At 34.6% G+C, this 72,089-nt stretch overlaps 3 protein-coding genes across 3 annotated transcripts in view; all 3 read right to left on the bottom strand.

Annotated features, from left to right (window-relative positions):
* Positions 1–5,597: 5,597 nt before the first annotated feature.
* On the bottom strand, positions 5,598–54,534 carry LOC110094443 (ABC transporter C family member 13). Its single transcript, XM_020819677.2, has 18 exons — positions 54,442–54,534; positions 54,219–54,259; positions 54,015–54,111; positions 53,674–53,838; positions 49,916–50,047; positions 49,109–49,209; positions 43,475–43,544; positions 36,296–36,547; positions 35,019–35,088; positions 34,180–34,240; positions 15,317–15,404; positions 13,931–14,049; positions 10,288–10,385; positions 10,036–10,102; positions 6,779–6,896; positions 6,329–6,445; positions 6,022–6,102; positions 5,598–5,939 (listed from the first exon to the last, which is right to left on the bottom strand). Exons 1-18 carry the CDS (start codon positions 54,469–54,471, stop codon positions 5,613–5,615), a joined length of 2,034 nt encoding a protein of 677 aa, XP_020675336.2. The 5' UTR covers positions 54,472–54,534; the 3' UTR covers positions 5,598–5,612.
* Positions 54,535–58,922: 4,388 nt separating this feature from the next.
* On the bottom strand, positions 58,923–68,501 carry LOC110094450. Its single transcript, XM_020819689.2, has 4 exons — positions 68,477–68,501; positions 68,112–68,273; positions 64,186–64,253; positions 58,923–59,395 (listed from the first exon to the last, which is right to left on the bottom strand). The coding sequence occupies exons 1-4, from the start codon at positions 68,499–68,501 to the stop codon at positions 59,150–59,152; spliced, it is 501 nt and encodes a 166-aa protein (XP_020675348.1). The 3' UTR covers positions 58,923–59,149.
* An 89-nt stretch (positions 68,502–68,590) lies between these two features.
* LOC110094437 (leucine aminopeptidase 2, chloroplastic) overlaps positions 68,591–72,089 on the bottom strand; it is a 38,314-nt gene continuing 34,815 nt past the window's right edge. Inside the window, exons 7-10 of the mRNA XM_020819672.2 lie at positions 71,143–71,220; positions 70,700–70,760; positions 70,234–70,421; positions 68,591–68,771 (exon numbers count right to left, since the gene is read on the bottom strand). Coding sequence (XP_020675331.2) covers positions 68,643–68,771; positions 70,234–70,421; positions 70,700–70,760; positions 71,143–71,220 — 456 coding nt within the window. The 3' untranslated portion in view covers positions 68,591–68,642. The remainder of the gene's footprint in view (positions 68,772–70,233; positions 70,422–70,699; positions 70,761–71,142; positions 71,221–72,089) is intronic.

Raw genomic sequence — 72,089 nt, forward strand, 5'->3', positions numbered from 1 at the left:
AGGAGGTTTGTAAAATTTTTCATTCCTTTTTTTCATATAAATTATCTTATTCTATTTCATCTAAACCTAGAGATACTTTTGATAGAAGAAAAAGGAAGGAATTGAAGGCAAGAAGGAATTGAAGGCAAGAAGGATTTAGAGATTTACATTTATAAGTGATTTCTTTATGGTATAATTTTAGTTAAATTTTTATAATTAATCATTTCTTATGAAAGTTATATTGTATGGATTTAGTGATTTAGAAAGGAGGAGATCAAATTGTAGGAATTGGGTTCTTCAAGGAATTCAACAAGAACGAAAATTTGAGGTTGAGGTAAGAATCACTTAAATAAATGTTATTGAAAAGTTGATAAAATTTAACGTGTAACTCACCTCACTGTGTATCTCCTTAGGTGGTGACATAATCAAAGACTTAGAAGATTCAAAGTGGGTAATTATAATTATGAAATTTAATATTTTGTATTATTCTTTCAAATATGATATAGTATTTTGTATCATAGTATGGCTTTAAAAGTTTACTTCTTTGAGAAACTATCATGTCTGAAATGTTGAAAGTTTAATGCATAAATGAATGTAAATAAGGCTGCAAACGAACCGAGCCGAGCCGAGTATGTGAGTGTTCATTTTTGTGTTCATTTAATATCAGCTTGTTCAAGTTTGGTTCATGTTTGTTCGAGCTTTATTGTTTGTGTTCATGTTTGGTTCATTTAAATTAATGAGTGTTCATGTTCGGTTCATGTTCAGTTCATGTTCGTTTATTTAGTGCTTATCGAGCTTGTTCGCGAACATATTTAATGAATTTTTTTTAAGTAGCAAACAAACATGTTCATGAACATATCTATGAACAAACAAATTTATAATAAAAGCAATTGTCTATGTAACAAAGGTAATGATTATTTATATTTATTAATTATATAGTCAAATATTAATTGTTTTTATTGAGCTTATTTACGAGTTCAAAATCGAACACGAATCGAGCTTTTATCAAGCTTCTTATCGAGCTTGTTCACGAACTTCAAATGATGTTGTTCGCGAACATAAATGAGCCGAACGCATTAGTGTTTAAGTTTGTTTATTTAAGAATCGAGTATTTAAAATATTGTTCAACTTTGTTTGTTTAGTTAATTAAACGATCACAAACGAGCTTTAATCGAACCGAACAACAAGTACCTCGTCGAACATTTGGTTCGCTTGCAGCCCTAAATGTAAATATTATTACAACATAAAACGAAGGAATGAAATGACATGCATGACATTGTGTATATGTGTGAAAAATGATATTATATGATACATGTATGTATTAAGAAAGTATGCAAACGAAGAAATGATCTATGAAAATGAATCAAAATGTTCAAAATAAATGGAAAGAAAGGAAAAGGATATGCATGCAACTTGCAGGAGTTCACCCCCGTATTGTACTGGCTGGGGAAGTAATGCACCCATGCACGAAAAATGAAAAGGTCATGGAAAAGGAAAAGGAAATGGAAATGATTGTACCTTTGGTACATTTAGACGGTGCTTATGTACAAATTAAAAGGGAAAATGAATAAATATTAAAGCTTTATAATGTTTTAAAGGAATATGACCGGATATGTATAAATGATTGAAATGAATGAAATAAAGTTAAGAAAGCATAAGATGCATATTAAAGATTATATGTGTATTGTAAATAAAGAATATTCACGTTGATTGTTTTAAGAATTACTCACTGAGTTTACACTGCAAACTCAAACCACTAAATTAATATTTCAGGTAAATCCCCAAATAAGAAGAAATGATAGAAAGAGAAGAATTTGTCTATAGAAGACAACGTGCAAATGACAAAATGTAAAATAACTGATGAGAATGTTTTGTTCGATTTTAGATTGATTATAATTTTCTTTGTGATTAGTGGCTCTTCACTTGATGAAAAATTTATGTTAATGTGTTTTAATTTGGAATGGAATGAATTTATAATATTGTCCAACTTTTCGTTCCCGCCTCATTAGATCGAGCATCCGGGCCGGATCGTGCCATATATGGTCGATGTCGTACGACACCCATGCTCGAGCTCTTCATGTACCCTATATGAAGACTTGCATTTTTTTTTTGCCCTATGAAAAAATGTACATGTACTTACAAGCAGCACTAAAAAACGAGCATTTATGAGTTACACTTGTTGAGCCGAACACAACATTGGAATTTAGAAGATTTTTTAAGTTTACGAGTTTATACCTTTGGACTATGCGATGATAACAAAAATGTGAGGTGACAACGAGGAAATAGTGAAGCGATGAAATACACTTCATTTATTTCTTTTTGTTCTCCTTTTTATGTTTTTGTTCTTTTCATTTTTTTAATATATATTATAAATATATTTATATAAATATGCATAGAAAGAGAGAGAGAAAGAGGATAAGAAAAAGAGAGGGAGAAGAGAGATGTTTAGAAAGAGACAAGGAGAGTGTGGTAAGATATTCTCTATGTTTAGTGAGAGAAAGAAGTTAAGATAGAAGTGAGGGGAGATATAATAAACTCTATTTAGAGAGAGAGAGAGAGAGAAAAAGAGAGTTTTTTAGAGAGATAAAGATGAGGGAAGAGAGAGAGAGCTGCCCTTTGTTTAGGGAACAGGAGGGTTGGAGATAAAGGTGAAGGTGGAGGTTGGCAGTTAAACTGGCAGTGACTTGATCAGGTAAGCAGAGGAGAATTGGAAAGAATTAGTTGGCTATGGCTGAGAGGGAGCAAGTGACCGCTCGCATTGGATGTGGGAGCTGCAGGTGTTTGCCAGTCACTGAAGGTGGAAGGGTTCAAGGATGATTCAGGTGGCTGAGTTAGAAGAGGAGCAATAGAGGGAGAGGGGGAATGGTCTCTGGTAATTAGAGAGGGCAACATGTTTGGCTAGGGTTGGGTTATGATGCATACATGGAAAAAGAATGGAGAGGTCAACTATGTGCAAGGGGGAAAGGGCTAGAGGGTCTATGTACGTAAACATAGAGAGAAAGGGAGAGAGGTGGGTTGTTTGGAGCTGAAGATCGAAGAGGGAAAGGAGGGGCTACAGTGCTAAGGCTAAGGAAGACTGGTTGGATTTGTGGGCAAGAGGTAGCATTAAGAGATGCAAGAGGGGATCGTGTGCTAGGGATATAGATTATTTTTTTCTCTTTTTTTTTTACCAGTGTCGACGGGACAGGAATTCAACGCTAAAGCATTGGTCTCAAGAAATTTCAAAGATTTGGAACCAAATTTGAGGGCATGGGCAAGAATTAGCTAGGTTTTTTATAAGATTTCTTTTCTTTTTAATTCTTTTTTATTTAATCAATTAAAATAAAATAAACATGAATTTATTTCTTGCTCAATTTTTCTTTCCTCGTGCATCTCAATTTGCACATCGTCGCCTCGTGAGCAGGCATATGTTGCATATCAACTAGTGTGGGGATCTCGACAATCTGTGTTTCTTTTCCAAGTATTTTTGATGTTTAGGATATGTCGACGCAATCTTTTCCTGAAAAAGCGACGTTCGAGTAACTTCATGTAGCATCACATTTGTAGTCCTGTTGTTTTTTCAACTGGATTCACCCATGTCGAACATAGAATGCCTTTTCTTGGTAATTTTAACAATCAAAATGCAATGACGTAATCTGTTTTGCAAACGGGCAATGCTCACATGATTATGTATAAAGTCGCATCCACAGACCATCATCTTTGTCGTTGTTCGATCGAGTTGCGGGCGAATGGTTCTTCTTAGGTAAATTAGATGTTTGGGCATATCAACGGAATCCATTTTATGAACGGAAGATGTTTGAGTGGTTTCATTCAACATCACATTTGAGACATTTCAAATTCATCATGAGTGACGCAACATAAGTCGGTCGGTTATCCTTCTCATTATGCTTGCTTGAATTGATTGTAGAATATAGATGGAGATCAACAACACGCACACCATACACCACAAATTTGGAATGGATAAGAGCTAAAGTAGCTATACATTAACTTTTACTTTTTTTTATCTTTAAGCTACTTAATCTTAACCATCAAAATTTTGTGATGAAAGGTGAAATATAAGTAACAATAAATACTCATGTCCTTCTAACAACAACAACAACAACATCAAGCCTTTGTCCCACTACGTGGGGTCGGCTACATGAAACCTTTTTCTCCATTGTGCCCTATTAAAAGTCAAATTCTCGTTTAAATCTAATAAAGAAATATCATTTCTAATATTTTCTAACCAAATCTTTTTAGGTCTACCTCTACCTTTCTTAACATAAATCAAATCTAATACCTCTACTTTTCTAACCGGGTCATCGGGAGGCCTCCGTTTTATGTGAACAAACCATCTAAGGTGACTCTCTCTAATCTTATCTTCCACTAGAGCTACTCCAACCTTTTCACGTATATGCTCATTTCGTATCCTATCTCTAAGAGTAAAGCCATTCATCCACCTGAGCATCCTCATCTATGCAATACTTAACTTAGTATTATGCTTCTCTTTTAATGGCCAACATTTGGCACCATAAAGCATTGCAGGTCTCACCACCATCTTATAGAATACTTTTCTATCACACAACAAGCCCGATGCATTTCTCCACTTCAACCATCCAACTTGAATTCTACTGATAATATCCCAGTCTATTCCACCATCACTCTGAACAATAGATCCAAGATATCTAAAACGAGTACTCTTATTAATGACTTGATCGCCCAAAGTCACAAACCCCTCACTAGATCCATTACTACTAAAAGTCTAAAATTACACTCAATATATTTAGTTTTAGATCTACTCAAGTGAAAACCTTTAGACTCTAAAGGTTGACCGCCAAAATTCAAGTTTACCTTCAACTCCCTATCTAGTCTTATCAACAAGAAGTATATCATCAACAAAAAGCATACACCAAGGTACATCCTCTTGCAAATGTCTAGTGAGAACATCCATGACTAAAGCAAAAAAGATACGGGCTTAAGGCTGATCCTTGATGTAATCCAACCGAAATGGAAAAATACTTGGTCAAACCACCTTATGTTTGAACACAAGTAATAGCTCCTGCATACATATATTTAATGATTTGAATATAAGCATTAATAACTCCTTTCTTTTCAAGAACTCTCCATAGCACTTGTATTGAAACTTTATCATATGTTTCTCTAAATCAATAAATATCATATGTATATCCTCCTTATTCTCTCTATATTTGTCCAACTCATGTCCTTCTAAAAGAATGAAAAATTGATCCTATATATAGGAAGAGAGAGAGAGAGAGAGTAGCGAGACAGAAGGGTGTGAGAAGATAAAGTGGAAAGTATTTAAGTAAAATCAGGAACAAACCAATGGAAGAAGGAACCTTCATGGAGTTTTCATATTTCTCGAGACAAAATACCCTTTCTTCTTACTAAGTTAAGGCTTACAAAAGTTTATAATCCAAAGCAGGCAACAACCATAACAATTAGAATTTTCAATAACATTGATCGTGATGAGGAGCATGTTGGGACAGATTTGCCATCTGAGCATATGTTCTTACAAAAAACAAATTGCCAGAATTTAACCAGTAAATTGTGCCAAATAGACAAAACACATAAGGTATAAAACTTGTGAAATGATAACACTAAGGTCAAAATGTTATTGGCCAAATATTTGATTATCAGCAGTAGCTATAAAAACAAGAGAATCTGTAGGTGAAAGTTATGGTAATGACCTCTCCAACTATTGCAATAAAAATACCATTCGGAAGGTTCAATGTAATATTTCTTAACACAGGGCTCTGTTCCTCTGGATCATCAAAACTTGACCAAACAAAGCATGAATCTTGAAATATGACCATATTGGGATTACAATGAAGAGAATGCTGGCAACCAAAGTGGTGAATAGGATCAGTGAGAGATATCTGAGCGTCATAAGATTGTCCAAAGTCAAAAGAGTGCTCAGGACAGGACAAAAATTTACTCAATCGCCTGGAAGAAATTACAGCCTGAAATAAAAATCCTAAGAGATTAGGCTTGATAATAATTAATTCAAATTTTGATAAAGGAAAATAATAATGGGCAACTTACATCAATCAGTCCGTTAATCACCCATGGAAAGGAATTCAAGGGAGAGATTAACGTGTTGAAAAGTGCGACACATGTAAACACCTACATAGCAATATCACAAGTCAAATGTTGAAATACTCAGAGAGCATACAAAGATTAAGGATTCGTTTGGGACGGCCTTCTTACTGCTTCTTAAAGCAGCTTTCTAGTACAAGAATTAAATTTTTTTATAAAAAAATGCTTTAAGAAGCAATAAGAAAGCCGTCCCAAACGAAGCCTAAGATTCTTATCATGCATTCATCAAATAAAGCATAGCTGTATTATTCACCGTAGCAGCATCTAGAGATTGGCCCATCAAAGAGAAGACGCCAAATGTAGAAAGTGAAAAAAGCGTTGGCGTTGTTGCCCAGAAGAATACACACCATGCATCCAAATATTTCCGAGTCTAAGATGAAGAGCTCTTATGTCAGGATGTAATACATAAAATAAAATTAAAAAAAAAAACTGTATAAAACTTTCAATGTGGTTAAACAAAGGTTGTACATCAGCTTTTCTCTTGCTTAACTATTTAAGAAGTAATTTTAGTTTAGATAGGGAATGTGCTTAGACAATTTTCATTTCACATGTGAACCTTTTTTAGTGATTTCACGAGCAAATGGACAATACCTTATGAAGTAGCTTGTAATTCTATATGACAGTAAGATGACCTTATTTTACATAGCACAACAAAACCAGAACATCTGTAAAACTAGAGATAAACAAGCCTTAATTCTCTTACAGAGAGGTGTTGCACTTCCAGTAATCTTCTCTTCATCAACCGCTCGGTGAATATGCGCTCCCAGCTATACATTTTCAGAATCCGAATGGACATCAAAAGTTCACCAGCTCCTCTAATTCTGTTCGTAGACGAAGTCATAACATGAATATAAACATGTTTGTACTACTTTTTAGCATAACATGAAAAGATAATAGTATGGCTCACCGGCATAAAAATAATTCTATACTGAACCAACTCAATAGAGACAAGTCCTAGAATTTTGTCATGAAAATAGTAAGCAATAGGAGAGCTTGATAATAATTGTTTTGATCAAACAAACAATACAACAAATGAAGCAATCGCAGCGCAACAAATGCGTTACGACGCTTTCAGTAACAACCAGAATACATAATAAGGTCATATAAGTAATGACCCTAAAGTCATAAAGATAACTAATGATTAATTAAGTGTTATTAACAAAGCTATTTAGGCTTGATTAACAACCTAATCCAAATTGAGATCATTAATGTTACGGGCAATTTTAAATGCAATTGGGAGGCCTCATGCCTCTAAATTGATTTAAAAGCATTAACAAGTAATGAAGATTGATAGACAAATAGACAAAATTAATCATGTTCAAAAGGGCATTTGCTTAAACAACAAATAAATCCTAAATTATTGGGGAATTTCAAAAGTCAAATAGAATTGTATCGTGTGCTAGCATTTTGTTAAATGAGAGTTTTTATTTCCCCCTTAATATGAACACATAAATCAAAACCAAAAAAAATATTTATATATATATGAAATAGATAAAAAACAAACAAGAAAAATCGAGGAAGATTCGAGAGAGGCTCATAGGGGTGCTCAGGTTTTGAATCACTAGGACAAGCGATAGAGATAGAGAGAGAGAGAGAGATGAAACTAATGGATAGTAGATCATAACTAAATCCACCAATCAAACTTCATCTATCATAGACGTGTATGCCACAACTCTTAACTCTTATTAGTTGGGATGAGTACTTCATAGCCGCAAATGACTATGGTATGTGCCTCTAAACTATTCAGTGAAAATTAGAGCGCTCTACTAGTTAATGAGTTGACTTCAACCTCAACAGCACATCTTCCACGCATACATTCACCCTAATCTACTTGCGACATTTGAGATGAAGTAACACATAGTTGCTAATTGGGCTTTTTGGATGTTACAGCACAAAGCTCCTAGACAATGGCATCTTGGGTCCATTAGTAGATTCATAATAATAAAACCATAAAATTATGATCAAGTTTACCTTCATTCCCCACTTAATTAAATTAAAACCAAACTACCAAATCTATGCTTGAAGTGAGCTTAAGTAACATCCCTTCACAAGCCAGATGGGAAATTAACTATATGGGCAAGAACCAATAAGAAGTATCAACCCCAGATCTAACAATACCCTGATTTAAAATGAGAAAAAATCTAGTTTAAGAAAAATTTATCTAGCTCAAGGAAAATAATTCCTGAGTTGTCTTGCCCATTGAGGAATCTCAAGAGAAGAGATTATTTTTCTTAAGCAATCAACAATACATGTTAAGCCATCCCTAAACCTTGCATTGGAGTGAACTTCATTCTTGGGATACACCTCATAGGATAGGTAGCACAACCAAGTAGAGTAGATGAGAGTTAGAAGGGACAATAAGCATAATTAAACTGCTAGGGCAATTTCATCCATAAAAATAACAAGAAAAAAGATAGAGGAATTCTTCCACAGAAAAATCCTAAACATTTATTTGGTATCATTTGAACCATCACATGATTTCTATTAAAAGAAAATGCTATTTAGGGTCCATAAAAAAAGCAAAAACTAAGTTCAAATCCCCAAAGTGGGTTTTAAATATGAAAATGCCAAATTGTTTGTAACTACAAACATGACATTTCCCAAAATAAAACAATATACCACCTTCAACTTTTTTGAAGCTTGCTAGCATAAATAATTGTCAATTATTCCAAATAATAAGACTCTTAAATCAACCTTTTCTAATTATATGCTCCTCCAATGGTCAAGATGCCATCCATGAGGTAATCAACTCCTTTGATATTAAACAATTTTACATGAAAAATCAATTTTGTTGGAGATAAATAGAACAACCTCCATGTCAATAACACTGCGCATGGCTTGGAGTGGGCACCAGCCAACACCTGCCAATCATTATCTCCTCTCCTGCCTCTCTTCCTCTTTCTCTCTTAAAAGGGTGGAGTCAAAATTTTATTAATTATCATGGATAAGATTTGAACTTTATTTTTATAAACTAATGACTTCCATAAAATCTAAATTGCAGGCTTCCAAAAAAATAGAGGTTATCATAAAGTCCTAAATGGAGGCTACCACAAAAAGCTACAATCAAGGCTACAAAAGTCTTACATGGTAGTTAGTCATTAATGTTAGAATTGGAACTCTTCACTATATAAGCTCATTAATCTTCATTTGTAGAATAATACACATGAAGAAGTAACCAATAGAGGAGATAAAAAGAAAAAAAGCGAAGAGGGGTATTATCCAAGAAAGAAAGTATTCTGGGTGCTTGCAGGTGGAATCCTTTGACTTATTCAAGAAGAAGAAATCCAGCCCTTATCTTTGTAGTAGGTAACTGCATTTCTCTCAGCAAGATAATATGGTAGCTTAATACATATCTCTAATTTTGCGTGAAGTGTAATTTTACATCTATCTTTTTTTTTTAGTGGATTATTTGATCTCTCAATGGCTGTGGACATAGCCATACTTGAGCCAAATAATATAAAATTTGTTGTTCTCTTTTGTGGATTTGATCTCAATTTTGCAATTATTTTGTGGTTCATCATACTCCTCATATTTATAATATCGCACATGGTTAGGATGAGCACCAATCAACACTCTTCCCCATCACTAATCATGCTTCTCTCTAGCATCTCTCTTTCTCTCTCTCTCTAAAATGTTTAGATACTTGATTGAATATACCCAAGAAATCGATTAGGACAAAATGTTGTGTTAACAAAATGAATGATGCTTTGGAAAGGATTCACTAATAGGTTGAGATGGCCAATATAGTTATAAAGATTATACTTATTTTCTCTTTAGTTTTAAATTTTGAAAAACCTTCCTGCATTTCTTTCAAAGAAATTTTGAAAATCCTTAAGTGGCTATCACTACCCCTCTTGCATTCAAACATGAAAAGATCAAATCCTTCCAAAGATCATCCAAATGTTGGATCAACAAAAATAGCAAGCCGAAAACAATCATAAGAGAAGAACATAGTTAAACCTCTCATCCTTCTCTTTCAGCATTTTCTCAGTTGCACGTGCAATCATCGTTGAAATCCATTTGTTAACTGCAATGAAAGTGATCTAGTTATCACATAGACACCTTATCTTTATATTATTCAACTGTACTTCTAAAAGTACTAGAACCTTGGAAAATATGTCTTGGGAGAACATGTAGCGTGAAAACTCATTAGGTAAAACTAAGCATACAGAAAGAAGTAGAAATAAATGATGAATACTCTTTCATTGTTACCTGGTATGAGCAAGATAGTTATTGCAAGGCCAGAAACAAATGCATAACCGACTTGTGTATATAAAAGGTATAATGCCACACCTATCTGTAAAGGCAAACTGTGAGAAGAAGAAGAATTAGTTCCGTATATATACAAAACACATTAAAAGTTAAACACGCTGGACAAAGAAGCTATAAGTTCAATAGAAGGAACAGTAAAAACTAGACTACCAGCAAAAAAGTATGAATTATTCTCAGAATATGCCAATGCCCTTTCAATTTTTAAATTGTTTCTGATAGTTATTTTATTAATGTTACCCTTGCATATAAAAATATATTTAGTATGAAACTTAGGATATATAAATCGGGTTCAGATTTCAAGATGTTCAGCATACTCTAATAATAATTTATCTTACAACAAGAACTCATATTTGCTATAATGTTCATTTTAGCCTAATTAAACCTATATTATTTATCAAAGGGGGATCCTGAGTATGCAGACAAGGTTCTAACTTTGGAAATTCAACCTATATTCTGATTTCGTGGTTTAATAAAATAACAATGTAATTTCATATTTTATATTTAAGAGGTTTTAAGATAATCTTTGTGACTTACTTTTTTAGAGGTTTTATATAAAAACAGGAAACCATGATATTACCTAAAGAAAGTTAGGCAGAAGATGGACGCTTCATAAAAATGCACTTCACTGAGATCATAAAGAGATCAACATAAATATTTATATAGGGATTATCTTGAAAAAAATATCATTTCAATTCGATCTATCTTTCACGTAGCAACTGGTTTGGACATTCTTACATATAACTCATTTCACATAATTATTATTCTTAAGTGGCCATACATGTAATATATATCCAGGTTTGTTGATGAAAAACTATTATGAGATGATAACCTAAAGAATATATTGGTGTTAGTGGGGATGATGATAAAAATATCGCATGTATTGGGTCCTTTAGTGGTACATCAATGTGATTACATTTTTTCACATTTTCAAGATTATATATATTTTTTTAATTTTAACATTTTGTGTTGCTAAAATCATGCATAATGATTAATGTTAATGTTGGTCTATTGTTAACAATTAGGCATGCTTGATAAAATAGAGTACACTTGATAAAACATTGAAATATGTTTATAATTAAACCAACTTCTTTTTAATTGATCATTAAGCTTTTTATGTGATGCATATAATCTTATATTTAACATGTAAATCCTTTTAATAAGAAATATAATTATTATATTTAACTACGGATTTTAAAATAATAATTTTTAAGAAAAATGTGATTTCCATGGCATGGTGTGTACTACTTTTATGGATAAATCATGATACCGTGTTCGTGTATTGTCACTTTCATGCGTCCACCTTTTAAATCATTGTACGACTGATGTGAAACATACATGCACGAAAATAAGAACTGCTTAGGCATGTTAATATTTGATTAATAAAGCTTTACTAGTTATAGACTTCTTGTTCTCCCAAATAAGGCTTTTAGAATTATCAAGTAGAAATTATGTAAGTCATGCGATTACAACTAGATTAACAGGATGCTTACAATTTAACAACATAAAATGTTACGGCAAGGGAACACTAATCCACGGTTTAACAAATAGATTTGCTCACCTTGGGTCCCTCAGTCACACTCTTGGGGGAGGTACTTTAGTGGAGGAAGATTGAGAACAAGCTTAGCGATGCCACTAGAAGACAAATGACGCCCAAGATGTAGTTTGTTGGAGAGGTGGCCAGCAGCGGGGAATCCACGAGTTGACTAGTGAGTATCCAACACTCGGTAGAAATGTGATCCTTGATGGAAGGTACCAGTGTAAAAGGATGCGATTTAAATAATCTTCCACGGAAGCGTCCACGTCTAGGTTCCCATCTAAGAAAGGAGATTCGAGAATGTTTGTTCGTCCTTGATCATCATATAAGAAGCCATGGTGGACTTCCGGATCGGCCATGCATTGTGGTGGTGGCAGTTGGAGAAGAACAATCTTGAGATTTGTGAGGAGGAAGGGAGAGGATGGTGGGAGATGGCTTGGGGAGGGTGAGGGGCGGCTAGGGTTAGGGTTTCTTTTGGGTTAAGCCAAGTGGTTTGGGAGGAAAAGGTGAGAGGGAAAATCTGAATTCTGAATTTCATATTTTCATTAGAGAGGGAGAGCCAAAATGAAATTCAAATCAACCCAATTAAGGGGTTAATGAGCCGGCGACTATTAGGGAACTTAGGAAGGGATTAATTGTTGCTTAGGGGGCAAAGTGGAGAGAGAGAGAGGGAAGAGAGAGGGAGGGCCAGCCCTATGGGGTTTTAAATTTGTGTCTAAGTTCAATGCCAGTGGGGCCCAGGTGATTGAATATGTCATTAAATCAAATTTCTGAATTAAATTCAGATTTGATTAGATATGAATGGCTTCCTAATTGGGTTTTATCATTTAGAAAGGTATTTAAAATTCAAATTTCAAATTGAATTCAATTAGGAAACTTCCTAAATGACAAAGGGACAATTTAGGAAAGCAATGAAAGCCTACTTGAATTTGAAAATCAAATACCAAGGCTTGGCCTTGAGTTGGCCGGCGGGTGGGGAGTCAATGGGGCCATCGGCTTAGGTGTTGGCTCCGGTGGAAGGGGGTGGGGGGGATTTGGGCCGGAAGGGTGAGGGAGGCTGGAATTCAGCGGCTAAGGGAAGAGGGAGGCGTGGGATTGTTGTCCGGTGGTAAGGAGGTGGGTGTGGGGGTGACGGCAGCTAGGAGAAAAAGGAAGAAAGAAAGAAAAATAAAAAGAACCAAGAGCTCCCACGAAGGGGGTTGTTGGGTATTTCTTTTGAGCCTCTCCTAGGCTACTCCTCTCCTCTAGAACTCACAAAGATAACATGAGTAAAAATTGAAATTTTCATATCAATAATCATCATCATTACAATGCAAGAGGCCTCCTATAAATAGGCCCAAATGAAAGAAAACCGAAAAGACTAAAGTGCCCTCGGGCTACAACATAGACTCAACTTCTCATAGGGGTAAAATGAGAAAACTCAAATGCAACACAAAACATAAAATAGAAAATACATCAAAAATACAGACTCTGAATCGTAGCCGTCGATCCACGACTACGTTGATGATACACATGTCGAAATCCCTGACTGATGTCCTCATCAACGACTCATTAGATGATAGAGAAAAATAGTGTTGATGTAGGAAGGAAATAGAGTAGATCAAAGTCATCCAATGTTAGCATGGATAGAGCAAGTAGGAAGGAAAAAGAGTAGATCAAAGTCATCCAATGTTAGCATGGATAGAGCAAAGAGTAGGTTTAAAAAATATTACAAAAATAACTAGAAATGGAAAAAAAAGGGGGAGAGAGAGAGAGAGAGTCTCATAAAGCCAACTACATACAATTGGTATAATGGCAATGATGAAGGTAGCACCTATAATGAAGGAAAATGACTCCTATATACTTTTTGAAGGGTTGAGCCTTCATTCAAGCATTTTCTAAAACCATGTGATTTGATGAACCAATGAATGCAAACCCCATAATTGATGATCCAAAGGGTAATTTATTTAGATCGTTTTTATACCAAGAAACCAAGGAAATGCACATAAAAATGATGGCTAAAATGTATCACGCTAAGAAAATTCAGAATGAAGGGATAGAAAGTAGTACCTCCATGTATCATGAATGCTGTTGCAGATGTTAACAGTCTGGCCTGCATCTATTGACATGAAAGTTTGAATTTCTCCCTCAGAAAACTTGGAGCGTTCAGCAAGGCTTACATGTAAGCACTGCAGAGGTAATTAAATTAGCCTATAGAGACAGAAATGCACAAACTTATTCTTCAAAAAAGAAAAATATGTACATAATAAATTCCATGTAGAGCATATTTCTTCCAAATATATGTGTTAATCACATTTAGCATACGCTCACCATAACATATTGTTAGCGTTCATGATACTAGAAAAAGTTCTGGAAAATGAGAACTAATGGGTTTCAAGTTTGGCCATTAGAAGGTGCGTGGGATTAGGGAAACGATGATGACAGGGCAACTTCAAACTTAACCTCTACATATATGCTTAGAAAGAAAAAATAGGCCAGAAATAAAGGATGAAGCAGGAGGAACAATAAAAAAAAAACATTCACATAAAACTCTGAAGATATATAGAACTAGAAGGCTGCAGAATAGGAGCTCGTGTCAAACTTAGATACAGACAAGTAGACTATCTTAAATACATTTTCATAGAGATATAAACATAAAAGCAAAAATAAGTTTGACAAAAAGGCCAGAATAAAATCAGCGCCGCCTATTTATACCAAAACTTGCCTTCCCCACTCCATATTTAGCTCAAGAAGGGCCCCAATTTCCTCTATGGGTGTGGTAGAAAGAAACAGAATGGATATTAGACGGGATACATAAGAGCATGTAGAGAGGTTCAGCTGAAGGATATATCCCATAGACAAAGACGTGTTGATGAACACATTTTCTTGAAATCAGGCATGGTAGGAAAATACACATTGAGATTGACATTAAAGGTATTGGTTTACAAATACCTAAAAGTGTACAAGGAAAGATAAAACTTAAAGGATGCACATCTAGACTATGATCAAAAAATGAGTATGTATGTATGAATGCTAGCATATACCCATGCATGTATGCGAGTGTGTGCCAACATGCAAGTATACAAGCCATTATGTATGTAGTTAAGTACATTGTATGCATGAAATATCGTGTATAATGACTAGATGTATGTTGGAGCATATGTATGTATGTATGTATCCATGCATTCATGCAAGGATATGCATATTTAAATATGCAAGGACTAATGCACGTGCTTTTTAGGAGTGCATTTATGATGTGTAAGAATGTAAGTAATGTAGATATGTATGCACAGTTGCACATATATATGCATTCCAGGAGGGAGTATGAGTGTGTCATTTTACATTTGATTGTAAATCAGCCACCTAATGTTTTATTAATCAGCCACATAACTTAGTAGTAGGAAGTGTCAACTAGCAGCAATGATGCGTTATAAGCAATATAGGACATAAATTCACCTTGTGGTAAATCATTGTCATTATGCTCGATCTTAGCTCTAATCGCAGCTTAGAAAGACGAAAAGTATATTGTGTATCCATAAATGACCTGAAAAAAGAAATATTTGAATGATGTCAGTACTCACTTTCACCTAGTAAGAAATTTCCCAATCTTAATGCTTTTATTTCTGTCATCATATCATGTGTCAAAGTTTTCATCATACAAATTGTTCATTTAAGATTGGCTATACATAAATAACCAATCTACTACATAGTGGCTATTATTTTTAGTGTACTACTTACACTTCTCAACATGTGATTAATTATTTGGCACAATTAGAAGAAAAGCCTTCACCAAAAACTTCACCATACATTAGAACAGACTTACACATAAGCAGTCTGAGCAGAGACATAAAAATCAAAAAAAATATTTAAATCAGTTAAACTTAGTTTAAAAGCATGCTAATGAAGCCACTATGTAACTACATCAACATTTGATTGCACAATACATTAGTCAAGCACAATACAACTTGTAGAATCATCTTATCTCCTTACCAGTACAAACTAGCTCGATAGAAAAAAAACGTGAAATCATTTGTGGGCTCTAAAAATTTCCACCAATCTCTTCTAAAAGAGTTTTGATTTCAGGTTAAATTTTCAGAAGTTAAATTTGATTGCAAATAAGATACTATCTAGATATTTCATCCTCATTTTATAAGATGCTATTAAAGAATTTGTGGTATTTGATTGTGATTGAAATTTAATGACACCATGTTGTGACGAAACACTTAATCAGAGGGCCCTGATTGTCCCTATACCTTCATGGTATCATTTGATGGCAAAATCACTCGATCAAAGAACAAATGTCACATCCTTGCTAGCACTAGATATTTAAGAGCAACTATAAAGGTATGTTTGATATGACACTGATTTTTTATGAACTGAGGTTATCTTAAATTTATTAAGCTCAGCATATTGTTGCATAGGATGAATGGATTATTGCTTTAAGCTTGAGACAGTTAATTTTACTTCAATATTTTTAGATTTTATAAATTTTTAGATTTTCATTTTTTTAGCTAGCAAAAAGCCCAAAATAATTTACTTTTAAAACTTACAAGTATTTTGATAACAGGATCCCCTTCAGTTAAGATTTTCTACCAATATGTCTTTGCAATAAAGAGTTTGATATTCTTTTGAAAAATAATCCCTCCAGTTATGATGTGCAATAAGTGTGCCCATCATAGTAGTAGGATACTTAAAACATATGCATTATTTTTATTTGAGAATAGACCCCTCTGATTATGATGTGTAATAAGTATGCTCATTATAGAGGGGTTTGAATGCTTAAACTTAATTGTTTGAAACCTTGTTAACTTTGTCCACTTGCTTGTAGAGGATTGGGTTCATAATTTATGTGACACTTGTGTTCATTTTAGACATTCATTCTATTAATGACCATGTCGACTCTACCCCATATGTAGAGGATTGGGTCTGTGAAGTAAACTCATGATTGTTCTTTATAGGCATGGAACTAAGAACTTGCATTTTAAAAATGAACTTCATTTGTTAAAGTCTTTTGAAAACCATATGTAAACGTAAAATAAAATAACTAAGCACAATCCATAATTAAGTGTTCATTTATAAATTTACTTAATTGCAATAGGAGTAGGATTTTAAAATCATTCTTTGATCACAATTTCTTTTTGAACTTGTTGCACTTTCTTCCTTTTTTTTTACCCTAGTTTTTTAAAATGTGGACGACTAGAATTGAAATATGAGACTTATAACCTTGACTTATAGGCAAGATGACCCATTTGAGTACATTTCGAACAATTCAAATAAGCTAACTGATATGAATGTCTAAAATGCAATCACATATATTGATTTATATGTACTACGCTAAGACAGATGACATCTAAGGGTTGACTGGTGAGCCAAATCTTTTAAAGCTAAGGTAGGTGATCTCATTTTAAATTGAAGTAATGTTCACCTTCTCTTAACCTAATGCATTTAATTAATATGTTTAAAATCATTGCTCTCTTACATGTATGAGATGATCTTATTGCTATAAGATTGTTACAATGAATGGTTTTACAATGATTTATTTCTTCTTAATGCAAACCATCGCTCTTATTGCTATGAATGAAGTGTAGGTTTTCATGTGATGTTTCAAATGTTTATGCGGCCGTTACACTCTACACTATATTATACTAATTCCTTCACAAATAAACTTAATATATTCTTGAGGGAATGCAAAAGAAATAATGTATAAAAATGATTATGAGTGCATGTTGAAATAGTACAGCACCCTCTTACGGTATTAATCGGAGACACTAATGTAGCCGTGCGCTGATAACTTCAAATTTTTTGCCACAAATAATAGTACATGTATGAACTTCGCCCCATCAAGCCAATTCGAACGCGCGCGTGTGTGTGTGGGTGGGGGGGGTTGATGGCCCTCCGCCATAGACAATTATGAGCATATGAGATGTGCCTCAATGTTCTAATAGAAGATGTGTCGACCGATGGAGAGTTAGTGTAATTTCTAAACATCACTCTTGTGACAAATATATTAAATATTGTTATTAAGAGACAAGTTATGGTATGACATACTTGATGCAAGCACACTAGATTAGAAAAGCCAAACAAGGCAAAGAATGGGCAAAACTATAACCAAACTCGATTCAAATAGTATCAATCATCTATTAGCACAAAACCGACGGACAAAAACTAGAAGAGAAGTCAAGAGAAACAAAATAAAAATAAAAATAAAAAATCGCTATCCTCAGAACAACGGACAGAACGATTTCCTCACATGCATTGAAATGTAGGTTAAGTAAAATATGTGCTCCCAAATCAGCAAACCGATGGTCCACCACAGCAAGACAGTCCAAACGTCCAATCCAAACTCCTCCAGCAAATGCTCCCAAATCAGCCAACAAACATCACCTTAGCTCAAGAAGAAGGATACAAATGGAGTGGAACTTGTGTAGAGAAGAAAGAGGTAAGAAGCCCAGACGAAATAGAGGAGAAGAAGTGGACAAAGCTCTCAAGCTTTTCCAAGAAGAAGAAAACCCTAAGGTTTTTAAAGAGACAAAGCTCAACAATTTTCAACAACCTTTCCCTTTAAAATACATCTCAAATATATAGGCATGAGAGGGGAGCTAAACAGCCATAGCACCACCAAATAGGCCAATAGGATAAAGGGAAATGAAAGGCCAACAGTCAAATAATTCCCAAACATTTCAGCAAAACAGAGAAGGAATCCACGGTAAACCAAGCAGGAAAAACCGCAGAACCGAACAGCTGTCACGACCCGGCCCGGTGAGCTCGCGTAGGCGAGGCGGGATCAGAGGTCGGACGGTAGGTTAAATTATCTTATTCCTAAATCTATCTCCATAATAATTTGAAAGAGCCTCTAAACATCAAATTTTGAAAACACATAAACGTAAAACTCAATAAATTCATAATTACCTTTCTTCTTGAGCTCCTCTCCTACGGTATACATTACCGCCTCTCCTACTCACTTGATTAATTTAAGCTTACCTAAAAATGTTAACAACTAACATTAAGCTAAAGCACAGTAAGTAATACACAATTCTAAACTACAATAAACAAGACAACTGAACAATATGTTAAATGTCAATTTTACATGAACATAACATAAAGATGATTTCATACAAATATAATATTAAACATATCAGATGATTTCAGACAAACATAACATTAAACATATCATAACATGAAGCCATATTTTTCATTTCATTTCATTTCCATATTCATATCATTATACTTACCTTTCTCTTTTCGTATATAATACAACCGTCACGGGAGTCACCGTCTAGTACCATAAAGGTACTCCTTTACTATTTTCATTTTTCATATCTTTTACCATTTTATCGTGCACGAGTACAGCGTCCCCAGCTAGTACCATAAGGGGGTGAACTCCATCTAATCAGCATGCACATTCAATCATTCAATATAACATTCATATCATATCATTTCTTTTCATTTCATAAATTACATAATCTCTATCATATAATGTCATAAAATATAGCATAAACTTTGCATGATCAAATATTTGAATAGAGTAGTAAAATCATGATCTAAAATTAATCATAAAGATTGCATGAACATGTTGGGACTTTCAAAACAAAGAACTGGAGACAAACAAAAGTATTGCCGTAATAAAGAATCATGTATACTTACCTGAAAATTAGAAAATTGATTTCTCCCCGCTAATCCTTCTTCCTTCGAGATTTCTTCAAAACACCTAAAAGATATAATTTCTTCTTCAAAATCATTTATAATAAATCTAAATTAATGTTCTCATTCTATTCAAAATCTACCCTAAGTTCTTCCTCTCCCTCTCTCCAAAAGATCACATAAAGCATATCGTAATCTAAAAATTCATAATTTTGTCTAATTACTTAATATTAATCAGCATAACACTTTCTCCATAATCTAAATGAATTTAAAATAATTCTATTTTCGGATTTACCTAAAACCCTAATTTTAGAAAACCTATTTCATTATTTCCCTCAAATAAACATGTCAAACTCTCCCCTACGCCTAAATCATAATTAAATATTTTCCATTTTCGGATTTAAACTAATTAAAAATTAGGAAAATAAGATTTTATAAGGAAAACTCAATTTCTTTTCTTAAAAACTCTCTTAAGACCCTTAGGAATAACATTTGCAAAGGCACTTCCAAAAACTCCAACTTTAGAGAAAACCCTAATTTTACCAAATCTCAAAATGTTTAAAAATAAAATCTCATTTCCACGCATAAAAGCATCTCTTAAACCTATTTTATCATTCTCTTAAAGAAAATCCAAGTTTCCCCACAAACCCTAAATTTTCCTTAAAGAAAAATTCTATAAAATCATGAGAAATCTATTGAAAACAACTCACATTAACTTTCCCTTAATCTTCCCTACAAGTTTCTCCACGAACGGCCGCCGGAAATTCACCGCCGGAGCCACCCGTCGCCTCCCTTGCGATCGCCTCTTCTCTCGGTTCCGCTTCCTTCGGTTTGTCCGACCAAATGAGTCGAAGGAATGAAAAGGGAGGTTCAGTTCTTTCATAACTTAAGGAAATAGGGATTTCAAAAGACCCTTTTGCCCTCACTCAAACTCTCCAAGCCTTAATAAACACTATGGATACTTTGGGTATTAAGAGACTTCTCTAATTTTTATTTCCTAAATTAAGCAAAATTAAATATAAGTTTCATATACCAAATTTCTTAGAATTTTGTGTAGAATTTTATAAAAATATTCCCGTCGAAATCCGACAACATTGAATTTTTCACTTAAAACTCGTCGCGGTGCTTTGAAAAGCGTGCGAGGTCTAAAACGGCATTTTTCGGGTTTTCACAACAGCCACCCGCAGGAACCAAGAGGACACAGCCACGGGAAAACCAACAGCCGAAAACCAACAGCCATTCTCGGAAACCCAAAGAACAGAGCACGGAAATCACCCAGCACAGAGAACTGAGAAGAAAAGGGGGGAAAGGAAGAGACAAGTCCACTCCAAAATAAATCCATACCTTTTAAGATTAATGAGCTAGGTAGTTCAATAAATCTCCCAATGATTGAACTAAACTTCAGCTCAACATTAATGAGCTAGCAACTTAGAAAAATTAAGCTCAACTCCAATAAAACACCACCTCCTTTTATCATTTTTAAGATCAAACCGTAAACCATAAGCCAACCCGAGAACCATCAGCAGCCCAAGGACCCATCAAGCTAGCAAACCAAAGGTCTTCCAAAGCCCAAGCACAACCTACCATGATCATTGGATGCTTTCCCATCATTGGATAGCTAAAAAATATATAAAACTAAATTAAAAACTAATGTTCAACATTTGAAAATGAAAATACAGAAATTATGATTGCATCAATTCTCCCCTGGTGGGAAATTCTCATCTCTGGATGAGAAAGCTTCAGTAACTTTTTGAAAAATATCAGGATGATGTCGCTTAATTCACTAGCATCAATCCAAGTGCAGTCGGTCAAAGGATGATTCTTCCATTTTGCCAAGAATCTCTTATGCTCGCCATGTCTAGTTTTAGAAACCCTGACATCAATAATGTCTTCAATCTGTTCTTCAGATTTTGCCAAAGAAGAGGAGAGTGACAAAGTTTCAATTTCTACAGAATCGTCAGAATTTCCTTCATATAAAGAAAGGTCAAAAACATTAAATATAGGAGAAGTGCCAACAGTAATAGGAAGATCCAGCAGGTAGGCATTAGTGCCTAATTTTCGAAGCACACGAAAAGGACCAAATTTCATTCCGTTTAACTTTCTAAAAGTACCAACAGTAAATCGTTGGCGACGAAAGTAAGCCATAACCAAGTCACCCACATTGAAATTCACCTCTTTTCGATGTTTATCAGCATTAGATTTGTACTTAGCATTAGCCTTATGGAGTTTTTCAAGGACTTGTTGTTGGACAGTCTTTATGTGGTCAAATATTTCAAAAGCTTCAGCACTAATTTTGTTAGGTAAAGGCAAATAGTTTCTATCTAAAATGTGAGGAATCGGTTGCCCATAAATAATTTCAAAAGGAGTTTTGCCAGTGGATCGATTAACAGGATTATTGTAAGCAAAATCAGCTTGAGGTAAGATTAAATCCCATTGGGATGGTTTTTCTCCAGCAAGACATCTAATAAATTTCCTAAGCTTCGATTGACAACTTCAGTTTGCCCATCAGTTTGAGGATGATATGCACTACTAAATTGAAGAGTAGTCCCAAGTTTTGCCCAAAGAGTTCTCCAAAAATGACTCAAAAATCTAATGTCTCGATCAGAAGTAAAAGTACGAGGAATACCGTGAAGACGAACAATTTCTTTGAAAAACAGTTCAACAATGTAAGAAGCATCATAAGTTTTTTTGCAAGGAATAAAATGAGCCATTTTGCTAAAACGATCTACCACCACAAAAACAGAATCAAACTTTAGAGTAGTAACCGGCAAACCCAAAATGAAATCTATAGAAATATCCTCCCAAGGTTTGTTTGGAATAGGCAAAGGATTATACAAGCCAGAATTTTGCGAAGTTCCTTTGAAAGCCTGACATATTCTACATTGTTTAACCAACTTAGCAATATATTTTCTCATATGAGGCCAAAAATATTTTTCTTCAACCAAAGCAATTGTTTTTCCTTGCCCAAAATGTCCACCCAAACCTCCACTATGCAATTCTTTCACAAGCTGTTCTCTTAAAGAATTTTTAGTTATGCAAAGTCTAGACCCCTTAAACAAAAAACCCTGATGTATAACAAACTGAGCAGAAGGATCAGTTCCAGAGGTAAGAAAAGAATCCCAAACATTCTTAAAGTCAGAATCACTTGCATAAGTATCTTTTAAAAAATCAAAAGAAGTAACAGACGGATAAACAGTTATTAACAAGTGAGATCTCCGACTTAAAGCATCAGCAACCTTATTCAAAACACCAGTTTTATGTTTGATATGAAAAGTATACTCTTGCAAAAATGAAACTCACTTGGCATGCCTTTTATTCAATTTTTTTAGAGCCCAAAAAACGAAGTGTTCATGATAAGTATTTAAAACAAATTCCCTTTGAATCAAATAACATCTCAAGAATTTTAAAGCTTGTGCAATAGCATAGAACTCCAAATCATAAATAGAATACTTGGATCTAGTTTCATTCAATTTTTCACTAAAGTAAGCAACAGGTTTTCCTTCTTGATTAAGCACAGCACCAATACCAATATGAGAAGCATTGCAATCAACTTCAAAAATATTTTCAAAATTTGGCAAGCTAAGAATGGGAGCTTGACTCATTTTTGCTTTAATAATTTTAAAAGTTTTTTCAGCTTGAGGTGTCCACCTAAAAATTCCCTTTTTCAAACAATCAGTAATAGGAGAAATCAGATAACTGAAGTTCTTTATAAATCTTCTATAGAAAGAAGCCAAGCCATGAAATCCTCTCACTTCACTTATGTTTTTAGGAATTGGCCAATTTTGAATCGCTTCGATTTTTATCGAATCCACTTTTATTCCCTCAGCAGAAACAATAAAACCCAAAAATGTCAAACTCGAAGTCATGAAATAACATTTTTTAAGATTGATGAAAAGCCTTTGTTCTCTTAAGATTTACAATACTTGTTTCACATGATTTAAGTGTTCAGAAGGATGAATGCTATAAATCAAAATGTCATCAAAATAAACCACAACAAACTTTTTAATAAAAGGTTTCAAAACATGATTCATAGTTCTCATAAAAGTACTCGGAGCATTTGAAAGACCAAAAGGCATCACAAGCCATTCATACAGACCCTCTTTAATTTTAAAAGCAGTTTTCCATTCATCACCAGGCCTTATTCTTATTTGATGATACCCATTTCTCAAATCAATTTTAGAAAAAATTTTAGCACCACTCAGCATATCAAGCATGTCATCCAGTCTAGGAATTGGAAATCGATATTTAATGGTGATTTTGTTTATTGCCCTACTATTCACACACATCCTCCATGTCCCATCTTTTTTTGACGTTAATAAAGCAGACACAGCACAGGGACTTAAACTTTCTTGAATAAAACCCTTTTTTAACAAATCAGATACTTGCTTAAAAAGTTCAGCATGCTCAGTTGGACTCATTCTATAGTGAGGAAGGTTAGGCAAAGTAGCTCTAGGTATTAAATCAATATAATGTTGAATTTTTTGCATATGAGGCAACCCAATTGGCAACTCATCAGGAGTTATATCAGAAAACTCATCCATTAAAGCTTGCATTTCTTTAGGAATATGAAAAGCAGTATCAGATTCTTTTCCCAAAACCAAATAAGCAACTTCAGAATGTTTCAAATCATTAGCATTTAAAAGCAGTTCAGGAGAAGTAATTTTGGCAACCGTATTATTCTTAACAGGCAAATCAGGCACATGTTTTAGTGGATGCAGAGTGAACTCTTTGTTATTTTGAATCAATGTGTATGTATTTTCCTCCCCATTGTGAATAGTTTTATGATCGAATTGCCAAGGTCGTCCTAGCAAAATATGGCAAACTTCAAGAGGCACAACATCACAAAAAACTTGATCTTTGAATGATCCCCCAATTGATAAATTGACAGTACATTGCTTATTGATTGGAACTTCACCCCCTTCAATGAACCAAGAGATTTTATAGGATTTGGCAAGTGGTTTTATCTTAAGTTTAAGCTTGTCAACCAGTTTTTAAAAAACAAAATTTCCAGAACTCCCACTATCTATCATAAGTGTGCAGATTTTTTCTTCGATAGTGCAAGCTGTTTTGAAAATGTTTCTTCTTAGCCATCTATCCCCTTTGTCAATTGTTGTTGTTAGGACTTGTCGAATTACTAAAAACTCTTCACCTTCATCCCCTTCAACATCAACCTTTTCTATTTCATTGTCATTTTCAGATTCAATTTCGATTACTTCTTCCTCCAAATTTTCATCGTTTTCAATGAGATTATTTCTTTGTGGATTGTTTTTCCTACAAGTGGCAGAAACATGACCATAAAGCCCGCATTTATAGCATGGTCCAATTAATTTAGGCTGATCAGTCGGCTTAGCACCCATAATCCCTTTTCCTTTATTAGAATTGTGATTTTCAAAAGTTTTAACTTTCACACCAGATGTTCCCCCAGAAGTTTGAGATTGAGATTTAGCCCCTCCAGTTGTTCGACGTTTATATGTTTCCACAAATTTATTGTGACCCATTTCTCTTTGATGTTGCTTTCCAATTTTAAAGTCATACGATAAGCCTCGTCAGTTTTAATGATATGATCCAAGTTGAGTTGATCTTGGATTGACCACATTAAGCCATTGATGTATCTTGAAACAGTTTTTTCTTCAGATTCTTCTAAATCGTTTCTTGATTGAAGTTTGTAAAACATTTCAGTATATTCTTCAATGGATTGATTTCCTTGTTTCAAATTATTAAATTCTTGAAATATTGTTCGAGCATGATCAGTTGGCAAGAATTTTCCTTTCATTTTCTCCTTCATTCTTTCCCAATTTTGGACTTTTTCTTTTCCCCTCCTAAGTCTATTATTTTGAAAGTTTTTCCACTAGGTTAAAGTATGACCAGAAAGTTTTAAGCTAGCAAAGCGAACTTTAGTATTTATAAGGTATTTCTTTCCACTAAAAAAATTGATCCATCTTTTCTACCCATTCAAGAAATTGATCGGGTTGTAGCTTACCCTCAAAGTTAGGAACATCAATTTTAATTCCATAGTCCCAATTTCTTTGTTGCCTACGCTGATTTCTAGGAACCTCCTCTTCACTTTCAGAAGTTTGAACATTAGGATTAGCATTAGCGTTATTAACATTCAAGTTCTCAATTGCTTCAGCCATGGTATTAATTTGTTGTTGCAAATTATTCAGTTGTTGCATAAGATTTTGTCAATCCCCCGAATTATTAGCCATTTTAGAAATTAGAAAAGATCCTCCAAATAAAGCCAACAAAAAACACACCAACCAAGGAAGAGAACTTGTTCTGATACCAAACTTGATGCAAGCACACTAGATTAGAAAAGCCAAACAAGGAGAATAATGGGAAAAACTATAACCAAACTCGATTCAAATAGTAGCAAACATCTATTAGCACAAAACCAACGGACAAAAACTAGAAGAGAAGTCAAGAGAAACAAAAAAAATAAAAAAGTCGCTATCCTCAAAACAACCGACAAAACGGTTTCCTCACATGCAACGAAATATAGGTTAAGTAAAATATGTGCTTAGGGCTAGCAAACCGATAGTCCACCACAGCAAGATAGTCCAAACGTCCAATCCAAACTCCAGCAAATGCTCCCAAATCAGCCAACAAACATCACCTCAGCTCAAGAAGAAGGATAAAAATGGAATGGAACTTGCGTAGAGAATAAAGAGGTAAGAAGCCCAGACGAAATATGTAAAACTTCAGTGAAAATTCGATGTCGTCAGAATTCGACGAAATAAATTTTATTAAATTCGTCACGAAATTTCGATCGAAATGGTATAAAGAACTTGTATCTAATTTCGCACGGTTTGAAAATTAGAATTCACCAAAGTTCGTTAAGTAATTTTTGGCCTTTTATACCCATTTTACCCTTCATATGACAATAGAGAAATTATAGGAATAAGGGCACATGCGTAAAAGCTTTTCCTTAAAGCCCTCATAAGCCTAAGGGATCGAAATATTCGGTCCCTTGTTGTGTTTCTCTCGACCGAACGAAGAGAGGCGATGGGAGAAAGGGAGGAGCGGCGTCGGCTTGGGCTCGGGGGCGAGATTCCGGCGAGATTCTTTAAGAAAAGCGTAGGAGAAGGCTTGAGGTAAGTTCTTCTTGAAGAATATGAAATTTTTCTTGAGTTTTATTGAAGTAAAAAATTTTTAGGGTTCGATTTTTCTAAGGGATTCTTTAGAAAACCTTTAGGATTTGTCTGGATCTATGGTTTTATACCTTACATGTCAAGATTTCTTAAAAAAACATTAAATCCGAAATTTAGGGTTTCTCTTTTTATGTTTTATTTTGTAGGGATTGTTAGAATGATGTGAGGGAAGGGTTTTGGATTAAGAAATGCAAATATTTCTTAAAGAATTTTGATTTTAAAAATTAGGGAAAGCTTAGGGTTTTTCCTAACTTAGGAATTCTAGGGTTGCATGTTCACTAAAGCTATTCCAAATGACTTAAAGATGTCTCTAAATAAAAAAAATTGCAATTTTGAGAAAAAAAATAATTTTCTTAATTATTTTATGATTTAATTCCGAAAATAATAATGATTTATTTATATGTATAAGAAAGGGGAATGTTTTTGCATGCTTAGGTGATGAAAATAATAAATAATGAAATGCTAAATTTTGGGGTTTTATTTAAATCCGAAAATAACAATTTATTTTAAATGAAATTAATAATTTTGGAGATTTGAATGCTTGTGATAATATTTGGAATTTCTTTTCCCTTAGGTTTGAATAAGAGAAAGTGGTAAGGAGTGCGAGGAAGTTTAGCGAAGAAAGGCTTTAGAGTAAGTGACACATTGCATTCTAAAATTCATAGATTTCCTTATGTATTGCCTATGTTTATTAGCCTCATTAAATTCTCTTATGTTTTGCTTATGTTTAATTTTGGATATTAGCACAAATCTCAAATCTTGTATTATGTTCTTTATGTTGCATATGGTATCTTCATGAAGTGTTCATGAGAATATATTTTACTTTCATGCCTACTACAAGCATTCACATACATGTGGCACATCATCTGATTTTATGAAATCCCTTACGTTACTATGTAAACAATCTTATTGTTATGATTATGGAATACTAAGTTTGTGTATGCTGAACTGCGGAGTACCAAATATGGATAAGGTTCTTTGGAACAATAAGGCTCTTAGAGCAATCTGATGATAAATGACCAATTATGAATTTGTACTTGATCAGTACAATATGGGTACTCCAGTACGGGTGTATACTATATGAGAGCTATATCATGTAAGAGTTATAGGAGATAGACATATGATAGGTAAGAAGGAACATTACATATGGCATCAATTCTTACATATGACATTAAACTTACATATGGCATTAACCTTGACATAAATCTTGCATATGACATTAACCTTACATAGATATACGATGTTATCTTTGCATATCAAATTCTTTTTCATTGTATAAATTTTAGATTGAAATTTGTCATTTGCTGAACGTAGCTCACTCCCTAGCTTTGGGAAAATTTTCAGGAGAACCTACTCATAAGTGATGGCCGAACACCCGAGGTTTACATATAGTTGTCGCGCAACGGATGACAGGTTCTTACTTGTTTTTCCTAGTTATAGCTACTTTCTTTTGGGTGGTTTTGTCATAACATGAATAGATTAAGTTTATAACCACTTTGTACATGAACTTTCTTTTTGTAATGGTTTGAATGTTAAATACATGTTTTGAAAAAAGTTTAGAGGCGCTTTTATGTTCCTATTGAAATCTTTTGGAATTGTTATATATGAAATATGATGATTAAATTATTTTGAACGTCCGATTCCATTCCCGCCTCATATTTACGAGCTAACCAAGTCGGTCGTGACAAAATAGAGGAGAAGAAGAAGTGGACAAATGATACTATCAAGAATTTCTGTACTTTTTATTTTATTTGAACAATAGTATATTTTATTTTATTTTCTTTTTTAGCTATCCAATGATGGAAAGCATCCAGTGATCATGGTAAGTTGTGCATAGAGCTTGGTAGACCTTTGGTTTGCTGGCTTGATTGGTCCATTTGCTTCTACTGGTTCACGGGTTGGTTGGAGGAGGTTGGGTTGGAGCTCATTCTCTTAAGTTGCTTGAGCTGAAGTTTAGTAGCTCATTAATGTCCAAAAGGTAACTCATTAAAAAGGATTCAATTAAGGGGTGGACTTGTCCCTTCTCCTTCCCCTTTCTCTTGTCCCTTGGAAAACCGTGGCTTGTGTTTAATTGTGGCATATTTCTATAAATTACATTCAAGGGAAGTTACTGTTTTCCGAGCCATTATCCCTTAAATCCGGCCGGCTGCTGTTCTTTTCCGTGCCTGGGCTCTTTCCCGAGAACATGACTCTTTAGTTCCGTGGCCTACTTGTTTCCCGTGAATGCTTCTACGTTTTCTCATGATGGGTTGTTTTCCGAAGAGCATTTGGGAAGTCCTATAAAATATGATGCTTTGGTTCTAGAGGAAATTAATGTCATATGGCTCTTGGCATTCCTCTACCTTGCCTATAAATAAGAGAAGATGTTGTGAAGGAAGGGAGTTGATTATTTTGAGCATATTTGCTATTAACCTGCGGGTTGTTGGAAAAGCTTGCGAGCTTGTTTCATCCTTTCTCATCCCCTCCGGAAATCCTGCGGGCTCTTTCCACCCCTCTTCTTGGCTTCTAACCTCTTTCGTCTCTCCGCAAGTGCCACTCCATCTGTATCCTTCTTCTCAAAGTAAAGCAACTTTAGGGTGTCGTATCTGGGTTGATTTGAAGCATTTGTTAAGGAGATTGGATAATCTTGCAATGGTGGACCATCGGTTTGCTAGTTCTATGCACTTTTATTATTTAACTTACAATTCGATGCATGTGAGGAACCCGCTCTGACGGTTGTCTGAGGATAACGTCTTTTAATTTTCTTTATTTCTCCTAGTGTTTCTTGTTGGGTTTTGAAGTTTTAATTGTCTGCTTTTATTTTAATAAAGTTTGGTTTCAGTTGTACCCATTGTGTCAGTTTTATTCTTGTGTCTACATCAACTTTGTATCAGAGCAAGTTCGTCTTTTTTTTTTTTTTTTTGGGTTTTCTTTCTCTTTTTTTTTTTTTTTTGGAGTCTTTCTCTTTTGTGTTTAACAAACATGGCTAATGAACAAGGGGATTGGCAACAAATAATGCAACACCTGAATGATTTGCAATATCAAATTAATACGGTAGCTGAAGCAATTTCTAATCTAAATGTCAATCAAGCTAACGTTAATCCTAGCATAATATCATCTGGGAGTGAAGAGGAAGAACCTAGAAATCGAAATAGGCGACGAAGAAATTGGGATTACGGGATTAAAATCGACGTTCATCATTTTGAAGGAAAATTGCAACATGAACAATTCATAGAATGGGTAGAGAAAATAGATCAGTTTTTCGAATGGAAAGAAATTCCAGATAATCGAAAGGTTAAATTTGCAAGCTTGAAACTAACGGGGCATGCATTAACTTGGTGGAAAAACTTACAAAGCAATAGATTAAGAAGAGGCAAAGAAAAAATTCAAACTTGGGATAGGATGAAAGGAAAATTTCTACCTTCTGATCATTTAAGAACTATTTTTCAAGAGTTTAACAATTTGCGTCAAGGTAATCAAACTGTAGAAGAATACACTGAAAACTTTTATAAATTGCAAGCCATAAATGATTTGGATGAGTCTGAAGAAAAAACTGTAACGAGATACCTCAATGGACTAAAATGAACAATTCATGATCAACTCAACTTACATCATGTGGTTAAACTAGATGAAGCTTATCGAATGTCTTTGAAAATTGAAAAACAACATTTGCGAGGAAGCAACAAAATTATTGAAACATATAAACGAAGACAAACGGGTGAAACTAAAACTCAGACTCCTATGGGAACTTCGAGTGTAAAAGTTAAAACTGTTGAAAGTCAAAATCAGGAAAAAGGAAAAGGGGTAGCAGGAAATAAACCTTCCGAACAATCTAAGCAAATTGGACCTTTTTACAAATGTGGGTTATATGGTCACTTATCAGCTACTTGCAGGAAGAATAATTCTCCTCGAACTAATTTCATAGAAGGTGAAAATGAGATAGAAGAAGAGGAAGAGAATGAAACAGAATCTGAAAATGAAGCTGAATTAAAAAATTTTGATTTAGAAGGTGATGAAGGAGAACCATTGTTAGTAATTCGATAAGTTTTAACTGCTCAAACTGAAAAGGAAGATAAATGGCTTAGGAGAAACATCTTTAGGACTACATGTACTGTTGAGGGGAAAATTTGTACCCTAATGATTGATAGTGGAAGTTCAGGAAACTTTGTGTCGCAACATATGGTAAAAAAGCTTAAACTGAAGACAAACCCTCTTATTAAATCATATAAAATATCTTGGTTCAAAGAGGGAAGTGAAGTTCCTATAACTAAATAAAGCACTGTGAACTTAACAATTGGAGGAACTTACAAAGATCAAATTGTCTGTGATGTTGTGCCTCTAGAAGTATGTCATATCCTTTTAGGTCATCCATGGTAGTATGATCATAAAACCATCCACGACGGAAAGAAGAACACATATTCTTTCATTAAAGATAACAAAAAATTCACACTCTTTCCACAAAAAAACATTCCTGATCCGGTAATAAAAAAACAAAAAAACTGCGAAATCTTCCACTTCTTAAATGCTTCTGAATACCAGTGAATTAACAAAATCTGATGTGATATATTTGTTTCTTGGAAAAGAGTCTGATTTATCCTTAGAAATCCCAAAAGAGATACAACCTTTGCTTGATGAATTTTCTGATTTAATACTTGATGAATTACCAGCTGGCTTACCTCCAATGAGAAGCATCCAACATCATATTGATCTAATTCCTGGAGCTGCATTGCCGAATCATTCACATTACAGAATGAGTCCAAAAGAACATCAAGAACTTTCTAAGCAAGTGTCTGAACTATTAGAAAAGGGTTTAATCCAAAAAAGTCTAAGTCCTTGTGCTGTGCCTGCTTTACTTCAAAAAAAGATGGAACTTAGAGAATCTGTGTAGATAGTCGAGCCATAAATAAAATAAAAATCAAATATCGATTTCCAATTCCTAGGTTAGACGACATGCTTGATATGCTAAGTGGTGCTAAAATTTTCTCAAAAATTGATTTGAAAAGTGGGTATCATCAGAAAAGAATTAGACCTGGAGATGAATGGAAAACTGCTTTTAAAACTAAAGAAGGCTTATATGAGTGGCTTGTTATGCCTTTTGGTTTGTCCAATGCTCCGAGTACTTTCATGCGAACTATGAATCATGTCTTGCGACCTTTTATTGGAAAATTTGTGGTTGTATATTTTGACGATATTCTGATTTATAACATTCACCAATCTGATCATCTTTTACATGTCAAATAGATTATGGAAACTTTGAGAGAGCAAAAACTGTACATCAATTTGAAGAAATGTTCTTTTATGACTTTGAGTTTAACATTCTTGGGCTCTATTGTGTCTGCTGAAGGAATCAAGGTAGATCCTGTAAAAATCGAGGCAATAAGAAGCTGGCCTGTTCCTAAAAACATTAGTGTGTAAGAGGTTTTCATGGGTTAGCATCTTTTTATCGTCGATTTGTTAAAAACTTCAGTACTGTTATTGCTCATATTACTTATTGCTTAAAGAAAGGAACTTTTAAATGGACCCCTGAAGCTGAAAATACTTTTCAACTGATCAAACTAAAAATGAGTCAAACTCCAATTCTTAGCCTACCAAATTTTGAAAAGGTTTTTGAAGTCGATTGTGATGCTTCACACATTGGTATTGGTGCGAGTCCAGAAGGGAAGCCTATTGCATATTTTAGTGAAAAATTAAATGATGTTCGATCTCGATATACTACTTATGACTTGAAATTTTATGCTATTGTTCAAGCTTTGAAGTTCTGGAGATGTTACTTGATTCATAGAGAATTTATTTTAAACACCGATCATGAGGCTTTGCGATTTTTTGGGTCACAAAAAAATCTAAACAAAAGACACGCCAAATGAGTTTCTTTTTTACAAGAATACACTTTTCATATCAAACATAAAACTGGAGTTTTGAATAAAGTTGCTGATGCTTTAAGCCGAAGATCTCATTTGTTGATAATTGTTTTCCCGACTGTTACTTCTTTTGATTTTTTGAAAGACACTTATACAAATGATTATGATTTTAAAAACATTTGAGATACTTGTTGTGCTTCTGGAACTGATCCTTCTGCTCAACTTGTTATACATCAAGGTTTTTTGTTTAAGGGAACTAGACTTTGCAAATCTAAAGGTTCTTTAAGAGAGCAACTTGTGAAAGAATTGCATAGTGGAGGTTTGGGAGGGCATTTTGGGCAAGGAAAAACAATTGCTTTAGTTTAAGAAAAATATTTCTGGCCTTGCATTAGAAAAGACATTGCTAAACAGGTAAAACAATGCAAGGTATGTCAAGCTTTTAAAAGAACTACACAAAATTCTAGTTTGTATACTCCTCTGCCTATTCCAAACAAACCTTGGGAGGATATTTCTATGGATTTCATTTTAGGCTTGCCGGTTACTCTTCAAAAATTTGATTCTATTTTTGTGGTTGTGGATCGATTTAGTAAAATGGCACATTTTATTCCATGTAAGAGAACTTCTAATGCTTCTTACATCGTTGATTTGTTTTTTAAAGAAATTGTACGTCTGCATTGTAACACCCCACAGTTCCCCTAAACAGTAAAGTAGTGTAACAAGAATAAGCATACATTTCCATCACTAAACATCTCATTATGATTTTATTACATTAAGACTTCATATAAAAGGTCATATAAACTTCATCTAATACTATAAAGGAAACATGTACCAATTTCTAAGTTTCATCCAAAACCCAGTACAGAGCCACTAAGGAAAACCAAATAATTCATAGTAATACATGTCTAATTTGCTTTCATACCTTAAAAATTAAACTTACTAACAGAAGGTAACCTAACATGAAAAGAAGAAACACTTGCATAAATTAGCTTGCGTCAATATTCTCTTTTCCATTTCCTGTAACAACAGCCAGAAGAATGTTCTGGTGAGCTATGAGGCTCAGCAAGTAATGCAGGATTAATTAACAATTAAAATAATATAACATGAATAATTACAACTTTGAAAATTATTATTGAAACATTACAAGTCTTGATCAATATTATGCTTTGCTATCTTTTAAATCTTTGTTGAATATAAATTTTAGTTTTTTTTTTTATCTCTTGTAAGTATCTTAGAACCTTCTCTCTTATAAATAAAATCCAAGGGAGCCGATTGCTTATTAGCTGAAGAACTCTGAACACATTACAACCCTGGTCTTTGTTTGATCCCTAAATAACAGATATTTCATAAAGCATAACTCACTAATAAAAGAAAATAGTTAATTAATTACGCGACTGATATCAAAATTAGGTCTTGATTGAACAATCGTCAAGAGATGATTAAATTTGAATATGTAACATCAAAAATGGAAGTAAACTGATAGTTTTAAATATAAAATTTCAGCACTCTTGAAATAGGTTAAAAAAAAATAATTGAAGTGAAAATGTATGTATCAAAGTTATAAACAAGGTCCTAAGAATAAATGAACCCCATTCCTTGTCAAAATAATTGCTGCAATTTCTTCAATGAAAACAACAATATAAATAATTAAACACCAATGTTCCTCAGTGAGTAAATTACTAGAGAGAATCAGTACTTGAAAATGGAGGTGAGACCCAGGGAAAAAGCAAGGATATATCCATGTATCGGGTCAGAACCTGAACAAGTGCACAATTAAGGATTAAGATCAACACAGTTATTAAGGAAAATAAGGTCCCATGATGCATTATAGGTAAATAGAAAGCTCAAAAGACAGTTATGATATTTGGAATCAGATTAAAGACACTGCTGAACTTTACACAATGTTACAAACAATCTAAATTTAACAATAATCCAGCAGGAGTGTTATTTCTCCAAATTTAGGAGAAAATTTAAATAAAAGGCCTTTCAACCTTGCATTGTGGGTAAGGGAGTCCAATGTGACTCACTAGGTGTCATGTATTAATTGGAATGTAAAAATGTTAAACTCAGGTCCTTTCATTTAAGCCTAATCAATCATGTTGATCATTATACATAGCTGATATGTATTATGAAATTTACATAAATATTGACGGGCATTGATTCATTATGATATATATATATATATATATACATAACTAGTGCAAAATCTTCAAGTCACCTTGCATTATATATATATATATATATATATATATATATATATATATATATTAAAGTTCACTATAATGAATACGGCAAAATATAAGTTAAAAGTTAAATCTGAAACACAGTATGTTTGGGGCTCAGCTACTAGTGAACGACTTATTCTCCTTCTTTTTAATGATTGGAAGCTTGACCAAATTCTTAATATAACTATGATATCATTAGTCATGACATGTACAAACAATTTTAAGGAACAATGTAGATGAACCCATTGTCAATTTTGTTCAATAAATTTTTAAGGGTTCATAAAAATTTAATTGAAATAATTTACACCACCTTTCTGAAGAAACTGAATCAGCTTATTAAGAATAAGTGGGCTGAGAAAACCAATGCCATCATTTACCATCTGCAAAAATTTTAAACAAAAGCATGACTTAAGCTGGAAGTCTGTGCACCTAATTTAAACCAAGAGAATAAAAAAAATAAGGCCAGCATATAATGAGTAGCAAAGGTACCTAGAGAAATGTGGACTTCAGATTAGCATGTATAACAATGTAGATAAAAATGACAAATAATAAATCATAGCAATTAACTTATTTTACATGAAATTTTACTATCGTCAAGGCATTTAGATAAAACTTCATAATTCAGTAAAAAGGCATATCAATGAATCTTAAAATACATCGAGAATCTCAAGTATAGCGTGTTGCAGAATCTGTTAGACAAATACAATCAATATCATCTGTAAGTACAGAGGAGCACATGTTGCAAATATTTTAGGTGCTTGCTAACATAATATTGATTTAGGCTTCGTTTGGGACGGTTTTTTTGTTACTTCTTAAAGCAGCTTTTTAGTTTAAAAATTAAATTTTTATACTAGAAAGCTTCTTTAAGAAGCAATAAAAAAGACGTCCCAAACGAAGCCTTAATTTACCGCAGGAGAAAGCAGGTCTGCGCCCACTTAGGAAATTCTGTCAAGCTTAAGCTCAAGCCGCAATAACAGAGGATATTGCATTCCACTATAAGCTAAAAGAGCTTCATCTAGAATCAAATCTTGGGGATAATATATAGCATATGGTGGTCTGATAGAAGCCTTGGTTATAAAATTCTTACCAAAGAACATCAGAAACAATGGCATTTTAGAACAATAGGCTTAATCAAATGGACTGCCTGCAAATATTCGAGTCACCAGTTTTTTATTGCTAACCACCCAAGAAAAGAAAGATCTTAATAAAACATTTAGAAACCAAGTTTTCCTTGTTGCCTGAATGACACTCGTTTGGTGCACACTGAACTACCAATTCATGTTTAAGTTATATTCTGTTTACACCTGAGATCACAACCTTAAAAAGTTCATCCAGTTTGAATAGAGAGTAATCCTGTCCTACAATCCACATCCAATAAAATAAAATGTTGGTGTAAAAAGAGCAAGAAATATTACAAACTTCCTATTGCTCCATGAAATAAAATATGGCTTAAAAAAAGAGCTAATATATGGTTCTCTCGAACAATGTACTCTTAAGATTTCTAATGTTAACTAACAAGTATGAGCAAAAGTGTCAATATCCACCTATCATTTGCAATACATCATAGCATATAAAGAAAAAAGGTACCTTAAGTAATCCTAAACGCAAGTAAGGCCAACCATATGCATGAAACATGGCTCTTAGCAAAGATCGATCAGTCTTTGGCATGCATTTTTCAGCCATCCAATGCCTTAACAAGGAATTATGACAAGAAGGCACAAGTTCATTTGGTAACTGAACTAAATCTTCAAAGTCAAGCTGCTTTTGGGCACCAAGATCCAGCATTGCATTGGCAAACTTAAAAGTTAAAGTTTCCCAGAAGCTGCAGCTATTCTGTTCCTGTAAAAGTAAACAAAAAGGAAAATATATCTCAATGAGGGGACAAAAAGCAATCATTGAAGAAAACTGAGGTGCACGTTTAAAGAAATAAGAAATTTCCATTACATGCTTGTTATTAGCGAATACAGAGCTCTCAGTTAAGCAAATGAGGACATAATTGAAGATGGAAGCACATGTCCAAGTGATCTAGAAGCTTAAGAAAAAAAAAAAAAAGCAACTCCAAGAATTGCAAAAAAATAAAAATTAGTTCTAACCATAAAAAAACAGATATATAACTTTTAATATGTGCAGATCATCTAAAAGAGTTTATGCAGCTTTTTCCAATATCTAGGAACAGGACCATGAAAACTTCATAATTATTCATTTCCATTAAGATCTGAATGCAATGCAGTTAAAGATTTTTTATGAAAGCTTCAGGCTAGATCTTCCAGAGAAATTTATACAATGTTACATTAATCATACAAATTCCTTCTCTAAATATTCCATTTAGTAAAATATTCCCAAACATATCTACAATATCATCAACATCACTAGCCTTTCGGCTGTTTGGGGCCATTTTCTGAATCCTTCTCCAATGCTATGTAGTCCTAATTTCTTCTACACACCACAGCAGTGCATATTTTGTTCCCCCTCATACATGATCAAATTACCCAAGTCTATTTTTCAATGCCTTATCTTCAATAGAAACTACTTCGACCGTACCTCTAATCTGATCAATTCACGCTTTCTCTATCATAATTTGATCACAAATTCATTTTAACATTCTCATTTCTATCCGAGTCAATTTGACAATCATCTTCACAATTTGCAACATTTGGATCAACAAGAACCTAGCATAAAACAATGGCCTTCCGATGACCCGATTAGGAAAGTAGATGGATTAGATTTGACTTATGTTAAGAAAGGTAGAGGTAGACCTAAAAAATCTTAGTTAGAAAATTTTAGAAATGACATTTCTTTATTAGATTTAAATGAGAATTTAACTATTAACAGGACAAAAAAAAAACTATTAACAGGACACAATGGAAAAAAATGATACATGTAGCCGACCCGACATTGTGGGATAACGGCTTGATGTTGATGTTGTAGTGTGTGTGTGTATTAGAGCTTTAGAACCTTGGGTTTACTACAAAATAGACCAAAGGTATGCAACTCAATTTATATTTCACTTAATCTTCCAACAATATTAATTATAGCTATCAATTTAGCATTTGAGTTGCATACCATATATTGAACCTTTGTTATACTAGTTTTCACCTTTTTTCTTCTTCTTTTTTTTCCATTTATTAGCCTTAAACTTAAAAGAAGAGATTTAACCTATCAAAATTATATTATTTGCAAATACTATTCACTAAGATTCCTCAATTTGATTATCAATGCAAAAATCTCCAAAACCAATGTAATGATCGGTTGACGTAGTCGATTAGTTCATTAGGACATGCGAGCTAGTTCCATCCCATAACAAAAACATAAAAGAGAGCTTGCAGCAGGGAAAAAAAAGGGAGATCGAGCAACGTTAAGAGTTATAGTTCCGTTAATATAGAGAAAAAGACAAAGGAATCAATCAAGAGATGGAGGGAGGAGACAAGACATATCTTCAAATGGGAGATAAGCGAGAGTGAACAAGTGGAGAGGGACGGAGATGAATGATCAATTGCGGTCTATAGAGAGAAAGAAAAAGCAAGGAGAAAGGGGAAGAGTGCAGGGAACAGGGGCGTTACAGATGAAGCTACACTCGATAGAGAGAGAAAGGAGGAGACAAAGAGAAAGAGGGAGAGGAAGAAAGTCAAGACAAGCAATTGAAGTTTTATATAAGACGATACTAAGCTTTAAGAGATGACACATACATCCACATCAAATAGAGACATTGAGAAGTGATGTAATCAAAAATTTGGGAAGGGCCCCAAATTTTTTATCACAAAAGAAAACTCATTCTAGATATTAGAAGATTACAAGAAATCACAAAAACTAGACAAATTAGACAAAAACAAACTTTTTATAAGATAAAAGATTATTACAAACTTGGATAGTGGATACAACACCTTACAAATACCTTACAAACTTGAACACAAACAAACCTAAAGGAGCTTCATTCCATTAGAAGAAGAATACAAGTGGGGTGTAAACATGTGGGTAGAAGAAAGAGATAAGAAGCCGAGAAGAAATGGAGACAAGCTCGCAAGCTTTCTCAAAGAGGAGAGGAAGGAGAAAAATTGGACAAAGCTCGCAAGCTTTTCCAAACAATAAACCCGCAGGTTTAGGCTCCAAAAATCACTTACATATCCATCTCTAAACATACAAAACAGTCCCTATTTATAGGTAAGAAAGGGAATACAAACAGCCATTAAAACACATTAATATTTTAATTAAAAATAGGAAAATGAATGGCCAACAGCCACAAAACACAAATTCCCAAACAGCACAGCAAACAGAAAAGGAATATCACGAAACCAAGCAGAAAACAGCAAAACCGAACAGTCCAGCACATGGAACCAAGCAGCCAACCCGTGGAACCAAGCAGCAATTCACGGGAACCAAGCAGGGAACGGTGAAACCGAGCAGCCCAGCACAGGAATCAAGCAGGGAACCCAAAACTGAACATCCATCCACGAAACCAAGGGGGCAAAGGCATGGAATTTCTCCCAACACAGGGAAATCAACAGCCAGTCACGGAAATCCAAGAGACAAAGCACAGGAAACCAACAGCCATATTCGAAAATCCAAGGGGCATTGCACGGGAAAACAACAAGCACAAGGAAATGAAAAGACAAAGGGAAGTAGAAGAGGTTCTAGTGGAGAAATTAAAGAGACACAAGAAGAAACCAAAGGGGGGATGAATCTAGATTTGCCAATAAACACACAAATTATGAGCTGGATTAAGTAGTGGGAAAGCATTTATGAGCTGAAACATAAGAAAAGGCTCATTAATGAGCTGGCTCAAGTAGAACTTACAAAAAATTTCAACTCAACTTGTTTTGACCCCCCCCCCCCCCCCCCTCCCCCCCCCCCCCACCCTTTGCCTACATCAGACTCCCCTACTTGAAAAACTCATCACCCGATGAGTTGCCTTTTGCTTTCTTCTGAGGAGGCGAAGACGGTGCATCCAGTTCTTGAATTTTTGCTTCAAATTTCTTCTTGCTCTTTCTCCAACTGTCTTTGAAGATACTTCTTCCTTTTCTCGTATTTATCATCACATAAGAACATGTGATATTGAAGTTTGTATAATCTGTCTTGTAGTGGATCTGTTGAATCACCTTCTGTTGGAATCCATCTGTCCATCGGAAGAGGGACATCAAGATTTTCTGGATTGTTTTCTTCTTTGACTGAATCGATCTTTCTGTCTTTTTCCATTTTTTTCTAAAAAAAAAGACTCAACAAAACAAGACTCACAAACAAAACTTACACAATAACTACTATGACTTACCACGATTTACTTGACAAACCGACTCATAAACCCAGGACTTACTAACTTGCTCTGATACCAAATTGATGTAAGCAAAAATTTAGGAAGGGCCCCAAATTTTTGATTAAAAAAAGAAGACTCTTCCTAGATAATAAAAAGATACACCAAATTACCAAAATCTGATAAAATACGACAAAAACAAACTTTAATATTATAAAAGATGATTACAAGACGCTTACAACTCTGGACGCAAACAAACGACGCAATAAAGACAAACACCTAAAGAAGCTTTGCTTTGAGAAGAAGGATACAGATGGAATGAAACTTGCGGAGAGACGAAAGAGGTTAGAAGCCCGAGAAGAAAGAGGAGAAGCTCGCAAGCTTTCCTAGAGGAGAAGGAGAATGGAACAAGCTCGCAAGCTTTTCCACGATGAAAACCCGCAGGTTCTATCCAAAAATCATAATCATCACCTTAACCATCAAACTCTCTAAAACAGCCACATTAACCATCTATATAGGCACAAAAGAGGAATATAAACAGCCATAAACATTAATTAAAAGCTATTAAATTAGGGAATATGAAATGCCAACAGCCACCACACATAAATTCCCAAACGGCACAGCAAACAGAGAAGGAATATCACGGAACCAAGCAGAAAACAGCAAAACCGAACAGCCCAGCACATGGAACGAAGCAGCCAACCCGTGGAACCAAGCAGCAATTCATGGGAACCAAGCAGGGAACGGTGAAACCGAGCTGCTCAGCACAGGAATCAAGCAGGGAACCGAAAACCGAACAGCCATCCACAGAACCAAGGGGGGCAAAGGCACGGAATTTCTCCCAGCACAGGGAAATAAACAGCATATTCGAAAATCCAAGGGACATTGCACGGGAAAACAGCAAGCACAAGGAAAAGAAAAGACAAAGGGAAGGAGAAGAGGTTCTAGTGGAGAAATTAAAGAGACACAAGAAGAAACCAAAGGGGGAATGAATCTAGATTTGCCAATAAACACACAAATTATGAGCTGGATTAAGTAGTGGGAAAGCATTTATGAGCTGAAACATAAGAAGAGGCTCATTAATGAGCTGGCTCAAGTAGAACTTACAAAAAATTTCAACTCAACTTGTTTTGATATCTTCAAATGGGAGATAAGCGAGAGTGAACAAGTGGAGAGGGACTGAGATGAATGATCGATTGCGGTCTATAGAGAGAAAGAAAAAAGCATGGAGAAAGGGGAAGAGTGCAGGGGACGGGCATTACAGATGAAGCTACCCTCGACAGAGAGAGAAAGGAGGAGACAAAGAGGAAGAGGAAGAGGAAGAGGTAGAGGAAGAGGGAGAGGGAGATATTCAAGACAAGCAATTGAAGTTTTATATAAGACGATACTGAGCTTTATGAGATGACACATACATCCCCTTCAAATAGAGACATTGAGTAAGGTATTATGGTTATCTTTATTTGATTTTCTCTAGATATGAAATAAGATAATATCATTTTTCAATATCTATTATTTCATATTAATAAGCTTAATTTAATATTCTGATCGCAAAGAAATTGTGTCAGCACTTCAGAGCATTTTGGAAAACAAAAGGTAAACTTAAAAAAACGTTTGAATTTTCTTGTATAAATTGGGTTGGAAACCTAAGGTTAGTAATTACAATTATGTGAGGAAGAGAAAGAGGAAGTGCAAACCTAACGAAAGAAGATTGATAAAAGAATAACCAATGCATGTGAATTAAACAGAAATTAGAAAATTTATCTGATGAAATAGGAAATTCAAAATATGATTTTATGGAGGATAGTACTTTCTATATGCTAACACTTGATTAGTAAAAAAGGATTAGATTGCTTGGGGTGAAAATGAAGAGAATGAGATGACAAAGTAGTGGTTTAAAACTGGTGTATAAATGAATAGGTGATTACTTTTTTTTATTTTTGGCAATTTCAAATTCTTATTCCAAGCTTGACGCAATGAATGGGCACGTACTTTCATATGCTAATGTAACCATTAAATTATTATAAGGATGCGTCATTTCCTAGCAAAATATTTCATATTGTTAAAATATAGATGAAATGTATTTTATTTCAATCACATGAATTGTAAATTTTAAAAGTAGTTGTTTATATCAAAGGAGACCAAGGAAAGATTCATACCCATACAAAGTAGGAGGCACGAAGCTGGAAGCCTGGAACAATTAAAAGAATAAATATTTGTAAGTGGCAAGCCAAATTGTAGCAGCAAGGGCATTAACCTAGGCACCCACACTGGAGTCAGCATATGTGCCAACATCACATGGACACCATAAAACATCAAAAGCATGCCACTGGCACAATGCGGAGAGGGATCTGTGAGCAGGAGCAAAGGGTTGAATCAAACGAAAAGCGCACTGTGGGTATGAAGCAGAGCAAGTTGAATGCAAGCGCGGAGAGGGTGTAACGCCGCGCAAGTGAGCACGATAGAAAGTGAATTAATGTCCGACATGGAGAAAATAATGGAGGAAAATTCCAAGTATATTAGGATTAAAGTTAGAACTCAAATTAATAATTCAAGTTTTAATTCAAATTCTGATTTAAAATTCAAAAGGAGGATAAGTTTGAAAATTTTCGTGCAAGAAATTTAGAGAAGATTGTTGAGGGAATTATGAAGAATATTGTGGTGAAAAATATGGAGGATATGGATAAAATAGTTTAGCTTAAAAAGGGAAAGAAATAAATCAATGGATACAACCAAATTTCAAATTTGATTTTTCCACATTTCAAAACTTCCGAAATCATTTTTTTATTAAAATTCTTAATTTTATCCTTTTTTTTTTTTTGTTGGATTTTTTTTTTGGAGTTTTCTACAACTAAACGAATGAAATAGTGGAATGAGGTGGTCTCAATTTGAACCAAAGGAAAAAGGCTCTGGATGCAATAGCAATGAAAACCATTAATACAATAAAAAAACTATTACTGAAAAAAAAATTTGAAATCCTAAATGTGTAAGATCTCACAAACCTAAATTGTTGTGGGATAATTTTTTCAAATTCATGTGGATAACATATGTAGTGAGAGACCAAAGAGATTAAGAAGAGAAGAAAGTGATGTCATGATATCTTAAAATCTCAAGGTTGAAATACACATTAATTTCTTCATTAAAAAGACCATGGATCTAGGAACTTTGACCCAGATACCAAATTATGCTGAGTGGGGCAGTAGAAGCAGAGATAGTGTTAGACTTCTAATGCCTTTATTTGTTGAGAAGAAAAGAATCCGATGAAGAGAGAGAATTAGGCAAGTAAGAAGAAATAAGAGATTAAGAGGAAGTGATGGATAAATGCCTCAAAAGGAGAGAGGCAAAACTGTTAGAAACTTAAATGCCACCTTGGTTGATGGGAAGACGCAAAGCAATAAAAAAAAACATGAGAAAATTTTCAATAACAACTGATGCAAACAGAATACAACTATCAAACCCAACAAAGTAACAAAACAGCCAAGGGAAAAAAGTAAGTAATAACAAATGTACTGTCATAGAAGACATACCAAACCTCCTGTTGAACATTTATTGTCAATATTGGACGAGATAAGTAGATCCTCAACAGAATTGAAGTTCCTGAGAAAATTCCAAAGCTCAATTTATTAGCTTGAATAATGCTTTAATTAGAAAAACTCCTCATGTAAAAGTTACTGCAGTTCATATCTCCATTTTTTCTGCTTCCCCTTCATGTCACAATACAATTGACAGTCCTATCATTCTGGAAGAACAGTCCTGATGCTCTATAAATATTCATCATAGCGCTAGTCTCAAACAAAAATATCCTTTCATGGCAATATTACGATAGTTGTTAGTGAAACAAAGACAATCCTCGCAAACATCATAAGGGCAGTCACGTAGAGGTAGAAATATCAGCCACAGTTGAAGAAGGTTGAGAGGGTAATGATATATGTATGATAGATGATGTAGACATGACCAGAACCTGAAAGGCCGTGAGTCTGGGGACTTTATTGGCAAAAATGTGGAAAGGACAAAAGGGAAAATCTTCCAGCAATAGATGAAAAATGCTTGACAATCACAAAGGCTCGTAGTCTCAGACTCCTAAAAAGCTCCAAAAGATGAGACATCCACCTGTGTAAAATGGTCCATTCTCCAAGCCATATGCTCTTTATGTAATAACTTAAAATATACAATAAGATCAATGATTTTAAACAAAAATATACCAAACAACCTAGTAGATAAATTCAATTGCCCTTTTATAAATGTCAGACTATAGAACTACAACTATGGTTAAGAAATGGATTGTGTATCATCTCCTTCACCAAAAAGAACTACTACTATGATGAAGTCAAAATCATCGAAAGCATTCTATGCATAGCAAGAAGAATGCTCACAAAATTTCATTTGATTTTACTGCTAATTTATGAATCGTCATCTCATTCTTTGAACCTCACTCTGGTGATTTTTTTATGATAAACTCATTAGGAAAAGAAAATATCAATACAGTGATATAGGCAAGCTTTGGGCTGCTTGCTGCCTCTTAGTTTGGGCCTTTGCTGCTCTCGGGTTGGACTTTGGCTGCTTTGATTTTGAGCTAAAATGATGAGATCTTCTTGGGTTTTAGCTCATTAATGCTTGATCTAATGTTAGCTCATTAATATGAGGAGCTATTGCACTTGAAAGCTCATTATGTAGAGTTAAATCTTGTTTCTTCCCCTTCTTGTGTCTCCTTAGTTTCTTCCTTATGAATAATGGTTGTGGGCTGGTTGCCTTTTCGGTTTTCTCCCTGGCTGCTTTCCCGTGACTTCCTCTGTCCCGTTTCCTGTGTTGGCTCTTCGGGTCCCTCCCTGGATGTGTTCCCGTGGTTCCCTGGCTGTGTCTCGTGGCTTCTCTTCCCAGTTCTTGGGCTGATTTTTTGTTGTTGTTTTGTGGTGTTTATTGCCCTTCCTCTTCCCCTTAGCTGATTGGTTTAAATAAATGTTTATGTGGCTATTTGGCTGCCCTTTTATCCTATAAATATGTGATGTTTAGAGAGTTTTTAATAAGATATTATGGTGATGATTTTTGGAAGAAAACATGTGGTTTTTGTTTGATAGCTTGTGAGCTATGTATCCCCTTCTTCTTCTTCTTCTAGGATAACTTGCGAGTTATGCCTTCTTCGTCTCGGCTTCTAATTTTCTTCTTCTCTCCGCAAGTTTGACGTCACTTGTATCCTTCTTCTCAAAGCAATGGAAGAAATGCAATTTTAGGAAGTCGTATGTGTTGTTTTATTTTTATTTAATAAGTTTGTAAGCGTCCTTTGTTGTAAGTGTCTTTATATGATATAAAAGGTGTTTTTTTGGGAATTTTGTGTCGTTTCTATTTCCTAGGAAGGTCTAGTTTTTGCTGGCAAAAATTTGGGGCTTTTTCCCAAATTTTTGCTTGCATCATACAAGATACAAGATAGTGTAGGAAAAAAATGTCCCAAAAGTAAAAAACCAAAACAAAAATAAAAACTAAGTTAACAATAGGCTGCGAACAAAAGTTAAATGTCAGAAGTTCTATTATTTTTTTTCATTCCAATTTACCCAATGAATAGCTAAGAAGAATAAAGACCGTGACTTCAAAGTTTTCCTTGATATGCATATGCCTCCACTTAGTGAGCAAAGAAATATGGGGGATTTACATACATAGCACCCAAAACTATCATATTTACATATTTAACACAAACTTCATTATATATAAAATACAACACTCCATTAACAAAATTCTCAACATGCATCAGGTTGCAACACCACACAACCACACTTTCTTCATCTCTGCCTACCCCAGTTGCTGCTATCATTGGCACCGCTAGACTTCCCTCCATCTTTCCCTTATCTCCTTCCTATTTCGCCTCCACCCCCTCAAAGATATGTCACTTCCCTTCCTCCTCTCCCTCTTCATCTTCCTTCTCCTACACTACAGGAAAAACTGGTAGTTCCGACAAACTTTCAGACGGATAGACGGCCGCCGGAAATATCAGCGGTATTTTTGACGGAAGCTATCCGCCGGGGTTTTCGGGGACAATCTATCGAGTAATTCGCTAGTTTACTTAAAGCCGGCGAAATGTATCGGAGGAAATTTCTCTGAAACAATTCCGGCAGCTATGCTGGCGAAATATTAATCGGCTTACTTAAATGTGTCGAATTAGTTCCGGCGGAAGTTCCGCCAGAAATGCTGCCGGAGAAAACCCTATTTCGGACCCGACCCATCTTCCCTCCAATTACGCGATCTTCTGCCTCACGAGATTTCTCCTCCCATTCTCGCACTCATGAAAATCGTCTCCCGTGGGTTCGTTGTCATTCGTTGTTCGTTCACCGCCGATGACCGTTCCCGCTCAATCATCATCAATGCTCCGCTCTCGTGTTTATCAAAACATCTAGTGTGTGGTAAGTTGTGTAGATGCTATAGTATTTATTAATCTGGTTTTTCGTTTTGATTTTAAGAAGATGTTTAATTTTTATTCTATGAGTGCTTTGAATTTAAGTGGTTATGGTTATAAATAACTCTGAGTGAACAGTATCACCCTAACATGAACAATGTCATTTAAAGTGTTCTAAGATAGTGAGATGTACATGTCATATCAAAGTTGTATTTTATGGCTTTTATTAATTGGAAGATTTTAAAATTAATGAAAAATAGTTTTAGAGAATATTCAAACTTACTCAATTTTTAGAACAATAACGGATTGAGCCAAACTTGTCCAATAAATCTTTCTAATAAAAGCTTGTTTATAAACTCATTAATTTTTTTAATAAACCACTTGGGGTGAGTGTCATGTCCCTCAATCTTTCTAAGAAGCTGAACTTCTTCTTCTCAGTCTGCCACTCAAAGCTAGCCAAGCCCGCCTTTACCTACTCCTCCAGCTAGTGATCCTCAGTTTTACTCTCCAGACCCCCATTTTCCTTCACCAGACCCCCGATTTCCTTCATCAGACCCCACGCACAGTACTCCCTTCTACTTGGCCTTACTACCCCCCACAACATTCTCATGGAGTCCCTCCCACTTATCCATATCCACCATATGTCCCTCCATTCTACCACCCACCACCCCCTCAGCCCTCTACAGGTGGACCTTCCACCCTGATGGTCCACCCTGATTGAATCAGAGTAGACGTCAAATGGGCGCATATTGATTGCACCTGAGAGTGACATGTATGTACATATTATATTCTTAATACTACTAAGATAATTTGAGAAATATTTTTTTCACCTAACACATTTTTTGCTAGTTTTATCCGTCGAAGCAACTAACGCATAAGATATGGGACATCATACAGAGCAGGTTTGATGCTCCTTATATTTCTTGAAAGAAAATCCCAAAGGAAGTGTACAACTTATGTTTCAAGGAGTTTAAAGTTAGTTATTAGCAAAACTATTCTTTTTTAATTAAGCTAACAAAAATATTTTATATTTTATCTTTTTATATGCAAAAAGATTTTTACTAGTTACCCGAGCACAATGATAAGATTAGAAAAAATTTTGAGAGTGTATAGATTGAGCTTACTAATGCTTGGGGCAGCCCAGATTATATCAGGAGGAGGGACCAGAATAGACAGAACTGAGCTTTTGACGTTAGGGGCATGGGTAGTTCACTTCATATTAGGGGCTCAATTCCACACATTGAGCATTCACGACGTCTGATAAAAATTTTAACAAATTTTAATAATTTTTTTAGTTATGAATGCTAATGTAAGTATATTTTAGAAAGTGTTATTAGGTAGAGGATTGATATGTTGTTGAGTTGCATAGTCATACCCACAAACAACAGGAGGACCAGCAATGGCTGGATGAGCGAACAAGGTGAACCTACGTGAGTATATAAGTTTAAAATTTTATGTGTCATGTGTAAATTGTTTAATCTTATAATAACTTTTATAGGAAGAGTATATACGGCTTCGAGAGAGCCAGGCTGGAGCAGGTGAGAGTTCCTCTAGGAGATCTGCAGATTATTCTGACTACCGCACTTGGTCTCAAGCGGTAAGTGGAATGCAAAAAAGTACAGATTTATAGATTAGGCTCGCAAGCCTACGCATACGAAGGGCAGACCTCTGGTGGCTCCAGCTTCTCAACAAGCAGCCATAAGACTTTGTATAGCCAACATGTGGCTACCCTTACAGCAGAGCTAGATCGAGTCAAAAAATCACAAGCTAACATGTAAATGCAAATGCAGATGCAGCAAAGTCAGATAGTGGATGAGTTGCAGAAAATGAAGGAGCGGTTTAGTGGAAAGCAACCAGCATCAGTAGAGGAAGAGAATGACGAAACATATTCTAATTAGATTGAGTTTTTACTGGACGTGTTATTACTATGTGTTTGTAGATTTTATGTTGTGTTTTTATTGTATAATGAACTGGATGCTTATTTTAGAACTATTTGGTAATTGCATGATATTTTCTTCTGATCATATGTCTTATTACTTTAGCCTCAGTGTTTCTATTCAAAATAAAAAATCAAAACTTAAAATATTTGAAATTATCTAGTTTTCTTTTTTTTATGAAAACGAATCAATTTTTTTCGAAAATAAATAAATTTTAAAAAAATATCATTTTTAATATTTTCTAATTAAATCTTCTTAGGTCTATCTTTACCTTTCTTAACAAAGGCCAAGTCTAATACATCTACTGATCTACTCTCCTAACAGGGTCATTAGAAGGCATTAGAAGGCCGACATTTTATGTGATCAAACCATCTAAGACGACTCTCACTAATCTTATCTGCCACTGAAGATACTCCAACCTTTTCATGTATATACCCCTTTTGCATTCTATATCTAAGTGTAAATCCATTCATCCAACAGAGCATCCGCATCTCTATAATACTTATTTTATGCTTTTCTTTTAATAGAAAACATTCTACGTCATAAAGCATTGCAGCTCTGACCATCATCTTATAAAATTTTCACACAAAAATATAAAAAATAAAATCAAATAAAAAGTTGTCTCAACAACGCCAAGTAATTATATCAAACATTGGCAGCACTAAACAACATATATTATGATTATTCCAATCAATGAAAAATAAATAAACATATATTGAAATGTAATGAAGAATCTCTTAGATTCAAACAGGTGTTAAATAGCATTAATAGAACACAAAAGATAGAATCATAATGTAATGAAAATTGAAGAACTTCAAGGAGCATAGGATTATTTGTGCTACCTGATAATACTTGATGACCGCATTGCTTTAAGCGTGGTGATAAAAATACCAAACATGATTTCAGTAGCAACAGATAAAACCTCCATAAGATGTGTCTTTACCTATCAAATAGGATATAAAATAAGCATTGTACTAGTACATGAATTTCTAGCTAAACAACTTAGGTAAAGGGACCTCTCAAACTACATAAAGGGCTTTCTAATTAGACCCGGCAAAATATAAGGATAGAGAATGAGAAAGTAACAAGCATTGATGGTAAAAAACAACCTATTTCTTTTTATCAATTGTCTAAACAGTAACAATATAGGTTTTAATTCTGATGACTCCAATTCCCAATTTACAAAATCATGAAAAAGAAAACATTATAGAGGTAAATCATAAATTATAATTTCTTCATTTTTTTTTTTTCAGTTGGATGACTTTCCTAGTTTCCTTCTATGTTTTATATAAATACAAGGAAAACTTATTTAATTTATATTCTCCTCTAGTCACTTCTAGACTTCTTCCGTCTTTAAAAAAAGTTTCTAAGTTTAAGTCTACTTCTGGCTATGATAATCTCCATTTGGATGTATAAATAATAAAAAAATTTCTTCAGCATTTGAACGTCATGGCTTTCTTAATTTCTGGTCATTTCTACAATGCAACGTTCTAAGCGCTTGTATTGAAATAATTTCCTCCAAAGAATGAATTATGGATCGCTGAAGTGTGGTAGCCTTTGAGTTTCCAAAACTGGACATTACAAGGATATTGCAAACCCAAGTATACAAAAATTACCAATGAGAAGAAATTGATTTTGGCTAGTTTTACCTTCGAAGAGGAAAACACGGTCTGCAAATGGGGTATCTCCAGTAGAGGTTTTGCAATCCACCAAAAGCACAAGAAGAGATTACAAACAATAAGGTACCAGTTTTCAAATTTTGAAACAAGCACAATGATAGCCTATGGAAAAGCAAAAAAAAAATGTCAGCGTTAAAAATAAAAAACATTAAGTACCATCAATTATTTTAAAATAATTTAATCATAATGTAAAAAACAATGATGATTGGAATTTGGACAACCTCTGCAAGTTCATTCAAAGACAAGATTTACTCCTGTCTTTAACCATTCAAAACCATCACTCATTAACAATGCATGCAGTGAATCCTAAATCATTTGAAAGACTACAGGTCGAAAGTTAAATCATTTGCAATTGAAAGCTTCCCATGAGAAAACTTGAATGCATCAATTAATGACCAAGTGATCTTGAAGTTTTTTAAATTGTGCATGACCCTAGTTTAAACGATGTTCAAGTGAAACGATGGTCTTCATTTTAGATTTTTATTTATGTTATCACTATAAGGACAGAAAATCCATACTATTTGTATTCTATTACTGAGGAGTATTTACAGATTGCACTGTGATTCGAAACTATCTACAAGAAGAGAATGTTGTAATAAGAATTCAAAATTGAAAGAGCAAGCCTTCAGGGAATTTGCTATGACTGGCTGCAGGATGGGGCGGGGCTGGTTCTTGTGGAGTTTGATCTTAAGATTTAAGCAACTTCAGTTGATGATAATCACACCTCATTAGACTCATCAATGCTACCATCAGGCATCCTGCTCATTCAGAAGACCCACTTACAACTGATTGTATGGTGTCCTGGAGGCAAACACCAAGAAACCATATTTTGATAACTATGAAAGCATACAATCAAGTTGGCATAGCCTCGTGCCACTAAGTGGATTTGATTGCCTAGGAGTAGCAAATAGGCTAAGATTCATCTAAGGTGGGAGATAAGGGAGTATCATCCAAGGTAGAAGGCAAAAGGTGCAAAGGAGACTCGGAAATTTTAGGTTTGAGAGCACTTATTTGGAAGCGTGTGAACTAATTCTGGATGAACTAGTTATATTTGGCATACGATGGGGCCATAGTGGTTTGATGGGTAGATTTTATGCACTAGAAGTTGGTTTAGTGGATTACGAGATGAGCGAACAAGGAATGGCATAGTCATCTCTAAGTTAGGAAAGGGTTTATGCGAGTCAATTATAAAATAGGAGAGGGTTGATGTGAGAGTGATATAGAGTTGGACTCAAATCCAGACATGCAAGGTGAGGAAAGGTGACTTAGAATGAAGGATGGGTTCTTATGGCAAGAAACTCGAAGCACAAAAATCAAATATGGTAAGCGCTTTTATGGATAACATTGGCAATGTATGCAGCATAATACCTGATGATGGATTAAAAAACAACAAGACTGATCTTGAAAATGATGCTTTAGAGTAAGAAAACTAATACCAATTAAAGACGATATTGTGCGATGTAGAATGAGGTTGCAACCTATGCACCGACACTTCTCATCAATGAGGTATGTAGTGTCCGACATATATCGGACATGGCATTTGTCTGACACACCTCCGATACCGTATAGGACATGCCAAAAACATCTTCAATTAAAAAAAATATTAAAAAAATGGACACACGTGTCTTAAATATTTTATGAATTTTTTTAATATAATTCCTTACATTTCAAATTTTTTATTTATTAAAAAAGAAAACTTATTTTTTTATTTCCTATCAACAACCCCAAATCAATTGCCCACACTCAATACCCAATTCCATGAACATACCATTTTCATTTATCAGCATATCGAAGCTAGGGTTTACAACAATGTCCGATGTCGTCGCAACATCGACGTTCAACGCCGTCAAAAAATCAATGTTTCAAAACCATCTGAACATCAAAGTTTGATACCAGCAATTTCTACCTCCATAATCACACTGCAACAGCATCTCGACATCTCATCTTTGACCAACATCACCTCAACATAGACGACTGACATTGTCCCAACATCGACACTTAATGCCCGACTCTTAATAACATTATTGTCTTCCCTCTCAACACTTGAAACACGACATCGACGCCCAACTCTCAACGTCCTAATATTAATCATTTTAAACACAAATCCTAATGAAGTCCAAGAACACTCTCAATTAAGAAGTCAGTACTTGTATTCAAATTAGGAATGATTGATGTATGTCTAAAAAGTGAAAGTAAAAATGATAAAATGTAAAAAAAAAAAAAAATGCATACTAAACTATCAAGTGGGTATGACGCCCCTAGTCAAGATTCAATAATTTCATCATCCCAAAATGATCAGCGCCCTTAATCTACTTAGTCATGTGGCGACCAGTGGATACTTGTTAGCCATAGGTTACCTCATCTAAGAAGACCTCGTAGACCAAGGGTGAGGACCTAGTCTTACATTGACAGATGGAAATTGCACTCCCATAACAAATAATGTATAAATCCATATTAGGCTTAAAATACTGCATATTGATACTTGCCAAGACAGACAAGGCTACATAGGCCCTAAGGTTGATTAGAAAAGAAGGGTATTTCCTCCATGTGACAGAGACAATACCTGAGACGAGGCAAATAACTCAATCGTGTATGATCGAGAATGCCCAAATATCATCTCAATGTGGTAGAGAAGATAGGATGAATGAGAAAAATATGAATATCTCTTCAATGCGATAGAGATGATGAGACAGATATGGACACCTCATCAATGTGGTGGAGAAGACAACCAAGAAGGGGTACTTATAGTTCAATTGTGTGTGATCGAACAAGCCTAGACATTTCCTCTCTGTGGCAGTAAAGATATCTAAAATGGGAGTTTCATCTTGGTTGTGTGTGACCAAAAGGTTCAATGTTTTCTCAATGTGATAGAGAAGACATCAAAAGAGTGATAGAAACTCTGAGTATCCTGATATGGCAGGAGCAGCAGGAGAGGGGGGCGGCCCGGACCAACCCAGTCAGCCGGCCTAACAAGAGCCGAACGAGCCTAGGGATTCCCCCCCCCCCCCAAGCTGTAATTCATTTTAGCTTATAAGCATGAGTGCATTTAACTTTGAGCATAATTTCATATATCCTAAGAATATTATTCCCTTCCTTCTAGTCATGTCATATTATATATATATATATATAATGGGTTTATATAAAGTAGTATTCTTTTATTTGAAAAATATTCATGCTCCATATAATTAATTTTCTATTTTACTATCTTAAAATGCAATATAGAAATTATTGATATTAATCTATTATAATATGAACAATTTGGGCATCTAAATTGATTCTTTTGAAAGAGATTGGATCGTTGATCAAGTATGATGAAGAAAAATATGGCTTCCCTTGCTATAAATACTACTTCTACATAACTTTTTTAAATCAAATCCAAGATTTGAAATTTTAAAATAAACATTGAGGCTTTTCCAGTCTATGAGTAAAGGCTCAGCTACAAAATCAAATCATTAGATTAATAACAAATATGAATTAATAAGTAACATACTAACAATATATTACTATCATAACAAGTCAAATTAAGAACATAGAATTAGAATCCCCACTCTCATGTAGCCGAGCCCACGTACTGAGACAAAGGTTTGATGTTATTGTTGTTGTAGTAGTGAGTTGTTACCTCTTCTCCCTCATCCTCAGTTGTGGTTATGTGTTAGTGATGTCTAATGCAAGTGCAATGTGATTATTATATATATATGATAACTACGCATAACATTTGAGCAACTTACCCATGAAAATAATTGAGAAACTTTATAAAGCCACTCATGATACTCAGCTCTGTCACCCTTATAGCTGCCCTCAATAAGCAAAAAAATATTATAGAAGCAAAGGCAAGCTCCAACAGCAGGAACCACATGCAACGACATCTTCTCCACAGCACCAAGCTTCCAATTCTACAAAAAGGAACTTCCACAAACGTGATTATAGCAACTAACAAACTAAATCACGGGGAGTACCAAAACAGATTTTCACAACTACTAAATTCATAGAGCAAAAAATAACGATACAGAAAACATTCTACCAGTATTTTATAAAACGCTTTCCTTATCAACTAGGAACTTAAACTCACCGTTATAGATGGCTCGGCTCGGCCAGTATTCCTCTTAGCCAATGCAAGCGCAATAACCACAGATATACCAAGCACATTAGCTCCAAAGCCTAAAACTGTTTCACAGCATTAAGGGAAAACATAAAACGAATAAAAAAAAAAAACAAATAGAACTCAAACCACTTTGCAATCATTTATGAATGTAGAAAAACCCATAAAGGATATAAATTCTCAAAGCAGGGAGACATGCCAGTTTCATTCCAAACCTGCAAGCACAAAATATCCATCAAAATTCAACTTGTTCACATCTTCGATAATAACATTAACCGCACTTATCCAGAGTAAGAGAAGGATAAATACAAAAAAAAAAAAGAAAGAAAGCGTAAAAATAATAAGAAAAATGGCATTTGTTGGAGTGAAGGTGACAAACATAATGGAGAGAACTAACATATGGCGAATTAGGGCAGAGGAGATCCATGAACAAGCGGACGACGAAAACTCGAAAAGGAACAGAACTAATGAAGGCGATGAACGAAAAGAGAGTGATAGTAAAAGAGGGTTTAAGAGTTTTTTTATACTTTTTTATTATTTTTAATTAATTTTTATATATAATATTATCCTAAAAAAATTAATAATTTTGAATATATTTTATAAAATTTATGTCATAAAATTCTAATAGTTTTTCTAAAAAATTAGCAAATTTATTTCAAATATTTATAATAAGATTTTAATTATATTTTAAATATATTGCCTAACTCAATGCAAATCAAATTATTTTTTGTTGCATTTTGAAATATTCACAGCGGAAGAGAAAAATAAAGTTTACCGTCTTAGCTTTGTACTAAAATCCAACACGCATACAGATAAAAGAATATTGTGCAATATTCAAAAGGGACACTAAATTTTTTACGCAAAAAAATCCTAAAAAGGTAAAAAATCTCGGGGCCTGACTCATTTTGAATGAATTCACTAATATTTGTTGTTGATTACAGATGAAGCCATTTTTTTAGAAGAAGATCTTGTCTTGATGTATGCACTATATATAGAGCACAGTACATAGTCAGAGAATAACATGACAGTTGTTCTTAAGAAAGTATGACATATTCATTTGGTCAGCAGGATCGTTGTCAAAGAATGGCGGTGGACGAAAGGAACATGGTCGATACACGACGAGCAACATTGGTCGAAAGAATTGTAGTCAGCGAGCAACGGTGAGGAAGGTATATAGTTGACAGATAAAGATGGCTGGAAGGACCGTTTGTCGGATAATGGTGGTTGGAGAAACATAGTATAAAGATGGTGGTCAAAGAGAACCTAATTGACAGGCGACATAAATTAGAAAGTTTGTAGTCGAATGACGGTGTTTGGGAGAATTATACTCAGGAGACGGTGGTTGGGGGAGACCATCATATGGAGATAGTGGTCTGAGAGACAGTAGTCAGTAGGCGACAGAAGTCGGAAAGACCATAGTTGGGGTGGCGGTGGTTGAGAGGACTGTAGCTGACGGGCAATGGAGGTCGAAAAAGGCCTTTGTCTAGTAACGATAGTTGGAAGGACCATAGTTGATGGGAGACAGATGTTAAAAAGATCGTAGTCTGATGACAGTAATCGAAATGACCGTAGTCTGTGAGCGATGGAGGTCATAAAATTTTTAGTTGGTGATGGTGGTCAAAAGAATTGTAGTTGACGGACGATAAAGATTTAAAGAGCTGTTGTCTAGTGACAAAGGTCGAAAGGATGATATTCGACTGGTGATGGCAGTTTGAAAGATATTGCCTGCCGATGGAGGTCGGAATGACCATAATTGATAGACGACGGTGGTAATAAAGACATTTGTCAAGTGTCAGAGGATGTAAGAACTACAATTGGTAGTTGACAAATTTTGAAGGAAATCCGATGATAATTGGTAGCCTGGAGTAAGTACGGCAATAATTAGTGGTTAGACAGAAGTCCGATGAAAGTCTAGCGACGATCGGTACCCGGGCAGAAGTTTGGAAAAAATCCGGTGATAGTCTATGGTGGGGCAGTGGTAGAGGAGCTGCTTGGTAGCAAGAGAGATCTCCGATGTATCTTCCTCTCCTCTCTTCTTTTCCTTCATTTCTTCCCCTCAATGAAGAATGAATGGTTCTATTTATAATTTTGGGACTGGCATGCCCACTAAATAGAGATAAATATCAAGGGCACGTTGGGAGTGGTTCGAATGGACTGTCAATATTGATTCCCTTGATCATAGATCATTTATTAAGTATTTGAGTACCTTAATGATGTTATAATTCAATGATCTTGAGCTCCTTTGATTCATGTTGTATGCTCGATTTGGCTATAAGCATGCAACATTTAGAAATCATTTGATCATTAAATTTATAATTTGAACCTTGCATATGTGCTTTAGGTGCTCGATTTGGACCCATTTGGGCTCAAATGGGGTCGAATTTGGTGTTGCTGGGTTCGTCTTTTTCGAGATGTTCAATTCGAATATAAGTTTGCTGAAAATCGGAGTTCAGATTGTTCAATATTTAATTTCGAAAGTTTCCAACTTAATTTTGTCTCGAGATTCATGCCCGATCAAAATAAAATTATGATGATGTATCATTATTTTTAAATTAATGAGCATAAATTAAGAAAAAAAATTTCAAATTTATATAATATGAAAAAAAAATCTCCCCTAGAATCATTTAGATCAATTAAGATAAATTCATACAAATATTACATATACATGCCTCGAACATAAAACCTTTTAATTAATAGTTGAAGCTCCCAACTAACCTATCAAAATCAACTATATTATTCTCTCCTTCCACCAAGTTAAGAATCATTTCACAATGAACAAATTATTAGATTTATCCTTAAAATCATTAAAATTAATTAAAAATTAATAACATATTAATTCATTAATTAATTATAAAATATTTAATTTATGCTCAAATTTATAGTATATCGATGATAAATAAATTTGATAATTCAAGTTCGAGGGAATAATTGTAGATTATTTTGATTATTTTTATTGTACACGTGGCAGAATAATATATGACTGTTCCAGCACCATGGCGGCTTCTCGTCACAAAATTTCTATTTGGGCAGCATAAACATTTAATTAACTATACGCAATCTAAACCGTACATTTAAAAACGAGTGGATCTGATGTACTCAATCTTAGCAGATAGTGGGTTTTCATTGATGGAGTTGTAGGGCTTGTACAACGCCTATTGGAGAAGATCTAAATCTTTTTTTGGGTAACGTGCCGTTCATTTACTGATGACGGCCGACATCAGTTGTCTTGCTGTTTCTCTTTTTTTAATTCTTAAACCTTTTTTTAATAAAAAAAACAATAAACTATTTTTAGTTATCCTTAATTTTTTAAATTCACTTATAATAAATTAATTTATTTATTTTGTCTTTTAAGTTTATTTTCTTAAACTTATTCATTAATAAAAACTTATATGATTAATTATCTCTCTTGTGATAACTAGAACTCTCAATAAAAGATAGTTTTGAAAACTTTTTTTAATAAACTTGTACTACAATAACTAGCTGGCTGTGAAAAGTATAGGGTTTGTTTTGAACATAATGACAAATTCAATGAAAATAATTGATTTTGACTCGTTTGGTACAGCTTTCATGCAGCCTATTAAAGCAGTTTTTTAGTACAAAAATTTTGATTTAAAAAGCAGTATGAAAAACGTCCCAAACGAAGCCTTCATCATCCTAGGCTGCAATCAACTATACTTTATTTAGTTAGTAAAGATAGTTTACATGAAATAATCGAAAGATTATTATTCATAATCATGGTTTCATTATTTAAGGAGACTTTACAAATAAGGAGTGAAAGTTGGCTAATAATTCAAGCAAACTCACGTTGGTACAAGGTTTTTGTTTGATTTGTTGTTTAAGCAAATCCAAAATGCAAATGCATCCATTAGGGAATAAATTAAGATTTGTGTTTAATCATAATGTAACAATATTATTACTATTGTGTAATAGAATCATAGTGTGTATTGCGATATTATACCAGAGTTGGACATCAATAGTTCAAGTGGTCCGACATTGATGGTTTGATGGGAGGGGTGTCAATTTTTGACACGACCTGAATCCGACCCTGAAAAATTCAGGTTCGGGTCAACCCGAACCCGAAACGGGTCGGGTTCGGGTTCAACAAATCAAACTGTTTTAAAAATCGGGTCGGATTCAGGTTGACCCAACAACCCGAAATTGACACGAAAACTCATATTTCACCAAAAAACCCGAGATTGACCCGTTTTGACCCGAAAATCGAACATTGACCTGATTTTTGACCCGAAAATTAACAATTTTGGGCCAACCCCAGGTCATTCATGTCGGGTCAAGTTGACCAGGACCCAAATCGGGTCTGGTTCGGGTCCGAAAACCTGACCCGTTTTTAAAAACAGGTCGGATTCGGTTTGACCCGAATAATGCTGGGTCAATTCCAAATTCAATCCGAACCCAACCCGTTGACCCGAATTGACACCCCTATCTAATGCTGGTCCAACGATCAGGCGATAGTATACGAATAGCGATTAGAAGGTGGCCTAACGAGGGTTGTTGTGCAGTCATACACTAATAGCAATCGCAAGGTGGTCCGGCGATAGTGGTGGCATGATGACAATGATGTTGCTGATGTTGAGCAATAGCATACTTCAAGCAATTAAGCTCTTTTGAATCTCACATTTACCTCAAGCAAACCAAATTTAATAAAACCCTAAACAATCTAATAAAATACTTTAAATATTCCAAATATTTTGAATAATAGCTTAATAATTTTCACAAAAATTTCTATGCCAATTCCATCATTATATTACTTAAATTTTACTAATCAAAATCTAATCATACTTATTATTCAATTAAATATATAATTGTTTAAACTTTCTATTAAAATCATTACACAATATTCACAGAGACAAAGCAGCAAAGTAGAAACTATCAAAGAACAAGGCAATGTTCAGAATTATGTATAAAATGATTGACTGATCCTCAAATGAAGAATAATAACTGTTAGGATGAAGCCGCAGAGAGTATTTTGGCAGCCTTATTCATGAAGCTTAAGGATTAATAGTAAACTGTTAGCATTTTTAAAATCAGATATGTAATTGGAGGGGAAAAAATTAGCTCTGCTGCTCTTCATATGATCATTGAATCAATCATAGAACATTGAAACCTTCAGCTCGAAGGCATTGTTTGTGTGCTTCGATCCACTTTGTGCAGGCTGATTCGCCGTGCTCGATGATGCATTCATCTCTCAGCTTCCTAGTTTCAGGGCAAGCGCAGCAGATGTTCTTCTTTGGCTTTGGATTTGAATCTGGTTCTGTTGTAAGTGCAGTCTGGCTGATTGCTGGGGTTCCAGGCATCTTGGAATTTACAGTATAGACTGAAAAATAATCAAATGCCTGCAAAGAAAGGCAAGAATTATGAAAGAACGGTGTTAATTACAGTGCCGCAAGAAAGTCTCCGACTTGGCTTGATTTGAAGGAATTGAGGAGAAATTAATTATTAACAATTTGTTCGATTGAGTGGAAATTGAGTGCCTTCTAAAGCAGCTTTTTACAACAACAACAACATTATCAAACATTTGTCCCACTACATAGGGTTGGGTACATAAATCCTTTTTCTCTATTGTGTCCTGTTAGAAGTCAAATTCTCGTTTAAATCTAAAAAAAGAATAATCATTTCTAATATTTTCTAACTAAGTCTTTTTTAGGTTTACCTCTACCTTTCTTAACATAAGTCAAATCTAATACCTCTACTTTTCTAACCGGGTCATCGGAAGGCCGACGTTTTAAAGTACAAAAATTTTTACTTAAAAAAATTTTTATACTTAAAAGCTCTTTTAGAAAGTAGCAAGAAAGCCGTCCCAAAAGAAGCCTTAGTTTGAAGGGATAACAAATAAATTGAAGACTGAACAGAGCCTAATGTTATTCAAACTATGAATTAACTTCACAGCTTTCCACTGATTTTAAGAAGTGAATCATAAAGAGAAATATAAATATGTTAATTGCCTTGGTAAATCAATCTCATTCAAACAAAATAATTATGAAGTAACTAATATTTCTTTCACCTTGATTTCTCCAAATCTGCTTAAACGATGAAGGTTTGGAGTTGAATTTAGGCTTCGTTTGGGACGGCTTTTTTACTGCTTCTTAAAGCAGCTTTCAAGTACAAAATATTTAACTTTTGTACTAAAAAACTATTTTAAGAAGTAATAAGAAAGCCGTCCCAAACGAAGCCTTAGAGACAAAGCAAATTAGTAAACAAAAGCTAGGGCTATATGTTGAATATTGTTTTCTATGACAACAATAACAAAATGTAACATAAGATTTTCCAAAAGCAAATAAGATAAAAATCATTACCAAACAAGCATAGATAGTTATAAGCACATGATGCATCAATGAATTATTTGCGGGCAGTAAAAATTTTTGCTTCTCTTTTTTTCTTTTTAACAATTTTTTTTTTATCCCTGGAAGTTGCCCTAGTAGATTTGATGGTAATGAACATATGATGCATCAAGAAACTAGTCGCAGGCAAGCATCAAAGAGTCAATTTCAACTTGAATGCCATAGCATAAGATGCCTTCCAAGCATTAGAAGAAATTAGCAAATCCCCCCCCTCCCTTGGTAATCAAAGTTCTCACAACCCTTTATAGTTGACGCAGATGCTTCATGGCTCGGCCTTGGAGTAATTCTTAGCCAAAAATGGTAAGCCCATTGCTTTTTACAGCAAGAAATTAATGCTTCGTTTAGGATGACTTTTTGACTGCTTTTTAAAGCAACTTTATAATACAATAATTAAAATTTTTTAACTAGAGAACTGCTTTAAAAAGCAATAAAGAAGCTGTCCCAATTAAAATCTAACTCTTCACATGCAACAAGCTTCCACCCATATCCATGAAATGTATGCTATCACCAAAGCGATCCCAAAAGTAGCATCAATATTGGATGGGATCTACGTTCAAAATTCGAACGGATCAAAAGAGCATTAGTGAATTAATGACCCAAGTTGTTCAAACACTAGAACAACATCACTTCTTGATTAGATTGTTGGGATATGACCATTGAATAGAATACAACTGGGTAAGTCCCATACAATGGCAAATGTTCTTTCCCGTTTTAATGAAGGACTCTATGATCAAAACTCAAGTGCCTCCTTATTAACTATCATTCCCATACCCATCAAATTCTCAACTTTTACAGCAACCGGTAGAAGATTCTCAGTTCTCACCAAGCCAACACTGATTCGACTAAAAAAAAAACTAGAAGTCTCTTGTGGTTCAACCAAAGTTCTAATTTTATGATGGCTTGCTTTGCAAATTCGGTAGCACAGTGCTAGCTCCCTCCTCTCTCCTTCAACAAGACCTGCACTAGAATCATGCAAGTGCAAACAAAGGCCATGGCAGCATAGACAAAACTCTGCACTGTCTCCTAAATTTTTTTATTTTGGCCCCACATGAAGAAAGATGTGCACGAGTTTACAAGTTATCATTGGAAAGATGGTTCTCCTCAAGCTTCGACCTTATCATCAAACTTAGCAACAACCGAAAATCATACAAGCTTACAGATTGATATTTTGGACCTTTTAAAATCCTTGAGCGAATTGACCAAGTTGCATGCATATTGGATTTACCACCACAATCTCATATACATTCGGTTTTCCATGTAGCCCTTTCTCAAGCCGTTCAAGCAAAACAGATCCCTTCATTCAATTCCATTGTGGAAAGATAATTGGTTCAACAATCCTGTCTTGCAGCCTGAAAGCATTTTGGACTCCTACAAGCTATTCCATGGTGGTACTCCACTTTGACAACACCTACAATGGCAAACTCTACCAACAGCAGAAGCTACATGGATTGATGAAACCGAAATCCAAAGGGACTATCCAAATCTTCACCTTGGGGACAAGAATGTTCTCCTGAAGGTAACCAATGGCCACCTCGTTGCCCTGACCAAAACCAGATTGATGGGCTCCCATCCCACTTGGCTAAAAGAATTGTGAACAAGACATAGAAGTGGGTTCAAATAAGCCCAATAAAATATAGGCATCCTTATAGGTTTCTTACAATTTCAGTAGTTTTTCATGTAACAGGCAGCTTCTATGTTGTGATGTAACTCCAACAGTAATAAACACACCAATGGACTCCAACAGTAATAAACACAGCAATTGGACAAATTAAGAAAAAAAGTTCTCCAAGAATCCTCGTACATGCATTAAACATTTTCCTAGATACAGCAGAAACAGTCACCCAAAATAAGGTATTATAATAATTTTTTTAAAATTGAATATAATATATGAAAATAAAAAAAAGAGTAGATTTTTATTGTGTCATACATTAATTGAAACTATGTTAGAAAATTAAAACTATTAGCTCTTCTCCTTCCTAATTAAAAAAAGAAAAAAAGAAAAATAAGAGGCTCAAAACTTATCATAAGCTTTAACTAAAACTCAAATCTTTTATTTTTAAATAATTATAAAGAGGAAAATAATTTTCAGTTGATTTTCTAAATTAATAATGAAGAAAATATATTAGTAACACAGAATACATAAGACAAACTATTATCTCTTTGAGACAACTTCGTTCCTACTTTGCTACAGCAAACACAACCAAAGGTTTGTTTAGCGCACTGCTTTCTCACTGCTTCACCTCAGACTCCAAAACAAATTCTTGTTTTTCAGAACCACAAGAGGTCTTCCACGACCTAAGTTGTCCAAGCAAGCAACCAAATTGAATGAGGATGAGCAAGCGGCACCATCAATCATAAAATGTGCAACTAGGATACTTCTTTGATGTGGTAATATTTTGAGGCTTGTAAATATAATAACTAATAAACGATCTTTAGATGAAAAGAGCTTCTCCTATTTTGTTATTAAAACCTTATAGTAAAAGTTTTTGTTCATGTAACTATTTCTTGTAAAATTTGATTTTATCAAAAAAATTGCATTCTTCCTCATCTTCCTATGGGTCTCAACAATATCTTGGCTTGCATGGAAGCTTCTCTAATTTCGTAAACTCATAAAGGTATTCAATTTTTTGTGAAAAATTTTAAACCGGCTGTAATATGCAATAGCTCATCCTTATTGTGAACTTATTTTTTAAAAAATAGGAAAATAAAATTAGTGTTAAATGGCTGATGTTATTCCTATAAGCCATTATAATATTAATTATATAAATAGTATGAGCAATGGACCAATAAAAAATAAGCCATTATAATAGTATATTTAATTTTTTTAAATCTAGTAATTACATAAATTAATAGAATATGAAATAAATTCAGATAATAATAAATTTATTTCAACTGCTAAAAAAATAAGCAACGCATTATAATTTACTAAGTAGCATAAACTCAATTGAAGAAGAAATTGCCAAATGATACCATAGATTATCCACTTTAAGTTGGGAAAATTAAATATTTTGATTAAAAAAAACAAACATAAGAAAATCATTAGAAAAATACAAAAGAATAAGGAAAATAAAATTAGTGTTAAATGGCTGCTAAATTATCTAAGTAATATATTTTTTAAAATAAAAGATGATAAATGGTTTAACTTAAAAACTATTATGTAATATAATTTTGAAGTTAAAATGCAGATGGCTTGTTCGATATTTCTCAAGCACGTCTTAGGCAAGTGCGCGTGTTTGATTACATTATTATGAAACATCAGCTCATCATAGCTCTCCACCAATAGATTTGGGAGTAATGTGATATCGATGATTTGAAAGTAGTTTGTTTCAAACTTTTGGAACCTTTTTGTGATCAGGATTAATCATACTCCTAGAGAATATCACAAAATCTTGCCTTAGCTTAGTAAATCCACCAAGGATTTTGGCCATTCTTTAGTAATGTTGTTCAGAGTCATACTTGCTAACCACATTTCATTATGAAGGACATATTTGATCCACCAAAGATCAAATTGTCACATGAAATTGTTGGCTTGAACACCTTAATCTATTATTGAAGAAGTTAATGATTTTGATCATCATTTGAGATTGGTGGTCATAGTTATATTTGATAACCACAATCCATTACGAATGAGGTCGAGCTAAATCCACTATACATCTTGACAATCATCCAAGCTTGTTGGCCAGTCTTACTAGATAATCATAATTCGTTATGAGGGATGTCAAATTGAATTTACTAAGAAACAATTTATCTCTTTTAAAATACATCACAAATGCATATAACATTACCCAAGGTTTCAGAGAACATGTTTGCCATGATTGATCTTGACTTTTCAAAGTAATGATCAAGGCCGCTCCTACAAGTTATGAGAGGATTATGAAAATTGCATCAAAATAAGGTGATTGGGGGAACAGATGTAATTTTACAGATTTAAGAAAGGGCGTTACAAACTGACCCTTGAGCAAAACAAACTAGAAAAAGGAAATTCTATTGAATATTGAGGGGAAAATCTAAGAAATAAAAGTGCATATCCTATTAAAAGTACTAGTAGATATTCTTAGCATTCCATGTTCATTGAAGCACTTGTTCCCTCAAAGTCTTTTAGTGTAAAAGTGCCTAATTTTAAGAAGGCTATGATGATGTAAGGATCTTCCTAAAGAGAGAAAAGTTTTTTGCATTGCAGACCTTTATTGGAAACATCAAGGCTTTAAAGGACCAGATCTTCCATAGAAATTGATAATGGATTTACCTTTCAAATATTGTTGAACGACTCTTTGATGTAGGATGCTATCAGAGGTAGGGTTACGTCATGTGTCTCCCATGAGAATTTCCGGTAATAATGAAGCTTAACATCATCAACTGAAACGTTAACATTCTAGACACCAGAATTAGGAATTAAAATATTGATTAAATCAATAGCATCTATGTCAAAACACTAGTTAAATTGTGTCTCATTGGTAAGAGTATATGATGTGGTACGAGAAGTTCAGAGAACATAGGGCAACCGTTACTCCCCAACCCTTTTGAAATGCATCTAAGGAAACTTAAGATCATTCAATTGGTGATTTCTATCATCTTATCCACATATATGAGCAAGCTACGATTAGGTGAAGCAACTTGCTATGTAGATCCAAAGAAAATTCAATGAAAACCTTCCATGTTAATTACATTTCATTATCGGTGATGATAGTAGAAAAAGGTCAAATGGGTAGATAAATTTTAATCATGTATTAGACTGTTTGTGATGGTAGATGGAGAGTTAATCTATTAGCGTTACAAAAAAATATTGAAGATAAACATATAAATATCTCATAACATGTAGAATGCATATGAATTTTTACATAAAAAACCCAAAGCATAAAAATCCATTAGGTTTATCCCAGTTAAAATAATTTCATCATAAAGGTTGGAGATCATCCCTTCCCCAAAGTTGAAGGCAAGATTAGAAGGTTTGAACTATAAGTGATGCCTCCAGAAATGGTGTTGTAGACTATTAAAAGTGGAGTTCGCAAGCAAACAATGGATGGCAATGAATGTCAGCATCAATTAACAATTGTGGTAGGTACCGATGTTCTAGAATGGGTGATAAATGGTGTTGGGGCCAGTCGACAGGAAATAATATGCATTGGCATTTATGACAACTATTAGATGATAGATAATGACAACGGTTAGTGTTAGTCGATGGTGGGCGACGACAATTATCAGAGAAGGAGCAATAATAAATGTTAATGTTAGTCATAGGTGAGATATGAAAGATGGATGATAATGATTGTTAGTATTAGACAACAATGGTTGAGTAAGGTGCTAGCAGTTGGTAAACGCGGTTGCCCTCTTAATCGAAAGGAAGATTGGGTGAACAAAAAAAGCGAAGTATAAATTTGGATAGTGAAATTTTTAAAGATGGACGGTTAGAGTTTCAAACGATGATAGGAGACATTGAATAATCAAAATTTGAAAATTCTCAAAGCCAATTTATAGATTATAGTACAACTAGGGGACACGTTGGTTATTAATGAATGATGTGGTATATTACTAATTTTTGTATAATGAATAAAATCTTGATATTTGTTATAAATTTTAAGAAATATATTGTCTATCCATAGTTGTTTGACTTTTGAGTTTTGATGTTCCCCGTCATCTGGCACATACAAACGATTGATGTTCGACATTCATCGGCCACTAATGCTTGACATCGATCTTTCTAGTTGCTTAATCCCTCTTCATATCAAGAGAACGACCATGCATGCCGGCCACAACCACAATCTCTCAAATTTTAATGTTTTTTTTTACCATTGCCTGACACCATCTTTATATTCAAGTTGTTATGGATATGTATGCAAGAGCTGTTACTTGTGCCAAACACAAGGTGGTTTAACTAAGTATTTTTCCTATTTCAATTGGATTACATAAGGGATCAACCTTAAGTCATTTATCTTTTTTGCTTTAGTCATGGATGTTCTTACTAGACATTTGCAAGAGGATGTACCCTGGTGTATCCGTGTATGCTTGTTGCTGATGATATTCTTCTTGTTAATAAGACTAGAGAGGGTGTTGAAGGTAAACTAGAATTATAGAGGTCAAACTTAGAGTCTAAAGTTTTTCGTTTGACTAGATCTAAAATTGAATACATGGAGTGTAATTTTAGTAGTAATAGATCTAGTGGGGGATTTGTGATTTCAAGCGATCAAGTCATTAATAAGCATACTCGTTTAAATATCTTGGGTCTATTGTTCAGAGTGATAGTAAAATAGATAGGGATATTATTAGTAGAATTCAAGTTGGATGGTTAAAATGGAGGAATGCTTCGGATTTGTTGTGTGATAGAAAAGTATCACTCAAACTTAACAAAAATTTTTATAACATGGAGGTGAGACCTGCAATGCTTTATGGCGCAGAATGCTGGCCATTAAAAGAGAAGTATAATATTAAGTTAAGTGTTGATGAGATGAGAACGCTCAAGTGGATGAGTGGATTTACTCTTAGAGATAGTATACGAAATGAGTATATCTGTGAAAAGGTTGGAGTAGCTCCAGTGATGGATAAGATTAGAGAATCACCTTAGATAGTTTGGTCATTTAAAATGACGGCCTTCCGATGACCCAGTTAAGAAAGTAGATGTATTAGATTTAACCTATGTTAAGAAAGGTAGAGGTAAACCTAAAAAATATTTGATTAGAAAATATTAGAAATGATATTTCTTTATTAGATTTAAATGAAAATTTGACTTTTAACAGGACATAATGGAGAAAAAAGATTCATATAGCCAACCCAACATGGTGGGATAAAAGTTTGATATTGTTGTTGTTGTTGTCGGACACCATCCAACAATTGACATCCAACATCCATAAGCCATCTAGACACGACTCATCTTTTCGATAGCTTGATCTCTCCTCCTATCGAGAAAAAGACTAAGCTAACAACCTTCTATCTTGTGACTCCCGACATTCACCATCAACTATTGCCTGAATTTATCACTCAATGATGAGTCAAAAAGTCCTAATACCATAATAGTATACATCTTCTTTGATTCATACATATTATATAGTGTATTAATATCTTATATAATTAAGGGGAAGGACACCTTTTATAATTTTTAACGCATGCTAGTGGAATTAGTTCAATTATATCAGGCTCCATAATTTTTACATGTTATCAAAATTATAAGAAAAAAGTTCACCTCGCGCCAACAGATTGACGATCTGAAAGAAAAGAAGAGGAGACAATCAACTGTAGTTCAGGAATTTCATCTAACAGAGCTCAAGGCTCTATAATCCTATGGTTGAGGCCTTGGCTTCCGTGAAGTATACTAATTACTGCTAACTTCAAATAATAAAAAATGACAACTTTAAATACTACAGAAACTTAAATCCCGTTCCTTCTCCGTTTTGCCTTAAATCCCGAATTTAGTAAATCCGGTAGTTCGGCGGATTTACGGGATTTAGCCGAAGAAGCGCGAGAAAGGGGAAAAAGATAGTTACTTTCGCTGCGAGCACCCGTCGTGACTTCCAATCCGTCACGAACAACGTCGTCGCGGAAGGCGAAGAAACTTCTTTAGCAACTCTTTCAAAACTATACGTCACGCGAAGCCAAAGAAAATGGCAACTAGGAAAAGCAAACAGACATGCATAAGGCAAATAAGGCTCTAGGAAGAGCATAGACAGACCAAAGAGAAAAGAAGTCATACAAATAGACAGGCAATGGCAGAGAAGAATACCGTCACTCTGTCCCACCTTCGTTTTTGCTCCCAAAGGCCAAAACCCTTCCTTTCCCTGCAAAGAGCGAGAGCCTTTCGACGGCAAGATGAAGAGGAAAAGAAAGCCTACGCGGACGCGGATGCGGACGCGACCGGGGCTGTAAATCTCGTGGATGTATAGGTCTTCAATGATCAATTTAGAGATTAAATAATTTTTTTTGTTGCAATAACATAATATTTTGTTAATTGATAATTTAAAATGAATTATTATATTAATATACAATAAATATAAATTTATTAATGTAATTAGAATTGATAAGAATAAAATAAAATTAATAATATTTAAATTAGATATAAATAAAGTAATGGGTCAACTCGAACCCAACCCGTTTTTGTAAACGGGTCGGACATTTCAACCTGGACCCAACCCAGCCGGGTTGCCGGGTTGCCGGGTTGACCCGACCCGACCCGCGAAAGATGATTTATTTGAAGAAAATATGGAGCTGAACCTGAAAAAGAAGTTTTACTGAGCTGCGGTGTCTAAGCATTCATTTAAGAAGAATTCTTCAGAACCCACTCAACCAAAGTGGATACACCAAACCCTGTGGCAGTGCTCTTCTTGTCATTCCAAACTGGACCTGCTACATCTATATGCATCCACTGGACCTTCTCATTTACAAACTGCCAAAATACATACAAGCAATTTAGTAGCATTTTCATAGCGGTAATTATTCAGATTTCATTTGGGGCAACTTTCTCACTGTCATTTCTAAAGTAACTTTCTTAATAAAAAAAATCTTTGTTCAAAAAAAATCTGTATTGCAAAGCTACTTTAAAAAACAATAAAAAAGCTGTTCAAAACGAAGCCTAAGGCTTTGTTTGGGAAGGCTTTCTTACCGCTTCTTAAAGTAGCTTTCTAGCTAGTAAGCTGCCTAGAAAGCTACTTTAAGAAGCGGTAAGAAAGTCATCCCAAACGAAACCTAAATTGTGGAGCTTAATTACCGACACGTCTTCTTTCTTATGTAGAATTTGAGATATCATAAGTTTTTATTATAAAAAGAGATGTTATTAGGATATCATGGTAGAGAGATTAACACTTACCTTCATCACCTAGTAAAAACTATAGCAGCATAGACAGGATAAGCGAATATGTACAAAAATTCTTGGTGGTTTTGTGCATTTTATTTTCTTCGGTTTATTGTGCACTGGTAATTGAATTAGGTCCCCTCTACGTTTTGCTTCGAATTTCATGCTCTTATTGTGAAAAATAATTCTAAACCATTGTATGAGATTTAGAATGCAAGAGGAAATACAAATTAGAAAACAAATGGGGCACAAATTGACAAACTAGGAAGTTCATTGTTATGCTGCGGGCCCAGGAGGGGCCGGCTGCGCCGGTCCAACATGGACCGGTTCAGTGCTATAGGCGCCGGCCCAAGCATGGGGAGGAACCAAGGGGGGCGGAAGCTCTAGTGGGGCCCTCTACTTAATTAAATTATGTTTAGGAGGGAAATTTTGAATTAGCGGCTGTTTAGGAATTTTGTGCTTTAATTAGTCCTTTGGCGGCTAGGGTTGAGGGCATCTTGAGATTTGGTGAATTCTGAGATCTAGAATTTGTTTTGTGTGGGTTCTAGGCTTTGCTAGAGATTTGGAGAGTTGTTTCTTCCTCTCAAATTGAAGAAACTTGTATCTTGCTTTGTTTTTCTTGTTCTTGGATTGATTCAAAGTATTTCCCTTGCGTTTCCTCTCCAATCTACTAAATTTTCTGCATGGTCTTTGCTGATTTCTCTCTGAAATCAGCCCTTTTTCTCGCTGTTTTTGTCAATCCTTGCTAGGTTTGCTTGCGAACTCAGTATTACCCTTAGGGTTACTTGCAAACTCAAGTACTTCCTATCATTCATAAACTCGACAACAAGCTTGATTAGGATTTCCATGGAAGGACTATACATGGCCCCATGGCAGTTGGCATTGTTAACCCAAACAAAGTTCCAGCATAAGTTTGCAGCAAAAATAAGGTTTGCCACATGCTAATAAATCATGGAAATTATAGCAATTTAAAGAGTAGTGTAAAGAAGGAACAAGATCGCATTGAATTGATAGATGAAATTTTAGAAGATAAACTTAAAGATACTTTAATCGATACCTGCTTGAGGAAAAGTGCAGCCAAAATTGCACCCCCTTGGCGGCCTCCAGAATTAACCATATCGGCAGCACTCGACTTCATCGACTCCCAATAACTGTCCTCCAAAGGCAACCTCCAGAATTTCTCACCGGTTAACAGAGCAGCAGCAGTGATTTCTTTGGCTAGTTCATCGCTGGGAGTGAAGATTCCTGTAAAAGCAAAGGTTGCCCTTGTAACAGCAAGGGGGGAAAGAAATTCCACGTTTGCCCAGTATTAGCAATGGAAAACTTTACTAAAGATCAGATTAGCTAAACTCTAGTTTCTGTTTTGAGAATGAGCAAATTTGCATTATTTGTTCTTTGTGAATTATGTTGTGAAACTTTTTCAATCCATTAAGTACCATAATGTTAGACAATAAGTAAATGAACTGAAGTTGATGATAGGGTATTGTAACAAGCAGATAATATTGGTGACAATTGTTGTTTACCTGCAATGCTGGATCCAAGGGCAACAATGCAAGCCCCAGTTAGGGTTGCCAAATCAACAATCTGCATTAAACAGTAGCAAAATGGTGGTGTCAACAATTACAAAGTTAAGGAACTGTACATGGAACTTCATAATAAAGATAATGCGGGTACATCACAAGCATTAAAACTTGAAGATCTCTAGCACTAAAGGTAAAATGGAATGTGATAAGATGAACAAAAATTGGTTGGAGTTACAAATAATAATAATAAAATCAGACAGATGACCATTGTAGCAATCACCCAATAGTTAAATAAACTACTCCAGCAATTTAAAATTTGACAACAATTGAATTCAAGAAATATTTAATCGTTCAAGGTAACCAAAGTTTCTTTTGTGTTTCTATAATCACCTCTCTCATGAGTCAGAATAGAAGTCTGAAACCAGGCAAAGGTGAGGTCATACCTTCTCAACACCCTGATCACAAGCATATACCAAAGCGTCCGCAAGGGTTAGCCTTCCTTCAGCATCAGTATTGGTAACCTGCAAAGTAGAGGAGATTGGTGCCAAGATTTGGTTAATTAAAAGTGCTCGCCATATATTATTCACTTACATCAGAAAAGGAAAAGCTTAGGAAAATAATAATATTCCTAGGCGTGATGAACATATAATGTGCCTAGTCATTGTTAAGAGGATCGAAAACCGGAGGCAAGTTAAGCCCAATATATTAATAGACAGACACCCATCAGCCCAAATATTTAAGTTAACAGGTAAGGGCCCTTGTGCTCTTGTTTCACTTTGGATAAGCATTAAAACTTCAAGAGAGCTTAGAAGTTCTAAGAATCTCAAAGCTCCACTCGAAGACCATCATCGTACAACTATCCACCATCATTGTTGGACCATCAGCCCATCACTACCAAGAAGCACCTAACCACCATCGTTGCACCACTGTCGCACGACCATGGTCCTCCAACCACCATTGCCAGACAATGGTCCTCCGACCTCTGTTGCCCGACCACGGTCCTCCAACCAATGTCTCCCAATTATTGTCCTTCAACCATTGTTCCCCAATTACACTTCTCCAATTACTGTCTTCCTACTATGGTCCTTTGAACACCGTCACCCAACTATGGTCCTCCAAACACCTTCACCTGAATATGGTCTTCTAACTATCATCGTCCAACTGTGGTCCTCCTAACACTATTGCCCAACTATAGTCTGCCGACCACAATCGCATGACTACTGATCTCTAACTACCATCACTTGAGTATAGTCCTCCGACCACTATCCCCCAAGTACAATCTTCCAACCACTATATCTTTGACACAATTGTCTAGCGACAGTCATTTAACCACCATCACCCGACTATGGTCCTTTGACCATCATCGCCCGATTACGATCCTTTGACCACC

This window comes from Dendrobium catenatum, unplaced genomic scaffold, assembly GCF_001605985.2.
Source record: "Dendrobium catenatum unplaced genomic scaffold, ASM160598v2 fragScaff_scaffold_629, whole genome shotgun sequence".
Lineage (NCBI taxonomy): Eukaryota > Viridiplantae > Streptophyta > Magnoliopsida > Asparagales > Orchidaceae > Dendrobium > Dendrobium catenatum.

Excerpts from the sequence above, each read along its gene's own strand:
- LOC110094443 (XM_020819677.2), bottom strand. The coding sequence starts at position 54,471 with ATGGATCTCCTCTGCCCTAATTCGCCATAT. Across the intron at positions 34,241-35,018 it reads GATTCAGTTTCTTCAGAAAG|GTTCTGACCCGATACATGGA; the intron begins GTGGTGTAAATT and ends GCACTTGTTCAG. Across the intron at positions 6,897-10,035 it reads CTGAAAGAGAAGGATGAGAG|AATTAGAGGAGCTGGTGAAC; the intron begins GTTTAACTATGT and ends GTCTACGAACAG.
- LOC110094450 (XM_020819689.2), bottom strand. The coding sequence starts at position 68,501 with ATGTCCGACCCGTTTACAAAAACGG. Across the intron at positions 68,274-68,476 it reads CGACCCGTTTACAAAAACGG|ACCTATACATCCACGAGATT; the intron begins GTTGGGTTCGAG and ends TGATCATTGAAG. Across the intron at positions 59,396-64,185 it reads CATGTTCTCTGAAACCTTGG|GCATTTGATTATTTTTCAGT; the intron begins GTAATGTTATAT and ends CTTTCTTTGCAG.